This window comes from Tauraco erythrolophus, chromosome 16 (genome assembly GCF_009769465.1).
Source record: "Tauraco erythrolophus isolate bTauEry1 chromosome 16, bTauEry1.pri, whole genome shotgun sequence".
Lineage (NCBI taxonomy): Eukaryota > Metazoa > Chordata > Aves > Musophagiformes > Musophagidae > Tauraco > Tauraco erythrolophus.
The window spans coordinates 3401405-3471149 of record NC_141480.1 but is presented as its reverse complement, the minus strand read 5'-3'; the positions used below and the strand labels follow the sequence as shown (position 1 = coordinate 3471149).

The following is a 69745-nucleotide window of genomic DNA, read 5'->3' as shown; positions in this document are numbered from 1 at the left end:
CCTTGGTAACACCTCAATCAAGCAATAAATAGGAAACATTTTCAGTTATAGCCAAAACAGGCAACTGATGGAACATACTTTATTGCCAGCTCGCCCAGTTCGGCCTGCTCGGTGCACATAATCTTCGTAATGGTTGGGACAGCTATAATTGACCACCAGCATCAGTTGTTTTACATCCAAGCCCCTTGCTGCTACAGATGTGGCCACCAGAAGTTTGCAAATTCCATTCTTGAAATCATTAATTATGCTGTCCCTGTCATACTGATCAATACCTGCAAGGCACCAGACAAAACAGTTAATTATCAAGCTCTGCTTTGAGCCAAAAGAATTCGTACACAGGTCAAAACACCCTCCAGCTTCAAACAACCACAAGCCTAAGCAAATAAAAGTTTAATACATTCACACTTTTACAGGAAACACACATCAGCCAGAACAATAAGTCTTTTAGTCTGTTTAGAATAACAAAACTTTCAGTTTTTCCTCTACAAAAAAGATGTTTTCCCATACTAAGATCCTCAAAAGTTTATTTAATATGATTTTCTACTTGACTTCTTACATTCATTTGAGACCTTATCTGGAGGCTTTGCTGTTCTCTACAGGCAGCAGAAATCTCAGAAGAATATTTTCCCCTCTTCCGTTGTTGCACTAAATCAACAGTGGTTTTGTACTTATTGGTTACTGCATTTTCAAGAGCATTATATATAGAAAGTTTTAAAATACGGACAATATTCTAAAGAGATTTCCTCCTCTTGCTACTAAACTACTTCCGTTATATTACTACTTGATGGCAGAAAGTGAAACAGCAGCTGCTGTTATCGTAGAATCTCAAATAAAAATACCATCTAATACTTCCCCAACGGCATTCACTGCTCCACAACAGCAAGTAGCTGGTGATATTCCCTGAGAGGTGCTAACTCCCAGTCACAGTCCTCTTGCACAGAGACAAGATTTGGCACCTGATGACATCTCACAGGGAACAACAAAGAGTAATTATGGAAAACTATCATCTCTTTTTCAAATTAAGAGAAAAGTATCTTTCCCAATTATAAAGAAAAACTTGTTTAGGAAGAAATAATAATTGGTACTATACAGGAACTACGTAACTTCTCTTTATAACTACTGAATAGCAATATTCTAGTTTGAAGTTGTTAATAGAAATCCTTAAGATTGCAGATCACCTCCATGAAGAGACAAGCAAGGGTAAGAGGCTCTCATTAAATCTTTCAACAACCCATCAGCGTGTTCTTGTTTATCTACAAATATGATAACTGATCCTTTCTCCTGATAGTGTCCCAGTAGCTCCAGTAACTTCAGGAACTTGTTCTCCTCTTCTATAACAATCTGGAAAAAGACATACAAAAGCAGAGTAGAAAGAGTATAAATTGTATCTTAAATCATTAAACACATTCAAGGTGCATAAAAATAAAAATCAGGAACAGGAGGTGACTTTTTCAGGCTGTTTCCACAGCTAGTGGCAAAACTGCTCTTCAGCTTAGTGGTATAAAATCAAGTTTAAAAAAAAAAGTGATAAATCTCTAAAAATAAAAGTTCTGTGGGTATATTGGCTTATATTCAATATTGCTGGAAATAACCTTCTGCAAGTAAATGAAAAGATAAGCAGGGCGGATCCATGATACTCACAACATGTTGCTCCACATCCGAACAGACAACACTTCTGCCTCCGACCTGCACTTCTATAGGTTTACTTAGGATTCTCCGAGCTAATGCCTCCATAGCTCTGGGAAAAGTGGCAGAGAACATGACAGTCTGACGATCAGGCCTGACGTTGTCTACAATTCGCATAACCTGGTTGGAGAGAACACTCCCTGTTAACACCCAAGAGCTGTAACTGAACTCCCTGCACACACGGAGCTGGCGTCTCTGAAGTGAGGTGGTATCTGCTCTACACAGGCTACAGAACATTCCTTCGCAGGTTTGCTCGTGGGACTTGGGTGCTGGCACTGGAAGACAGGCAAAACTTGCTGGACTCCACAGGAAGCTGAGTGGCATGATGCCACTCAGCAACAGCCCAGCAGAAATCTTAAGACATGCAGCAAAAATACTACAGCTCAAGAGATGAAATTAAGGAATTCTCCTAACTTTGGAGGACAATACAGCCTGGTGACAACTGAAGAGAGTCCTGGATGTCCAAAGCTGCCAGCAAGTAATTTGTCACCAGTATTTCCAACATTTTGTTCCAGTCTCCTGCAGGACATTGCCAGGAGACATCAAAGACTTTAGAAGCAAACCACAACTCCTAATACAACACTAGGTAATCAAGAGATTACACAGGGCTACAACATGGCCACAAGTATCCAAAACAAGTGTGTAAAAAAAAAAAGTATATTAGAGAAAAATCATGTTCTAAGCAGTATAAGAATTTATTGAAAACAAAGCATGTGAGGATAACAGAAAAATTAAAGAGTCAATTTAAACTGTTGTTCATATGTAGCACATCTTTCTATCACTCGTTGGGAGCGTAATGGTAACAGAGCACTGTGAAATCCTTTAACTGGAAAAGAACATCTTGTGGCAATATAACTCGTGTCAGTGGTTACCTGAGGCTCAAAACCCATGTCAAACATTCTGTCTGCTTCATCGAGCACAACGTACGTGACTCTGCGGAGATTTGTCACCCGGCCTGCGAAAGGAGAGGAAAAAACACATGGGAAACAAAATCAAATGGAAATCTAGTTTCCCCTCAGGAATAGTGTTTTAAAAATGTTATATAGTCTCACTATCTTCTAACAAAGACATTAATTATTTTTTTTTTTTAAAAAATTCACTAAATGTGAATTTCAATGTTCTCATTTTAATCACATATACATTCTGGGAAATGTGTAAGTATGCATAAGGCCCTTTATTTTGTCAAACTCTTCTCTTGCATACCATCATAGGGCCAGAAGAACCTGTAAAATTCAGAAAACTGCCCTCGCCAAAACACATCATAAAACTAAGACTGAGATGAAGCAAGGAGCCACATCAGCCATTATCTGACAACGCCACCTAGAAAAAAACATATTAGAGATTACAGCGCATGTGTGGAAGGCAAAGTCCAGTGCTAACTGTTGCAGCCTCAGAAAAATTCCTTTTCTACATATTATCTGCAATGCTTCCTTGGAGCTAGAAATAACTATTTGAGGACAATCATACTAATTCTAGTTAACTGCTAATAACGCCCACATAACAGAGTAAGCAGTCTTTTTGAAACAAATATATAAAGATTAAAACCTACCCAGTAACACTATTAATTTAAAATTAAGAACCACCCCAAACTCTGGGACAGCTGGAAACAAAATAAGCGAGTTGTGCATCTGCGAACATTTTGAAATTCTGATGGACAGGATAATTAGCACCCTTCCCAAACAAACGGCTAAGAGATTCCCTTTCAGGAGCAGGATTTTACTCAAGGATTTAAGAATCATGTTCTCCAACGATACAAACGTGAACACGTTCAGTTCCCAACAACTGTGGAGTGACTCCCAGAACGGAACAGGTTTTTCACATTTTCTACAACTACCACGCAGATTTGTGCCTATGAAACTACAGTGGAATTTGGTCCTTTCGGCTTCAGCAAATTGTAGCTGAATCCTCAAATTACTTTTTAGAGATTTGGCGCTGCATATTGTTTTTTTAAGATACGGAATTCATACTTAAGGAACAAAATAAATATTTCTTAAAATCTACATTATCTATTTACCATCTTAACACTTTCATCCCCAAATAATAACTTTGTAAAATTACTTGGGAACAGCATTAATGTACCTACCTTTGACGATTAAAGTCTTGGAAGCCCAGTTCTATATGTCTTGAAGGTACTTTTTCCACAGAAGTTAAATAATGTCAACAGTTTAGTAGAGGTTTTGATGTGGAATAATTTAAAAATAAAACTTTATCTAATAAGCATGCAATGGTTACACTAGGACAAAACCTCTTAAAGCTGCAATGGCTCAGTTTAATCAATCTGAGTATCTGATGCAAGGTCAGTTCTTTTACTTTTGAACAGTTATTTAGGGAGGGCTTCTTTGTCTGTCTGGTTTTCAAAACCAACAGATAAAGGCAGAGTCAGATGCTTCTAAGTAAAAGTGAGTAACTGCTGAGCTACGCTAGCAATAACAGAGGATCAATGGGCAGACAAAACAAGCAACTGTGCTATAACTGTGCTAAATGACTCCAAGTTAAAAAATTTGGATCAGCACTTTTTAACAATGATAAACATTCCCAGAAACTCTTCAAGAATGTAGCATTTCCTGTCCTCCCAAAAAAAGTCAAACCAATATACAATTAAACCTATTATTAGTGCTATTTATTCTCAATAGCTAGAGAGTGCAGCCTGAAGAGATAGTAAGAAAATTCCGTAAGACCATTTATCAAAATACATGATCTTTTGAATTTGTTAGAATTACACAACAAATATAAAAAATTCTGCATAGGAAAAGGTTTTCTACTCACCATTGTTAGCTGCTAACATGTCAATCATACGTCCAGGTGTACAAACAATAATTTCAGCACCTCTTTTGAGTTCAGCTATCTGATTTAAAAACAAAGTAAACAAACTATTAGAATGTTTGGGGTTTTTTTTCTTTGTGTGAGGTTCTTGTTTGTTTTTTAAAAATGTATCACCTTGTAAAAAAGAAAACAATATGCACTGTAATACAGCTGTTCTACTAATGTGAATTGTTTATGTAAAGATTTTACTTAGCAATTCTTTAAGTCTTTGGAAAACTTTACTTTCCAAAAAAGTAACCTCTGACAACCTAAGTTACTACCACTTGAAGTAGCTACATGACTTCTATGCAGTTTTATGAAGTATTATATGACTTCTATACAGTTATGGGCCTATAAGGAACGTCACACGTTGTATCAGGGACAACTGACACTAAACAAACCATGTTCCATCACAGAGGGTCACAGAAATTCAAAATCCTGCTGTTTCCATAAACGGTGGGGGGAAGGAAACACATCACCAATTCATCTCCTAATTACTCTATTTGAGAATACATTAAACCAAAGTTAACATTTTCTGGCTTTTGCTATCTTGAGGGGAACTCTCATAAAAACAGAGATTCTCAAGAACTTTAAAACTATCACATCCCACTAATAGTTTAATAACTGCCACGCTCAGCACATATATAAAAAGCAGTCTGAAACTTTTCACGACCACACGTGAGAATTTTCAAGAAGATCAGTATGTTTAAGGCCAAGTCATACGCAAACACTTCAGCTTTTGCATTACTACCATCCACACCGACAAAATCCATAATGAAGGCTGCAAACGTGCTGGATTTATGGGAAAGAGAAAGGAATGAAATTTGCTGCAGAAGTAACATTAACTACCGAAGTTCACGAGTTATTTGACTCTCGTGTACCTGTTCACTGATTCCTGTTCCTCCATAAACACAGACAACCCGAAGCCCAAGTGTCTTTGAGAATTTCTTACACTCCTTGGTAATCTGCAGCGCCAGCTCGCGAGTAGGTGTCATAATGACAGCTGAAAAACAAAGCACTTTCTTCACATGTTGTCACAGAAGAGATGATGTTATTTATACAATGAAAATTAATCTTTTGCAATTATGTTTAAAGCAATTCACTTCTATGTATTTTCAAAAATGTAATTTCAAGAAAAAGAGAGCGAAGACAGTATGAGGACGGGGTGGAAATCTGGTCCAAGTTTCAAAATGAAAGGAGAAAGGTCTCCCTTCCAGATATGAAGGGCACTTGCACGCCCCTAAACAACATTAGACAGCACAGCGATCACAAACATCACTAAACAGCACGGTGATCATTAAATAAATTTTAAAAAAGCCACTCTGTAACGGACATCGGCAAGCAAGCATTCCTCCCTATAACCAAGAGAAGAACTGAAGTATACACTTCAGGTTTTATTTATTTAAATTGCCATTCTGAAAATAAAACTTTGTACCTATGGGACCTTCTCCTTCTTCTAAAGCTCTCTGGTCCATAATGTGTCTAAACATGGGCAACAGAAAGGCAATAGTTTTTCCGCTTCCCGTTTTAGCGATGCCGATCAAGTCACGTCCATTCATAATTGCTGGGATAGCCTGGGTTTGAATGGGAGTGGGCTTTTCATAGCCGTGTCTTAGAGAGAGGAAAACAAGATATTTTAAGAACAAAATATGGTTTGATAGATATGAATCACAAAGTCATGCTGGAAAAAATCTGCATATTCATATTTACATGTACATATCAGTGCCATTCAAAAACGACAGCGTAAAAAGGAGCAGCAAAACCACGATACAAATGGCAGAAGGAGCAGTTCATATCAGCAGTTCAATACTGAGTGATAAACACTGCTTAGATATATTTGTAACACCTACAAACATGGGCATGTTGCATCATGCAACAAAGAAAGAGGTTTTTCTCATAAACATAAGCAAAACCACAGTGAACGACATCAAGCATGACAGTTCATAAAGTGCTTGCTTACTTTTTGAGGGCAGTGAGAATCTTCATGGAAATACCACACTGTACCCAGGTTTTTATTGGTTTGGGGCAGCCTTTTCCCTTGACTGTAATTCCCTCCAACTCCAGCCTGTACACATTCACCTCTGAAATAAGAGTTTGCATTACAACAGAGTCAAACTTGACATTTCTCTGCTGCCTTGACCAAAACATTCTTGATCTGTCCCTAAACATGAAATACTAATTTTATCACCCCCAGAAAAACCAGCTTTTATCTTGTTACACATAAATGCAAGAGGTAGGTGGAAAGGACTCAGTTGAATTTTTCAATCAAAGCCTCATAAACAATTACACAAAGTTATCAATAGTAGTGATCTAACAGATTCACTGTTTTTCTACACCAAGTTGCTCCAAATGTTCTTTATATTCCAAAAGAACTTGCTGATCTTTGCACATCAAAATCCATCACTCTCTTCTTTAATAGAACTCACGGTGTCTGGTGGTATTTGTCCTCACCTTCTTGAGTCATTTTAGCTAGTTCTGGTACTTCAACATAGAAGTTTTTCCTGAAAGGTTCATATTCTATTTTTCCATGATCCACTGGTTCTAGCAGCTTTCTCTGCTTGGTCTGATAGCCAGTCAGGGCAGTCTGAAGATCAACTTCCTCCTCTTCTGAGGAATACTGTAGAGATTATAATTTGTGCGTTAAGTTAGTGTGAATGGTGTTCCAAGAGGTTCTGAATTTTCATTTATAGAGGAACTTTACTCAGTAGCAACACTTACTCCTTACCCTGTTAGACCAGAGACTGAAAACTCACTCTCAGTTTGAGTCCCAGTTGTTCTTTCATCTATTTCTTTCACGTTTCTCCCAAACCTTACCTCTCACCATGTCCCATCTCTTTCATGACTTTATGAGCACTAACTACCAGCCTTGTGACTCAGAAATAATCACTGCCATACAATATAAACAGTAAGAGGAAAACACTAAGACAAAAAATCCAGCCAGCATACCACTGATGTGCATCCCACTGCAGTCACAGTTCTGACAGGTGTCTCCAACTCATCTTTAAACTCGTTGAGCACACTGGAATTGCAGCAAAACAGGGCTCAGCATGACCTAGCTGAGCTACGGTGCTAGCAGAACATCCAGTCTATGGCTTGGGCAAGTCTGTCTCTCTGAGACCTCCTAGGCAGCAACACACCCACACCCTGAACAACTATTCGGGTCTACAACACCCCATACAATCACAGTAAGTACTCAATATTCCTGTTCTCCTGAAAGCATTTTATTAAGGCAGTTTGGACACAGAAGAGTGATTTTCAGAAGTTCAGGCCCAATCCCTGAGCAAGATGGTTCTGTGAGAAGCCCAGAGCACTGTTCTGTCAAAATTCAATATTCATGATGATCTGCCACTGCTCAACACGCAAAGATCTGCACACTGTAAAGACCAGAGGCAGATCTACCAGTTCATCGAACCCACATCCAGAGAGGGCAGCTTACATTTATCTGCTTGTACCATCTCTTCTCAGTAAAACATGTTTGTTATTTACAGCTCATGTAACAGAAAACGCTTATAAATTCAGTTTAGGGCGCTACCTACTGTAACACATGACTTGGCAGAGCATTTTGTAGCCCTAGGCAGAATCAAACTACTTTCTACTGTTTCCCAAACTGTGAAATGAGAACATCTGCCTCTCATTTGTGCTAAGAGAGATGTCTCATTACGATTTATGAACTGTTTTGAGATCCATCAACTTACAGGTGTTTTGGAAATTCATATAGTTATACTTCCGAAGAAATTCAGCAGAAATGTAACACACAAACCTCATTTTTTTTCAGATTAGATACACGAGACTGAACGTGCAGACTGAGCAGCTGCATACATAAACTTTCTATGCCAGCTCGTGGGTCACTGACACTCAGCATCACCAGCACCACCTGCCCAGCTTCAGCAAGGTGAACTGAGCACACACTACGTGACGTACACCAGCCCACTCACATTAAATACAATCACAAAGCCAGACAACCCGATGCACTCATTCAGTTCTCCTCTGCGGAACACTGCCTCTCAACAATAAAGCTGTGTCAGCCATTTCTGAAAAAAACAGTACAGGTAACAATAAACTGCCTAAGATCAAAAATCTTGTGACCACGGTTCTCCAAATTAAGTGACTAAATGTTTCTCTCCTAGGAGATGGAAAAATCCCAGGACTATCCTCACTCTCGTGCCTCCCAGAAGAGGCACATTGCCTTTTCACAGCAGAAATACAAGATACTTCCATTACCTCCATTGCATCTTGGTCATTCTCCATGAGCTCCCCTTTCTTCTTTTCTGACTCTACAGCTGCCTTTTTGGTTGTCACCACGGTTACTACTTTGGTAACAGTTGGTCCGGATTTCTATAAAAACAGTAAAAAACATTACCGCACTTTCATTTAAAATAGAAAACTCACTGTATAAAATACACAGAATATTTGTACTTCTGAATGCATTATGCTTTTTTTTTTCCACTTCCTTCAGTGAAATTTTATCAGAATAATGCTTGATAAAACTGCTTGATGAAACAACTAGGAAATTAAAGTTAAGGCAAACAGGCATTAAGTGCATCTAATTTCCTGCTTTTTTTCACTTTCCCCCTTCTATTTCAAAGCCATTTTGATATTAAAACACAAAGCTATTTTTAAAAGACAAAGATAAGAAATCTTAATAAGTGATTTTACCTTTTCACTCCCACCTCCACCTTTCACACTTCTCATATTGAACTTCTTGACCTCTTCTTTTACTTCTTCCATATAAGCATCCAAAGGATCTAACTCTTCATCTTCAACCTCACTGCCTTCTTTTTCTCCTTCTGCAGTTTCCTCTTCATCATCTGACACGAGCAAGAAACAGATAAAGAGAGAAGTACTCACCTGTGTTAAATTATTAGCCTACCCAAATAGTTTTATGATACTGGATCATTTTTCCTCATATGAATCTCTCCAGTTTGTTAATCTCAATTGTATCTTAAACCATTTGAAGCCATGATCAGGTTTAGGCATGGTTATTTTATAGTTCACACTCTGAAAAGTAACTAGATGCTTTAAAGATAATGTTATTAAAACGTTACTAGGAATAAAAGTATTTTAACTGTTATAGACAAAAAGTTTAATACCATCATCATCTTCTAAACTCCATTTTTTCCCCTGTTTCATCTCTTCAATTTCTTTCTTCAGTTCTCCTATGTTTTCCATAGCCTTCTTGCGCTGTTCTTCCCTCCATTTCTCCACTCTTTCTTTTCGTTTTCTCATTTCTTCTTCTAGTTTGTTCTGATCAAAATTCTATGATAAAAACCAATCAAACAGTGAAAATTCATGGCCACTGGCTTTGGCCTATGCTTCTTCAAACAAATATAACTGTTGCGTGAGTATGCCGTAGAAGACTGACGTCCTCAAACTTATCACAACAGAAGTAAACGTACAATACTAATGTCAACTATAATATTTTCAAGTAAAAAATGCAGTTCACTATTTTATTTCTCATGATAGTAGATGATATATAATTTTTAAGATACCAGAGAATTAAACTTTCCTTTATTTACTAGGAAAAAATATTTTAACTTACACCAGTGAGTTTCAACTCAACTTTAGCCACTGATCCATAAAAGACTCAAGAATTATCATGTTACCCTCTGCTTCCCAAGTTCTTCTAGTACAAAAAGCTGTGATGGGTTCATGCCTGGGGAGCCCTCACTAACAGTGCTGGTTCAGAAGAGTTAGCTAAAACTGCTAGTTCAGGGATTCTTCATCTAGGCACATCTTTTCATGTCACGGATCAAGGCAATGTGAGCTCCTCTCTCCCTTTGTTCTTTGATTCCTGCCTGGGTCCAGAGACCAAAATAATTTTCAGCTCTTCTGTTGACACCTAACATGTGAAAAACTAGAGGTCCTTCACGCTTGTCTGTGCTTTGTGGTCTAAGCAGTTTGAAACCTTAAACTGAGAAGATCATTTCTTATGCCAAAAGCTGGAAGCTTGACAGGAGTCTGTTACAGCAGAGAGGATTACGTCCAGCTCTAAGAACAGGTTTTCTTTTGCTAATGCAGTAACCTATGGCTAACTTAATTCCTGGCTTAAATTCTGTCTTTTACATTTGTAAGTGTTAAACGCTTCTACCTCAGTGGCCACAGTATTTGTGGTAGCATCTTTATCCTTCTCTTCTTCTTTATCGTCTTTGTCTTTTTTCTTTTCTTTGGAAACTTCCACACCTTCTGTCTTTTCTTTAGATCTTGATCTGAAAGGCAAGAATCAAAGATTTCTCAGAACATTACAGCTTTTCTGAGGAGGAGGATACACACAGAACTATGAACACCCTGTACAGGTTTCAGTTTCCAAATACCTTACAAAGCACACTGCCTCCCAGAGAATCTTTCCATTTCATGGAAATATTTCCTTTAACTACCAGAAAAGCAGAATCTATTGCAATCCACCAATCCACATGCTTTGGTTCTGTTCTTCTCATTTCTTTACGAGGGAAGCTGCAGACTTCATTTCCAGAGCACTTACAACGGATACTCTAGTGGTTCTGCAGTTTATTTTACACCTCCTTGAAGACAGCAGTTAGAAAAGAGATACTAAAAGTTTCCTCCTTGTTGAATTTCTAGAGAAATGTAAAGTGATCTAGCATCCTACCATGGAAGTTTGAATGTTCCCCCTGAGCATACAGCACTGGCTGAAAGACATAAAACCTCTCTGGGAAAAGCTACTTATTTAACTCAAACGTAACATGTGGACTTGCATTAATACAAACCCCATTTATCACAGATTTTATTATCTTTGCTTACAATTAAAAAAAAGAAGAAAAAAAAAAGATGCATCCAAAACAAACATATGCTAATATGAATATGTAAAATTCACTTTAGCCAATTAAATCTCATTCAGCCTTTTTAATTGGGTGACTGTAACACAAACCACAGGCTTATTCCAAAAGACTTGGTGATTCCAGCTTCTCACAATTCCTAGATTATCATCAATCTGCTTGTTCTTCACACAGACTGCCGTTATGACTTCCCACTCATTTTACAGTATAGCATGATTATATGCTGTTTGCAATGGTATCTAAGAATTCCATTACAATTTATTTGAAATAACATGACCTGTAATAAGTTTTTACACATTTCTGAAGTCAACATCTAAAAGAGTTCAAGCTTCACCTCTTCACCAAGCCTATTTACTAGACAGTTTATTCAATTGCAAACCCCTAAGACCAGTGAAACTTGTCAAATCCATGTTGATGGCAGCACTAAGTGCACCCACAGAATTCAACAAACAGCAGACAAACAGACTGCTTGAGCTTCTCTGGAGTGCTACACTAGGTACTTTACTTTTCTGCACAAACACAATTTAAAAAAGCAGATTCCAAACTTTATTGCCTCACATTCTTTAGAACACCTTTGTGTAAAGAATGGATGAAACACTGAGCTCAGGTACAATCAGTGGCACCACAAGAGTTTAGAAATCCCTGTTATAGATGTCACCATGATGCTGCTTATAGATCCCCTACTGCTACCCTACCTGTATTTTCCAAAATCTCTGTTATGTTTCCAGAGAAATAAAGTGCTTCATCTGAGAAAGAAAATGATACAGTGCATCACTGAGAAAACGGCACTGGAGCAAATCCGGTAACTAAAGCTTACTATTCCCCAGTAATTTACAAGTTTAAGGAAAGTTATACTACAACGGAATGCCCGTGCGAGACAGCACCTGCACCTCATTAATTCGGGCATACACGCTGTGACACAAACCATTACTTACTGATGCTGGAACCTGAAATAACAATGAAGCACTAACAAAACTTTCAGAACAAAATTCAGTCTTAACTTTAAAGTTAACTGCTTTTATTAGGTGCCACAATTTGCAGCTTTTTCTTTTTTCAGACATTCTCACAACAAACAGCATGAAGCAACGGGAGAAGATCCTAACAGCACACTCAGAGAACGCTCTCCTTGTTCTCCAAAGCAAATCTTTGCGCAGTTGTGCCTGACGGTTCCCTCCGTGCTACCAAGTTTCACGGTATTTCATCACTATGCACTGTAATTGGCGAACACAAATACCTGTTTTCTGTTTTCCTGTTCTTGCTGGGACTGGAGGATCGAGACCGTCTCCCTCTACTTCTGCTTCTAGAGCGCCTCCTCTCTCGGCTCCGGGATCTTCTCCTCTCTCGGCTCCGCTCCCTTTCTCTACTCCGTGAACGTCTGCCACAGAACAAAAATGTATTTATTTAGCAAGTGGTCACAGCGTAATTTTAGCCTGCTGTTGGGGAACAGGTTGTAAAAGGAACCCAACAGTCATCGAGACCACTTAGAGCTTACGAACTCCAGCACCAGCAATCAGAGATCATTTAATAAGCAAAAAAGTTAAGCACGGTAAAACCTTACCATGAGTGACAGCAAAGTAACTAGTTACAGAAGAACACCATCGACATTCAGGTGAAAAGGCACTTTTATCTACTGGGATTGGAACGGAGAGCTCGTACCTTTGACGCTTTCTGTCACGCGACCGAGACCGTCTCTTGTCCCTGCTGCGCGACCTCTCGCGCCTGCGTTCTCGATCTCTGCTCCTGGAGCGTCTGTCTTCTCCACGTTTCCCTCTTTTGTCAGATGGAGAACGACTTCTAGAACGGCTACCGGAGCGCCCACGGGACGCAGAGCGCTTTCGGTAATGCCTGCGTCATAAATTCACAAAAAAAGGTGAGCATGAGCAGGAGAACAACCTGCAGTTAAAGGACATTCCTCGTATTTGGGCTGACAGGCCACAAAGAATTATTTATCTCCATTTCTTGGGACTTTTAAAATTTCTAAACATTTGTAATAATCTTGCCAAACTGGTTAATATACACATACTCCTAACAATGCTGAAATTAGAGGAATTAGAGGTCATATTTTTGTTTTGGTTTTAGAGTACTGCTATAAGCACACCATGAGGACACTGGAACATGAAGAACAATTTCATTTTCAGAAATCCACTGATTTCCATTATACATAGGAAAAAATGGAGACTCTTTCAAGCTATTTCAAAATTTCAAACATATAAAACTATTCTTTGTTGCTTTTTACACAATATGTAATTTTTATCTAGGGAAGCTAGGTAAATTACACCTCTGCTCAATGGGAAAGCTGTCAAACTGCAATTAAAGAAACATAAAACCCTGCGCATTTGTGACACCGAAATGGTAAACACCTTGATGATGCTGACATCAAAAGAAATTCTGTAACATTGTCAAACAATACAACAGAAGTTTTAAGAAGTTAGCAAGTCTTGAGGGGTGTGTGATGGACATACAAGTCTCTTCTTCTCCCCTCATTAACGCTCTCTTATCCCAACCACACTGTGGGAGAGAGCAGGGCTAGGAATTCTCTAGGAAACTCTTCAGCTCAGTGTACAAGTCAGAGAAGGACCTTGACTGTGACCATTTCCTCTGCCTCCAATTCCTGATTTTCAGTCACCATGCCAGAATAACTCCCTTGTTCACGCTCCTGTAGCCCAGGACTCACACACCCTTTCTCCCCACAAGCCTAGCAGCCAGGCTTGCGAAGCAGGCAGAAGCAGAGAAGGTAAGACCTCCAGCTCTCCTCCTCCTCCTCCTTTTTCCTTCCGTCGTTGCCACACAGGGTTGTATTACAACAGTATGGGCACTAAAAATAATACAGTTTATTTCAGCACTTTGGTATATTTAGGTACCATGTACCTTTGGAATCAGTACAGCAGCTGCATGATACCCATACGCTGCCTACCAGCAGTATAAATTAATGCAAAGAACATCTGCTAGCGTTAGGTACCTCTGATTTCTTTCCCATCTCTGTCACAAAATGCCACGGGATCTGCTCCGTACTTCCTCCCTTTCTAGTCTTTTAGTTTAAGAAAACTTTTTTTTTTTCCAGTTTTCCTCTACAGTGTGCCATAAAGCTGAGTATATGATTTCAAGTTTCAAAAGCCCCAGCCTGATGAACACTTCTTTGCATCAACTCAAGCACGTGCAGCCCAACCCACACACCTCGCCCACTGTTCACTCACCCTCTTACCATTTCTTCACTCTTAAAACTTTTGGTAGGTATTAAAACAGAAAATTAATCCATGTTTAAACCCACTTTTTATATTCTTTCTAACCCAAACAGAAAAACCTTGCCATTATCAGAAGCTGGACTGTGATAAGCCAGGGAGTCCTGCTAGCTTGAGCAGCAGCAGTTTGGCGTCCAGTTCCCAGGAGATTTTGCAGCCGGAGTCCTGACGGCAACAACTGCTGCGCTAACTAGTCTGGAACTAATTTAGATGTATCTGGGAATATCCAGCTCCTCCGTGAATCACAGAATCATAGAAGGGCACAGGCTGGAAGGGACCTCAGAGATCATTTAATCCAACCTCCCTGTCATGGGCAGGGACGCCTCTCAACTAGACCAGGCTACTCAAGGCTCTGTCCAACTTGGCCTTGAACACCTCCAGAGATGGGGCATCCACAACTTCTCTGGGGAATCTATTCCAAAGTCTTACCACCCTCCTACTGAAGAATTTCTTCCTAAAATCTAATCTAAATCTGTTCTCCTTCAACTTAAACCCATTTCCCCTTGTCCTATCAGTGGACACTCTTGTAAAAAGTCCCTCCCCAGCCTTCCTGTAGGTTCCCTTCAGGTATTGGAAGGCAGCTATTAGGTCCCCCCGAAGTCTTCTCAAGGCTGAACAATCCCAGCTTCCGCAACCTGTCCTCGTAGCAGAGGTGCTCCAGCCCCTGGATTATCTTTGTGGCCCTCCTCTGAACACGCTTCAACACATCTATGACTCTCTTATGGTGGGGACACCAGACCTGGACGCAGTATTCAAGGTGGGGTCTCACAAGAGCAGAGTAAAGGGGCAGAATCACCTCTCTTGACCTGCTGACCACCTGCTGCATCGCTGATTTGAGCGCAGGGTGGAGGTTAAAATTTCCACTCGCCTGCCTCTCTCGATACAAATCCCAGCTCTGGATCCAGGAAGCTGTTGCAGCGCAAGGACAATGGCAGGCGGGGGCTTTGTGCCACAGTTCAGTGCCAGAACCCCGGTCAGGTTAAAGCAGGAGAGAGCCGCACGCCACAACAGCACGGGCACACCACGGAGCCGGTTCACAGCCCGGCGTGTGAGCAGCCCCGCACCGCCCGGCCGCGCAGCCGCGACCCGAGACACACGGAACACGCGGCCGCGTTCCTGCCGAGCGGTTACACCACCTCGCCGGGCGTTTACACACGCTACGGGAGCAGGAAAGGGACGCGATCCCGCACAGGCCTGGAGAGAACAATAAAACCCGTCTAATTCGGGTACAAAAGCCCACGCGGCGGGTTCTGCCGCCGCCATCGCTTTCAGACACGCCGCAAAGGCCGGGCGGGCCGAGAGGGGCTCGGGGCTCCGCGCCTCAACCCCGGCGCCTCGGACCAGCGCCGCGCCCCGCAACGCGGCTGAGCCCCGCGCCGAGCCCCGCCGCGCCCCCGGGCCCCGACACGCGGCCGCGACCCGCCCCGGGGGGCGCCGACCCCCCCGGGCCTCCTGACGCCCGGCCGCGGGCCCCGAGCGCCCAGCCCTGCCCTCGGGGCGAGCTCCGGCCCGCCGGGGCCCGCAGCGCGCCCGCCGCCACCCTTTGTTCCCCCCGCGTCGCGCCGCGCCGCCACCCGAGCGACCCGCCAGCCCCGGGCCGGCCGTGGCGGCGGTGCCCCCGCTGCCCTCACCTGGACTCCCGGCCCATGGCGGCAGCGGCGGCGCGGTCCCGGCGTCAGACGGCGGCGGCCATTCCGCGCCCCCCCGGGACGGCGAGAGGCGCGGCGGGAAGCTGCGACACCCCCTCCCGCTTCCGGCCCGCCGCCCGGCGGGGCGCCCCCTGGCGGCCGGAGGGCGCGGCACAACGCGCGGCGCCCCGCAGCGGGCAGCGCCGGGCAACGCGACCACCTTCCCGAGCCGGGCCGGACGCCGAGGAAGCGGGTAACAAACAGACTTTTAATAGAAAACAATCGGTTTGGCAAGAAACATTAAACAGGATTACGTACATGAGCTGAGATGGGTTAAAACCGGAATAAAAGGGATCCATTCTGCACCGAAGGGTGGAGAAGCAGCATTCAGCACCAGCCCCTCCTGGCACCAAGGGCAGGGAGGCTTCTCCCAGCCCACCTCGAAGTCACCGGACAAAACCGAGTGTTTTCGGGCTGAAAAGGTCCAGGTTAGGTCTGGCAGCAAGATTTCTTTCACAGCTTGAGAAGAAAACACGCTTCACCTTTCTGGGCGGTGCAAGGGGTGGGGTGAACACGCAGCAGGTGGGTCAGCTCTTTCCTTGGTGCTTAGCTGATCAGGATTAAAACTTTTATAATGAGGATTATAATTATAAAACTTTTATAATGAGGATTAAAAACTCCTCGTTTTTTGCAGATGTTAGAGCACAGTATTTTTGCAATTCATCTGTATTGTGTTTGAGCACATAAATAGTCAGAACAAGTGTAACTTTTAATCAAGCTCATTATTTACATCTTAACTTAAATGCCAGCTATTTCAATTTGCTGAAATTCCTGTCTAATATAAACAAATTTAAAGCTTCTGAATAAATATTTGTGCTAATGGACCTAAATCAGAACCTTTTGCAGCCCAGCCCTGGACACCTGTAGCGTGATACTCACTGAAAATAATCAGTAAAAAAAAAAAAAAGGTCAAATCAAAACATAAGCTTCTTGTTTTCATGCTACAAACATATATCTCACTTAGGTCAGAACTGCAGTGCTAAAATTACAGCAGGAAGCTTTAACAGAAAAGATTAAGCAGAAAGCAGGGCCATTTACTTTAAAGAGGTATAATCAATCACTTCTGCTCCCTAAATGAATTTCTGCAGACAAATACCAAAATAATCAGTGTTTTTCTATGCTAAAAAAAAAAAAAAAAAAAAAAGGCATTGACCTGAAAGTCCAGATTCTAAACAGAAAATGCAAGTTGAAAATAATACCAGATTTAGCTTCAACAGAAATTTTCACAGGTTATGTGCGTTTAAGCTGTTTGGAATGACACTTCCTTCCTCTTACTGTGCAAAATCCATAATATGAGATGGAAAACCAGAGCATTCGCTAGCTTGCTACTTTATCCAGTGACAGGATTAATCTGTGCTTGTCCTCTTTCCACTGATGTGGCTGGACATCCACAGAAAGAAATACAAAATGCCATTCTCCCTTCACACATAGATCTTCACGTGGGAGCCAACTTCAAGCACTATTTTTTATTTCACTGTCACTTGTGGTACACAGGATTTCCACAGGAATGGCTGCTGTGATTTTGCTGGGGCAATTTCAAAAACACACCAGAAAAGTTAATGTAAACAGCTCTGCTGAATCAAAGACTGTACACTGTTGGAGCAGAACTGCTCCGCAGGGAAGATCCTGTTTGCATGCAAATGTCTGGTAATAAACAGAGATAAACTGCAGAAATTAATGTCCTATTAAAATGTCTTATGCAATCCTGCAAGGAGCTAGAAAAAAAAAATAGTTCCCTTTTAAGTTTTACATATACTAGAGCAAACATTTGATATTGCAGGTTGGCTGCCAATAGGCACAGCTTTCCCCTCATGAGGTCAACTGATGAAATAAAAAAAAAAAAGGCATTAGAATAAAAGCACATGTATGAGCTACACCGGGATTAGGTTGCTGGAAACTCACCAACAGGTGAGATCAACAATTTTGTTTCTTCCTACTTTTTGATTAATGACATTTGTAAGCAACAGGACTTCTTTGTTGGTGGTTATGCTTAGCTGTTTTGCACTATAATCATCAAACGAAATTAAGCACAATCACAACAAACAACGGATAGCAAGGCAAGGATTAGGACAACAAAGTGCCATGTTTCATCAACATTCTCCAGAAGCAGCTACTTCGTTCAACATTCTGAATATGAACAACAGAATACAGGGATTTATTTCATTTAGAGCTTTCTTAAAAAAAAATGGGAACACCACATATCGTTAGCTATAGTCATACACTATATATATATGGTTCTGCTGAAAGGGATCCTCTTCTTGTTCTCACTGAAAAGGACAAAGGCAGCTTTGTAAATGTTTATGAAGGAGGCTGAGATGGGCATCATCTAACTAAACCACTGACACTTGTTGCATCCTATTCTTCACATTTGGAACAGGCAGACACAGCATTTAAATAAACTGAACTGATACCACTGGCAGTCTGGAACTCTGCTCTTCCTTTTCCAACATGACTGAATTTAAGGCTCCTTGAAAGAATCTGAACAGGTAAGAATTTTAATGAAGGTTTAAACCTGTCTACATAGTCAGACGTTAAAGGAATACAGTCCAGAAAGCTTTAGTGTAACTACTGCGTCCAATCCTACAGCCATCACGGTTCTTCGGAACCAAAAACCAGAATAAGTTCGTGGCAAAAGATAAAAGTGAAGAAATAGACACAAAGGTCTGTGAAAACATCTCCCATTTTGCTGTAGGTGTCCATGGAGCGACTAATCACTTCTGCAGGGATTCCAGACAGCAAAAGAGCAGCAGTTAATACTGTCGTTTTCACCTTCTTCTCACACTAGAAGAAAAAAAAAACACAACAGTATCATGTTAGTTCTTCTGTTATAATCCAGTTCTGCTTTCCGTGCCACATTGTTGTGCCAATTTCACAAGCAGCCAGGCACATTCTAAATTCATCAGTCGGAGTACCAGGTTTGGATTGATTCTCTCCAGACACACTCCGGGATTCACAGCATTTATCCTAGCTACAGATTCATGCTGTGATGGATCCAATGCAGCTGAGCGAGAGGCTGCTTAACAGCAGATAAAATCCATCACAGATATTATGCCTACTTCATGCTGGTGCTCCAAGCAGGCTGTGAAGTGGAGAAGAGTCCCAGACAAGGGCAACCTGGGTGCAAGAAGCCAAGCCAGGCATCTCCACTGGCAGAACAGGATTCATCTCATCACGCTACCTGGCAAAACATACTGTTACTTTTCTAACACAGAAAAATGATTTAGAATTGACAATCATTTCTTTCTAATTTAGTAGGACTCCATTTGGTGGTTCTATCCTCTGAACTCGGAAATGCCCAAAAACCTTTTGAAAGCTGTTCTTCTGTCCTTAGGATGAAGAATCCCAAGGATGCAAAGTCTGACAGGCAGGAAAAGGTGATAGTGCCTGAATATTCTGGTAGTTTGATGATACTTGCTAGATATCTTAATTTAATCCAATCTAAATTAAGCTTTCAAGAATCTTTCAAGGTTTCATGAGAGAGAAATGAAGGGTAACAAGCTGATCGAGCTCATCTGGGTACAGGTGCAGTAAAAGCAAGTTGTGGAAAGGAAGCAACTCTTTCAATTCTGAAACTGAAGACCTGATTTTAAAAACAGCAGAAACAAGATTAAAAATATCTAGCAGCTGAGCTAGTGCAAATCTAAGGCTAATTCTACTGTTTGGTGTTGTGACACATCAGCTTAGAATGACTACTGTGAAGTTCAGTTTTCAATGATGTACTTAGCTACAAAAGAACTGCTGATTTATTCTGATATTCTACAGCTAATCTATTATTCCTTTTAAAACGCAAATTTTCCCTTTCAACTATGGATCGAGCATCATTCAATCCTGCTTTGCACTATATACCTGACAAAATCATCCACCAAACAAACACTTCAGCACAATTAACTGGTGTAAATATATAAAGCAAGTGATATAATAAGCAGCAAGTTTCACACACAAGTAAATGTCTCCCTTCAAGTTGCCAAACTGATAATAGCAGCAGAATGCACAGCTCTTAAAACCCAAGGAGTCCCTCTCATTTTTTAATCTAACACCTCCCAGATTTCAGCCAGGTATCACATGCAAAATAGCTGCTGACAGAGCAAACAGTAACCACAGAAGAGCACGGTCTAGGAGAAAAGCAAACTGAAGTTTCCTGAAGACATGAAAGAACTACCTGGCTTTCCTGGTCAGATGCTTTTAATTAGGCTAAAGCTAAATAAATTGCTAGTCCACATTTTCACAGCAACTTTAAAGAAGATTTGGACTAAATCTGGGAAGATTAAAAACTAATATAGACTATCAGCATTTGGTAACTCTCAGTTCTATAGTTTAAAACAAGGGAAGAATACTTCATATGCATTGGTCCTAAAACAATGCAATCTAAGCACAAGTTTAAAATGAAAACATTTCAAGTTAATCTAATTCTGAAAAAAAAAAATATTTTACCTTTGGAAAGTACTTGGACAGTCCCATGTAAGCAAGTTGCAGAGTAAGAAACGGTGCAAATATTGACTGAAGGAATAGAAAAGAATACATGAAAATTAACTTGGTCAGAAGTAACAGCGAAGAAAGCACAGAACTGTAATGCTTCTCGAGTCATAAAACAGATACGTAAAAAAATAATTTACAAACAAGAGCAAAGTATTCTTGAACACCACAAACCTAAATAGACAAGTTACATGTCAAAAATAAGGTTCTGCCTTATTTTCTTGGAGCCTAAAAGCTCGAAATGGCAGCAGCACACCCCAGTGCGTGAGACCGAGCCGTGATCCAGGAGGTGGCCGGCACCAGCCGCGCTCCTCTGCATGGCATAGTGCAGACACGTGGAATTCTGAGCAACTGCTTTCCTCTGGAGACTGATCAACAGGTAGGATCTGCTTATCTTGGGACAACTATTGTTGTTTTCACTCCATTATTCTTTTGTAGACTCCAAACTAGAAAAGCAGTTGACTCATGCTCACAAAGATGGAAACAAACCGGTAAGCGACTTAAGCTGCAAAAACTGTTGCAGTGCTTCTGCTCCTCAAACACTGCAGGGCAAATGTCTGCTACTCTGGGCTGTTACACAGGGGCTGTGTTAGACAGATAACACAGAGTCTGGCTTGGTTACCATCTCAAAGGATGTTAGAGATTATTTTTGAGGTTTTGTATAGTTGTTGGGAAATGTAACCAGTGCCTGATGTTCCCAGCTCACTTAGCCACCACGGATAGACTTCAGCCCTAGAAGTCCTAAGTTTGCAGTAAGCTAGCAAAATAGAACAGGATTGATTGCTGCCCTGAACTCACCAAGTACTTGCACACAAAAGCCCTGACTGCGATGGCAAGCAGAGCGCATCCCACCAATCTAAAAATGCGGAAAGAGTCAAACTCCTCCACTGCATTCCCATTCTCTTGGCTCGGCTTCTCGTTCATCAGCTGGTTCCTCAGCTTCAGAGCTTCATCAAATCTGGACAAGTACTGCTCCAATCCGTGTCTAGGTGGCCGTGGTGCAGCTTCGGATGGCAGTTCCCCTCTGTTTCGGTGACAGAGCTCACTTGTACCCTCACTGACAAGCTCTGGAGTTTTGCCAAACAAGTCCTTCTCCCCTTTGAAGTCTACCATGCTGCCGGCATGGTCAGCTGTGCCTGCCATATTACAGACAGAATCTCCGAGCACAATTCGCTTGGAAACGGAAGGAATGGCAAGGGAGCTGGATTTATCTTGTTCATGCTGAAGTTTTGATTCTGTGTGACTTTCATCGTCTAAAGAAGAGAAACAAAAATAGAGTTATGTACACCAGGTGCGTGGAACAACACTTCAGCCACATGGGAGTGGGGTCTTGGGTTGATGTCTCCGCTTCCAAAATGAAACCACAGATTTATAAATATGCTAATTATTAATCCCAAAGCCATGTGACATACCTGAATACAAGCAACCCCATTTCATAAAGAAATGGGCTCAGCTGATACACAACCTGCTTGTGTATCACAGGGAAGCTTTACAGCCAGACTTACAGATGATGGTAACAAAAAGGGAAGAGCACAGCACGGACCAGACTAAAAACGCTCATCAGCTTCACCAAAATTATGCTTTCACAAGACCAGACTCAACACACTCCTGTCTCCCCTGCCTACAAAGAACCCTGCCTCCACCACATGCTTTGCATCGCGGGGCACCCTTCGGAAACGGGGCAGACGCGAGGCAGACAGCTGTGCAAAGCCGGCTGGAAGTTGAAGCTGTCAGTCAGCCATGGAGAACTGGAAACACTGGACTTCCTTAAGCAGCAACGCTGCATGCACGAGAAGCAGCATGCTGTTCCGAATACACGGAGCAGCACAAAAAAAAAAGATTGAAAGCAAGTGGATCCCACAGAAGGAGTGTTAGAGACTGACGAGCAGGCAGAAGCAGATAGTTTGGCTTCTTCTCTGTTGCCCGAGGCAGAGCACTGCTTGATTGCTCTGTGCTAAACATGAAGACCTCATCTGACAGTGGAAGAGGTGTTGACAGAGACCGCCAACCAAACGGAGGGGCACGTGGAGCAGCTCTGGTCCTACCAGAGCAGGGTATCACCACTTGAGAGTATTTCTCAGTATTCGAGCAGCCTGATTCATGGTTTACGGGCATTCTTGCAAAATGAAATCTGAGAACTGTTTCCTGGCCAGGCAGCCAGCCTCCTCGCAGCACGCACAGAACCATGAATGACCCGTGAATCTGCAAGGAACTCCTGCACGCCCGCCGCAAGCATCAAATGGCCCATGATCGTCCAAACGCGAGAAAACTTGGACATAAAACCACCGCTGTGAAAGCACGGGGCAGGCTCCTCGTTTCCCGCAGCTCAGAAACCACTCGGAGCGGCACGGCAGCTGTGCCGCCGCAGCGACAGGCCCCCCGCCCGGCTCTCGGCTCACCCCTGCCCGCCGCGGGCCGGTGGAAGCCCATGATGCGGTTGATCCGCTCCTCCGAGTTCATCAACAGCTTCCTCCGCCGCAGCTCGGCCCGGCGCTGGGAGGCCGAGAGGCCGGCGGGGGCCCCCGCGGGCGCGGGCCCCGCTCCCGCCCCGCCGCCGTCCTCCATCCCCGGCGCGAAAAGGCGGCGGCGCTCGCTGGGCGCCGCACAATGGGGCCGGCCCCGCCGCAGTGCGCAGGCGCCGCCCGCCGCTGAAGCGAGCGCCGCCATCTTGGCGAAGGGCGGGGAGCTCTCCGCCCGCCGTGCTCGCTGTGACAGGACGGCGCCCGCACTAAAGATGGCCGCCCCGGATTCGGAAGTGACATGGATTTGGGACGTTAATTTGTCATCTCCGGGCACGCTCCAAACAATAGAGAATATGGCCGTTATTGCGGTGCGGGCAAACGTGTTGGCACATGTACGTGGCGGGATGCGTAACACAGGGACTGTCGGGCAGCTCACGCCAGTTTCCCAAACCGTATTCCCAGTGTTAACAAGCAGCTGGAGGGATTGGCTGTGCGTACGGAGGGAAAAACAAGGGAACAAGGGCCTCTTAGAGGTTCCAGAACTACTGCAATGTAACTATAAAACAGAGAAGTGTCTTCAGTTCTTTCTAGTAAGATACAGCTGGCATAATACTCACGGTTAGGTACAATAAGAGTCTGTCACGCCTCTGCTTGTGTGACTAAAAGTGACAAACCTGTATCCTGATATCCTGTAAATAACCTGTATCCTGATATCCTGTAACTCCTGTACCCACAGCATCCTTGCCCGAGCTGAGCATCCACACGGCAAAAGCACCTGGAAGTCAAACAGAATGACGACAGTGACGTGGATGCTGTCCGTCAGGAATTACCTTCCACATCCCTGACACGGCACAACGCGCGCTCCTTAGCTCGGACTGCGCCACGGGCACTTCAGTGAGAAGCAGGACTTGGCTTCAAGATCCGGGAGTTGGATTTCCACAGAGCAGTGCTGGGATGGGTGCCTGTGCCACGCAGAGCCACGGCCGGAGCGGTGAGATCCAGCAGCAGTGGCACTGAGATTGTTACGTGTATTGAGGAAAAACTTTGTGCTGACAAGTCCAATTAATAATAATTCTACGATACTAAGTGACTTAAGAGAATGACAGAATTTGTGTTAAAAAACTTGAAAACAGAGGTCAAAGTACCAAGCCCATGCATTAACTTCTATATGATGGACCAGAAGCAGCAGTGATGACAGCTTATAAAAAAAAAAATAATAAAAAAAAAAATCAGCAAGCATAAGATGGAATGACTTTTACAAAAGATGTTGAAAGAATAGGATGCTAAATGAAGATATGGGATTACCTACAATAAAATTGATCACCATCTTGGGAACACTGCTGAAGGCAAAATTTCCAGCCATCAGTGTTAGCTGGCTCTTGAGAGCAGCTTCCAGCTCCGGGGCAGGGTACCAGGCACTGGGGTGCGGCACCACTGCGGGCTTACTGGGAGAACCCACCCCAAGGTAGGATGGAATAACAATGCTGACTGACAGAGATGCTCGGGAGGGACAAAAAATGCCAGTGACAAGGCAAGTTTGAGTCAGTTGGAATGAGTTTTGTGAAAGTTCCCTCTCAGTTTGTATCACCTAAATATTATGTTTTAGCAAAAAGTACAACTTATCACTTGTTGGTACATGGTATTTATCTCTATTGACCGAGTGCATTATTCTATGTTTGTTTAAGAAAGGACTGATGGACTTGCATGAGTTCTTTCAATTAATTTTATTGAGTAGCCAAATCTGATAAATTAGCACAGATAAAATAAGCATTTGCATGTGTTACAAATGACTTTTTACAGGAATAAAACAGTGAAAATTACAAACTGTAAAAAGGAGGACAAGTAAATCCTGTCTCAAATTCAGAAGGGGGAAGATTTATAACTTCATACTGAAGATCAAATGTTTGAGTTCAGAAAACAAAGACTTAATATTACAATATCATACACTACTTTACAAAATTAAATTTACTATAAGGATTACATCCATAATAGTAAACAGAACCTTAAAATCACATTTAATGGTCCCTTATTTAACAGCCATTCTGCATCTTTGATTAAATTCTGTTAAGAAATTAATTCTAAATAAAAGTGAATCAATCTAGTTATTGCAACACAGTCTATTTGGACTCAAATATATTAAATTAAAAACGATAATGAAAGCAAAGTAAAATGGATGGTAACAATGTTGGCTGAACACTAATGTGTCAAATACAGAAATAGTTTAAAAAAAAAAGTCTTCAACTAGAAAAATAGAGTACATATGCAGTGGTAGAGTAGTTGTGCTGAGATCTAAGTGCCAGAGCCACTCTTGCCTATCTTTGGAGTTCATCCTCAGTGTCCTCGTTTTTCAATTGTAGGTAAAAATGACACATCATAGACAGTTTGTGTGTTCATCTGACATACACTGCCCTTACAGGAATACAAGGTGAACCAGCAGCCTTTCCCACTGCGAGGGAATAAACTGACAAAGTCCAATATAAAATTTCATCCAAAGTGAAGAGAACTCCCAAGAGGTTTCAGCTCATTCTTGTTTATAATATTTTGCTCTGTAAAACTTGGGGACTCTATTTCAAAGTTGTTAATTGCCACAAAGACTGACATCTTTAGCCATTAGTCTGGTGTACATAAAGCAATGAAGCCATTTCCAACATTTATGTTTTAAAAAAAAAATAAGGGATATAGTAGCAAAATACAGTCATAGTAAGAAACAGACTTTGGGTGGGCTGTTAGATGCAAGGATGATTTTCAACATCTGAGTGATAATATACCCAAAACACACGTTTTAAGTCATAATCTATGCAAGTGCATAGCTTCCACTTATGATTTAAATGAAGAGACCCCTTTCCCCCAGGAAAAAAAAAAATCAGACTGTCAAAACTTAAAAAACCTCTTCACTATGAATAGAAACTGTGCAATTCTCTGAAAAGCTATTCAAGTAAATATACTCCTGTTTGCAACGGAGACAGCAGACAGGGAAGCTTAAATTGGTTCTATAATGGCCTTTTCATGTTATTTTAGACATTGTTCTGAAATTTATCGTCTTGTGCTCAAGCGACAAGAATAATTTCCCCAAAGAAACTCCTCCCCAGAAGTAAGGCAACTCCTGACACTCCATGCAGCTACAGCCTGGAATGGGAGCAAATGATTATCCCATGATGTCCTTCGACATCTATATCACAAAATGTAAGTTAAGTAGCTACTCACAGTACATGTTTGACCACTTGTAAGTTGTTTTACCTGTTCAAGTTACTTGCCCCAGGAAGCAGATTTTGCAAGACCTTTTAAGTTTACCATTATTAAACACAAGAGCAACCCAAAATTTCTTCCATGTGAAACACTTCCATGGGCACAGGGATACAGTAACTTAAAGACTCTTTGCATCGGTAGCTATCAATGATGGCTTTATCTCCAAACCAGAACAATTACCAGTATACTTTCATAAAATGATTTAAATATTTCTGCATCTAAATTTTCACTTCGAGTCCAATGCCAACTTCCATCTGTAGCTCTGGCAGGGATCTGAGAGTATATTTAAAGCTTTTGTTTGGTGCACACTGGCTTTGGACCTAGGCTCATTACACAGCTGCAGTAAAAAAAAAGAAGCTTTTGAAAACTTCAAGCGTGTCTCAAACCATAAACAAATCTTCAAATGCAATATAATATTTTTGTCTTTGGAAAAATAATTTCTTTTCCAAATGTCAGAATATTCAATGTTGTCTTGAAACACGAGGTTTGAAGTGCTGTCATACAGACCGGCTTCAGAAACACACTAGATTTTAGGGGCCTAACATTCAGTTAATGTAAACAAGAGCCAAAAGTCTACTAAACAAACCAAAAAAACTGAGATAACCTTCCTTGCCCTTTCCCTCCCACAGCATTCACAAACTGAAATTAAATTATTCCTTTTACTGAAGAAAAACAAAGCTTGCCTAAAACCTAAGTCTACTTTTGCTGCCGATTCAGCCGCTGACTTTTTAAAATGTCTTTCATATAGAGCTCCCTCCTCCCCACTGTTTTTTTAATTAGAATACTGACTTATTAAAAGCTTTAACAAATTCAGCCATCTTGTCCGGGTTAAGCTTACCTGTAGTCCTAATTAGCCACAATCCAATCTAAGCACTGGATTCTACACTTCATAAAGTATTTGTTCGTTTCACAATGAACAGTTGTTTCATTGCTACTTTAAGTTGAAGTTGAACACTGAGATGCTCTGCCTGTAATCACTGGATGCACTTAGAAAGAATTCCCCTGCAAATCATGATCAGTATTGTGAGGTTTTATATCTAGCAGCAAAAAAAAAAGCAAAGAGTTACAGAAATATACATTTTGAACAACAAAGAACTCTTTATTTTACAAAATGTATTTCACCTTTTCAGTATTGCCTTTGTAAATGTACTTCATGCTGCAACTACTTACAGTAAAAACATGATTTGCAGCAAATTAAAGGTGCTCAACCAGTTCCAATAGTCGGATTTTTTTTTTTTAAGGTACAATATTATGTAGTTGCACATTTGATTCTCAGGCGTGGTCCTTTATTTGCTTTAGTTCGTTGAAATCACAGTGAGAACTTCTCATCAACTGCCTCAGGCCACAGATTTAATGAAGATATTACAATCGTGATCGTTCTTTACTGCAAAATCTTTCCTTCAAGAAGTGAGCTGAATGCTAGTGTTTCATTTATTCACTTGCTGCTGTATATGAAGGAGGAATTCATAGTATGATAAGGCTGATTCTGTTCTGTCTTCAATCATATTTTGCAGAAAACTTGATTTCAATGGACTGTCATCCCTTAAAAAGGAAAATATAAGTGTTTGAGTGAAACAAACATTTGCCAAGATCTACAGTACAATGCATTCAAAAAGTTACAGGTCAAGGGGCAAGATATTTCAAGAGCTTAAGGACATATGAAAAGAGGATCTCAAATAGCCCTTGTGATCAATCCCAACAAGTGCTCTCCTTTACCTGACATTAACTAAAGATTGTTCTGTGATATTTAGTCTTTTTCAGTCTGTGGAAATTCTACGTGGAGAACACTCATTACAAGTCACATCCATTGCCAATTCTGTTAGGCACAGCATGCACCATTGTCAAAACTGCCATTAGGCAAGTTCAATATATGATATCTGAACGTGTACTGTGAAGAGGTCCCTAAAGAAGCACAAGGACTGTTAAAAACCACTTACTTTATTATATATAGTATAGGAAAGAAAGGTCTCTGTTCTCTCAGCCAAGAAATGAAAGCTATTGTTCTGATGGATTCTGCCGTTTCAAGTTCGGGGAGATGCGTCTAAGAGGCAAATGGTATTGTTAATACATGCATGATGTTTTCAGAAAAACAGCAGAAGGAACACTTAAAATAGCCCAAGTCTGTCCTAACCAGGCATAAGGAAACCCAGACAGGTATGTCTTGTGATGAATAGTTTTTGTCTAGTCTCCTTTGAACAGGCTTGAGACAGTCAAGTGCACTACCCTGGCATCAGCAGTTTGCTATCACAAGGGTAATGACTGAGCTGTGACTGACCCCTGTTCCATTGCAGAAACCAAAGATTTCCCACTAACTCACTGGGCTCACTGCTCACAAGTGTTCTCAGTCTGCTCCCACAGTTCTGAGAAACTTCAGCAGCAGCAGCCTCTTCTTACTGTGCTTTCATGGCAAGTTCTATAACGTTTTAGCCTGGAGAAACTCCAAGAGTGATAATAGAAGTAATTTCTTTCGCTCAATCTGAATTTATAGTGAATAACAACGCCAGTGCCAATTACTTGATTAGTGGTATTTTAGTTCTCATGAAAATAATATTCTGGTGGCACTGCACAGCTGGTGTAGAGCAAAGCAAGCACGTACCATATTCTGTGGTATTGAGCCATAATTTGGAACTCCAAGGACTTGGCTGATAAAGCTCTGCCCACAGTTCTTCCCAATCCACAGAAACATTACCTGGAAGACACCCAGCAATAACAGCATTAATCCAACGCAAAACCGCCCCTCAACAGTCCCAACACGTTTTGAGTTCTCAGAAAGAACATGGCAAATAAATTTGGATACTTTTGAAAATCACCACCACCACACAACTTACAGAGCCAGCATCCATCAGGTAAGCACCATCCCTACTCAACTTCTCCACTGACAGCTGGAGAACAGGTGGCTGAGGTATAGTTCTATCATTTATGTTAAGAGCCCCCTAAAGGAAAAGGCAAAAAGAAAAACAGTGGTTCACATCTTGATTCACTGAAACAGGCACAAGAACAGGAGGTTAAATAAAAACAGGACGTATTACACTGAACACTGAAGCTGGACCCTTTTTCTCAGTTCAAGTCACACTTCGAGTGCGTAATTTACTAATAAATCTTGTAATATTTTATTTAGAAAGTATTTCATCTACTTAATTAGTTCTAGAACTGGAATATCAGATTAGTTATGTACAGAAGATGTGATTTCTAAAACCATTCAGGCTCTTACATAAGCATTCTCTTACTCTTCACAGAACGACTTTGACATTTTAAAGAAAAGGAAGCTACAGAGGGACAAAAAGTTAAAGCATATGTTACACTGTCTTTATGTGGATGTGATTTATAGTGCAAGATAATGACACAAGGCAAAAGGTGAAGTAAGGTAGAAAAACCCTTCCCCATCCATCCATAACCAGAGCACAGCTTTCTTCCAGAATTCATTAATCCAGTCCCAAATAACAAATGCACAAATACAAGTGGAAAACCACGAAATGGTAAATTTTAGCTACGCAGCTTTAACGTGGAAACTCGTGAGATTTTTTAACGCAAATTTATTTTCACATCATGCAAAGTTTTGAGATCAAACAGACCGTGTAGTAATGCAAATGCTCACCTCGTCTGTGAGATTATCAACTCTGTACAGACTGGGATGTGTCATGAGCATGAGGTAAACAAGGGGCTGGTTTTTCACTTGACACATGGTAAAGATGCGTTCATCTAAACGCGCGTTCGTCCCAGTTTGAAATGCCTTCTGCAAACAATCAGCCATTTAATTCGACAATTAAAGCGAGACAAGCTGAATTTAGCACACATCTATTGTTTATTTCTAACTTACTTGAAAGTCTTACAGTTGAGCCTAGGTATTACCACTGCTATTTCACTTCTCCATAGTTCTCTTCAGCGTTTCACATGCAAATATATTTCTTCTAACATACACCTCAAAAATGATACTTGATGGAATTTAAAAGAATAAATATTTTAGTAGTTTACAATTGGCTTCAATGTACAGAATCGTAGGTAATTCTGGATTTACAATAAAGATACAGTCCTGGCTTGCTGGGACAAAAAAACTAGCTATAGCTGAAACAGACTTGCTTCTCCCCCTTGACTGGGTCAAACGCTTGTACACTTTTCTACAGGAAGCAGCTCAAGTGTCAGTGTGAACATGCTCGTAGCAACATGCTGGTTAATTCCTTATCAGGAGCTATCAATCAGAAAATTCTCTCTAGAACAGAAAGCCAGCTTGTCCAACACTTAAAATGACTTCTAGTATCAGTTCAGGGAAATCCAGTAAAAAAAACATTAATAAATATTGTGAAATACTTTAAGCCTTTTGCAAGAACAGCCAGCCAGATACCTCTGCCAGCCAGCTAGCCCTCTTTTAATCCACACTGAACTGCTGTGTGGATCTGCATTTCCAGAAATGCACAAAAACTAGATTCCTGAAAAAACACTCTACCAGTACCCTGCCACATTCTCTAGACTAGTCAGTGTCTTTAATATTTTCCTATTCCCTTGCTTAAAATATTCATACTTTTGTTTTTATACACACTTCTAAACTCCTGCTTCTCAACTAGATTATTCTCCAGAGTGATATTCTTTAAACTATCCCCTATTACTCTCCTCTGCAGGTAAGAGCAGAAGGCCCATTCATTACTCTGATACATTTGCTCCACAAAATTGTGCAAATCCCTCCGTTTCTCATAACATAGCAGACTCCAAGATAAAAACAGACATTCATCATGTGTAAAATCGTATGTTATCTACCCAGGCCTGAGAAACAATTAAATAGGCTTTGTTCTGTATTGACTTTTCAAATAATCCAAGTCTGTGGTGCAGGGATCTCTTGAGAGATCTTTATCTGTGGAAGAAGGACCATTCTCACATCTGTAAAATACTCAGTATCTCATGGTCTCAATATCTAAAAATCTCAGTACTCTAATGGCAAATTGGAGGAATGCTGGTTTTATTATACAATCTAAATCAAGTAACTTCAGTTTTGAGTCCTACAAAAATACTGGAAGAGAAGGTAGACGCTATTTTGTACGTCAAAGAGATGTCCTTTTACTTCAGGTTGACATGCCACACAGACAATCGTCCTCTTGCATGGCTTGCTGTTGGCTCTTACCTGTTTTAGGAGCGCCAGCACATAAAGTGGAAAGAGTCGCAGTGAGCACGGGGCCACGAGCCCAGGCTGCTGAACGCTGAGGACCGAGGAACGGTAAGCAGATAAAGAATCTATCACTGCGTTGACCAAGGCATCCCGAGCGTCACTCAAGGTAGCAGAAACTGATCGGTCCACAGCTAGAAAGAGAGGACAAAGGTCAAACAAGAGGCTTTTCCTCCCTTGGCAGGGATGGAATCACATCTGTTAACTTTTCTCATTTTAACACATGCTTCCATGCATCTTAACAAGCTTTTACGACATTATAGCGGAAGGAACTCAAGGCAAGTGATTCAGGAAAAAAGCCAGGGTCCCATGATGATGCACCAGTCTAAGACTAAGTTCAAGTGACTACATACAACTATACTGATAGTTTACCTAAGCCAAACATTAAAAAAAAACCCTCTTAAGTTTGCAATTAAGAAAGCACTGTTAGAAAAAGAGAATCTTTTCCTACAATGTTACTTCCAAGAGGATTACTGCTCAGAGCTTTAGGGATATCATCCATACATATCCAAACTAGCTCTCATCATGCTTACCCATGTTGGCTAACAGCCCAGTGATGGCTTGTACGTCTGCTCCTAGGTAGACATCACTCAGTGTTGATACAACAGGTAAACACATAGTGTGGACACGAATTCGTCTTTCACCTGTAGGAAAAGAAAACTCTAGTCTCCAAACATAACTCTTGTTTTATGAAACAATAAAAGAAATGCCACTGTTTACTCAATAGCAAAAAAAATAAGCTTTAACCTAATTTGTCATACAAGTGGTGAATCATGTCATTTCCAGCAGCTTTTAAAAACAGTCAGTTCTCAGTTTCTGCATTAAGTTTACCTATTATCAGACCAGAACTAAATTTCCCAAGAAACTTCTTGGTCTGGAAGAAGCAGTAACATCAAGGACATGCAGTAACACATCACAGCTCTGATCTTGATACTAGATAAAACAGTTTATGTAAGCTACTGCAACTAAATTGCAGCTTAGAAATGGCCACAGGAAGACTCACCTGAATGCTGTACCCTTGCTGCAGCCACCACCACCACCTGCACAACTCACCTTTGCTGGACGTGTACAGGAGAGCTGACTGAAAGGAAACAACTTGCATGTCAGTAAGACTCTCTTCTACTGACATTTGCACAGCGTATCCTGCATCTGGGTTTACGTTGGGTAACGACAACAAGTCTGTGGATCGCACGAAGAAGTTCCCGTGGAAAGTATGGATGGAGAGACCTACAAGATAAGCATCGTATCGAATCAGTTTTATTTTTGTAGTCATGAAGCACAGACACCATTTACACATCTGCCATCACTGTTGGATGGCTCTGTATGAGAACGTTAAAATCCTTCTCAATGAAATAAACTATCTTCAGGAAAGGTAAATATCCCAAACAGACAACTAACCCATAGAACCCAAAAAGCCTAGCACAAAGCAGGAATTTGGAGGTCAAATCAATGCAGAATAGTAGTAAGTCTCTAGACTATAAAAACAGTCCCTTATTGAAATAGCAGTCAAACAAAATTTCCAGTTTTAACCATTGTAAAATGGAACTTGGATGCTAGTAAATAAATACACTGCAAATACAACCTTTAAAAAATGGTCTGATTCCTTGTACTGCATTTTACTTCTCTAATCTTTGTCTTTTAACCATTTAAGCTTACATAACAGCCAAAATGCCAATTAAAACATTCCCAAATGACAGCAAACGCTGACTTCACCTCCACAGCCCCAAAAACCCCAAAAACCGTGTTCAAACCTTTGGTGCATCTTATCCTCATGACAGCCTCAAATCCAATCTTTCTAGTTAAATATCGTTTCAGTTCCTTTTGCAATTTCTCCACCTGGACAGGATTGTGCTTATGATGGTAAGACTGGTAGTAATAGACACTACCTGCAGAATACCTTGATATACAGCCTGAAACAAAACCAACATACATTGGCAGAGTGCAGGCAGTTGCTGCCATGCTCTTTAAATATATGAGTTCAATGCAATATTCCCTTTAATTATTAAACTGTTCACACTTGCAAACAGCTTTGTTACACAGTTACAGATCTATGTACAGAGACACAGACGTAACACAACTGTCTGTTCAATATGTGTGTAGTTTCAGGTGTGAAATAATTTTTCATTGGCCTGAAATTACAGGTACTTTGTCACTTGAAAGTTTGGCTAAATGGAGAAAAAAATTCAAATGAAGCCTACTCTAAAGATGTCTATGCTGATGGTTAAAAGGCATAAAAGGAGGAAAGTATTTCAGCTGTTTATACTGGGATCACAAGAACCCTGACTCACTAAGGGAGGATATGAAAACAATTAGGTTCAATCAGGAAAGACTGAAAGATTACATTCCATTCACTGTCATTGCTCAAAGATCAACTTGCATCTTGACACACTAGATTCATTCTCATCAGGTTCATAGACTAAATATTCATGTAGATTCTATGTATTTGCCAAAAGTACAAGAGTTACACGCCCCACAACAGCTTAATATGACCTACCTAGAGAAGCCAAGTCAGAATATTGTCCACTAAGAAGAAATAAATCCACTGCAACCTGTTGCCCTGAGCAGTCCAAGGCTAACTTCTTGTAAAAATCAGTCGATGGTGTCAGATGTATGTCCTGTTAATACAATGGAGGATTACAAAACACAAAGGAAATTCACACAGATTAAACACATTTCTTGCCTGTTTTCAAGGACACTAATAATTGATTCTCCATCACTGGTCATAGTGACATCTTAAAAAAAATAATAAATAATTTGTCTGTGTTTATAGTGCTTTTTTTTGTTCTTTCTATTACTTTACCAAAGGAAGGTTGGCTCAACAAGAGAGCCACGAAATTAACCCAGACCAGGTAACTCCAGAAACACATACATGCACAGAACAAGACAGACAGTTCTCTCAACCTTTTTGCTTTTCTAACCTTTGCGGTTGCTCTTTGGTTTGGCTCTTCTCGTGACTTCAGCGCTCCCATTCCCACAGACGGAAGCTGTGTCTGGAAGACAGAGATTCTACCTCCAGTGGGGGACATCAGTTTAAAGGCAGCCTGTAATGCAGGTCCCAGAGCACTCTGAGTTTCCAGGGACTTGGTAAACATCTGTGGCAAGGTCTTCAACAGATCTTGAATTAGCTACAATTGAAAAAATAAAAATATTGAAGACTAGGAGTCTTAGGAGTTTTCTTCTTTATAGAGCTGATTGCTGAACATACATAAACATGTACTAACACTTCAAAAATCAATAAAATTTAATAAAAAGCCCTAGCAAAAAAGTCAAGTATTGTCTTGTTTCAGGTTGGCAAATGCTTAGTCACATTGATAAATTAAAAGATCTTTTTTCTACCTTGAACTTGGCATTTAAATTGCAAGTGTTAAAGAGCATTAAGTAATCCAGAAATTATCAAGTATATCTCAAACCATACGAATGCCACTAGTTATTTAAGGCAGTTCTTACCTCTTTATTTTCATTTAAATTTACAAGTAAGTTTTCTGGCATTGGTATAAATACATCTGGAAGAAAAAAAAGTATTTAAGTTATGGTTTTTATTAAACACATCAAGCTTTCGTCAACTGTATTTGCCAAGCATTATACCTATTGAAAAAATAATACAGCATCAGTGTGTAAATCCATTCAAGCATAATTATGCAGATTTCTTTTCTTCTCATAGGCATGTGAGAGTAGCAATCAACAGAGTTGAAGGACACTCAAGACTAGTAAGTAAAAGCACGCAGCAAAGACTTTCTCGTGTTCATTCTGCCTTACCCCATAACATACAGTGAAAGATGACTTCAAACCAAAGGCAGAAGAACAAGCACTAAGCATCAGTCACCACAGAATCTAGAGCAATTTACCAAGCATGAATATTTGGGATAATAAGAGAAAGCTACATAATTGTACAAATCAAACTACAAGTTAGGAAGGCTGTCTTTGTGTTTTAAGTCAAACATCCACAGTATCGCTCAGACATCCCAGGCTTTATAAATAAGCACAGACATATGCTACTTCCAAAGCCATTACTAGAGACTGATGATCTGATCTAGAAGCTCCCACCAGATTCTTTCAAAAGGCTGTCAAAACCAGCAGTCATGCACAGATACTCATCAGAGAGGCTGTGTCTGCATACCTTCGATATCTGAAACTATAAGCATCTGAGGCTGAGAGAGACCTTCCTGAAGACTGTAGAAATGGATTGTGCTGTCAAATGTTATGAAGCCTATTTTTGTTCTAGTGTTCCCAGGAAGCCTAAAAATGAGACATATGGTGTTCAGGAAGATGAAATTTCATTTCTGCAGGCTTTTTTTTTTTTTTTAAACATTCACTGCACCTGTCCAAGGTTGTTACCAAGTAGTTGGCTTAACAGCTACACTGCAACAGCTTGACTAAGTCATTTTGGAGGGGGAGGAGGGGAAAGAAAAAAAAAAAAAGGAGCTCATAGTAGAGTCACCTAACAGACACCCAAGAAATTTTTGAGTGTAATAAGAAATGGAAGCAAAGGAAGAAACAAGCTGCAAAATACGTAAGTTCAAATTTTATGAAAAGTTTATTAGATGTACGCATTCCTTTCACCAAATACTTATCTAAATTTCAGCTTTTAGAAAATACAGTTCAAAAGACATGATAAACATGATGTTTATTCTTTTTAGGGACTGGTGAAACAGGTAGGAAAGAGCCAGACTGAAAAATGAGCCTCAAAAAAAAGACTACAGCTTTACACTACATTTTAACACAACATTGGCCATTGCTAGCCAACGCTAGGAAACTTCTCTTCTAGACATTAAGTACTGGCACATTGATGTCTATCAAGTTTCATAAGAGGAATGAAAAGAGGAGATTCTAATGAAAAGGTACTTACGAGTCAAGATTGTCTAACAAGGTCTGGCAGACTGTATTCAAGTATCCTGTCTCTACTGCGTTATGAGAGACATCAAACACAAAGAGGTACACGGGGGGTTGAGGTGGACGTAGCTGAGCAAAGAAAAGATTACCTTTAATTTTCAAAATGTCATTTATTAGATTTGGTTTATTCATGCCACTGCAAGTTTAAACTCTACTAAAATGGCTAAAACTTCTGAATGCATTTGTCTCTTACTGGGTAATTCTGAAATTAACATTTTCTTCCCAAAGACCTACAAATACCTACATATTCTAAATACAGAAGAACTTTGACATCATAAATGTTTAGATATGAAGAACTATCTGAAGTTCTTCTCAAGAGTTCTTGGACACACTCCTGAGGCAGCAACTGCTCTACTGAGCTGGAAAACATCCTCTATAACAAGGCTTTTTCTGACTTTGCTCTGGAAATAAAACAAAGGGAGAAAATAACTGAAAGTAAATAAAGCCTTACCATGTATTCAGATGGAGCCATAAACTCAATAGTAGCATTCTGGACTTCAGGCCTTTTATGAGGTTCTCCATAAACTCTTGTCACAGGATTATACATGAATTCTTCAGGAACTATGCAGATAAGTTTATATATTATTACTTCACATTAGTATTAGCTGTGCTGCATTTTAAAACAAATACATCAACTCTTTTGTGCCTCCTGGGCAACACTTCTTGGAGAACTAAACTAGGTAGGGCAGCTACTTTGTCACCTGCTAGGGTACCTGGGGAGACCACGTCAGACTTCCTGTACTTCATTAGTGACAACACTGTCTTTGCCCACGGGAAACATTTCTCATGTCTCACAGCCCCAGCGTGACTGATGACGATCTCTAGTACTGATATGGCCAACAGCATCACAGTCTCAAAGGCCAAGGTGGGAAAGGTTAACCTTAACAGTATAAAACAGTAAGCACATTTAAAAACCTACCATCGTTCACCCTATAGCACAAATTGCATTTCCATCTCCTTTGGTCTAGAAAGCTGACGAAAGGGTTAATGTATGTCCGGCAGGAACGGCATCTCACAATAGTACTTGAGGTGACCACTGGCAATTGCTGGAAAAGAAAAGCTTCCCATTTTAGAGCATGACCACACTACAGCTACTAATCCACGACAACATTATCCACACTGTGCTTGCTGCTTAGCTAGTCACAGCATACATGTTGAGGGAAGAGGAATTTCTGCATCCTCACAGCACCCCTACAATTCCTTAATGTGACGACTGGTTGGAACGGAGCCCTAACCTATTTGACTGCAAACGTTCCCTTTTCAAGCCTCTAAAATCTTGAGTTTTACACTGATGGTTTAAGACCAAGTCCTACACCCAACACAGATCAAAAATCAGAAAAAAAAAAAAATCACATCTTTGTAAAATTACTTAAGTTGTGAAAAATAACAATGTTTAAAAGAGGCACTGCTAAATTCACAAAGTCTCTTGGCTATCGGAGGACATCCCAACCTCTTTAACTTTGTTAATACTTAATTAAGTTTAGAATTATTACTAGATTCGGTATAGGAAATCAGTAGCTACAACTGCTATGTGACAAGATAAAGCTACCTAAGCAATACTGGAATTTAGATGTGTTGCCTTCTGTCACAGCCTGAGTGCTGTGCTGCCTCTAAGCTCCTGGTTTTTTGAGGTCCGGGAGGTTTTTTTGATTAAGAAGTGAGGCTTGAAAGTTTAAAAACAGTAGGGAGAAAAAATTCAGAAAAATTACAGTGATCTGTATGGAACAAGGAAATGTCAGTTACCAAGGTAATTTTTCTGGGCCAAGATTAGCCAACATACTTCCCTTCTTTTACAATTCATTGTCCAGCTCTGGACTTTATAACGGCATAGTTGATATTTCAGCATTTAAAGTTTTGAATTTGTCATACCGATAAGTCTTTGAAAGGATGAAGCAGGAGCCCCAAAGGAAGTTTGGCTTTATTCAATAAGGCCTGAGTTTGAGGAATGTTAGTCAGGGTACAGCGGAACAACCTACATGGAGGACAAAGGGTTATTTTCAGAGGCTTTCAGATAATAAATTGATGATTTCAATAGTACAGAGCATCCTTCATATTTTTCTAGAGTTGGTGAAGGTGAATTTCTGTTTCCAGATAAAGGATCTTCTCCAATGCTGTCGAATCATTCGATTTGTCTGAGCCTGACCCACAGTACGTACTTTTTTTATTTTATTCTTATTTTATTTACTCTTTACACAGAGCTGAGTGTCATTTCAGTCACTCAAGTCAAAGTTGAGCCTAACAGTGTTCAAAGTTGCACCAAATCTTTATATACTGAGTGTTATTTTGGAATACCATTTTGAGGTGGTCTTATGTACAGATCTGAACCAGTCAAGTTTAAAAAGTTGTCTTTTTACACAACTACCCCACAATCATTTCTAGAGACTTCAGAACTCAGTGGTTTCCAAAGCACAGATGGGTGCAGTACTTCTGCAAATCCAGCCCAGCGTGTTTGTACGAACAACTTCACCACAATGCTGTTATCTCCTTTATCCATCTTAAAAAGACTTGCAAAGCAGGAGTCTCTTGCAGTAGCAGAGACTACTTGAATAACCAACTGCCAGTGTCTTGTCTGACATTCCATTTACTCCACTGTTTTAAATCATTGCTTCAATATAGAGGTCGCTTGTGTTTCTTCATTCTCAACCTTTTTGGTGAGTTAACCCCTATCTCATACGTTTTCTCAGTCATGCTCATTACCAGCTATGTTCTAAAGTTTTTGTATTGTATCGATCTATAGCTGCCTTGCAAGCAACATATTTTTCCTCACGCTTTCTACATAGACAGTTTTCCTCACTTTAAAGTTTAAACAACTTACCACCTTTATCTTAACATGGTGAAGCCTGTTTTCAATGTTTTCTACTCACAAAATTGAGGAAATATTTTGTGAAGCGTTATGTTTACAAGTAGGAATTTATACTTCTACTTATTTTGATGAATTATAGCAAATGGACAATCTTACTCAGGGTTACAATTGAGCTTCTGGATGTCCTCATGCAAGTTTGGGACAGGAGCCTTCAAGAGGGTCGTAGGAAGAATATTTCTTTCTTGAAGAAGATTCACAGGTCTTAATCCTTCTTGCTGTAGGCTTAGGCCACCCATAGATGCAGTTAAATGATTAGTGCCCAGGGCAGGCTAAAATTTGAGAAATTAACACCAATTATTTGGATGAAACCCTCAGTTCATTTAAAAAGCAAACATTTTTCCCTTTCAATTTTTTGATTTTTGTTTTGTTTATGTATTAACTGCCTTTGAATTACAATGACATATTTATAAATACTACTTGTTACATAGACTTAGACATGTAACATAAGAGATACAACAGCACAGATTTGCTACACAGCTCTTGAAATACAGAGGCTCAGCTGGCAAAAGTGTTGGTCAGTTTGCTCTGAAAGTTCAGGAAAAAAGCAAATACTTCAGCTAACAATAGCAACCCGAGGGAAGAAAAACATGCCAAAAGCAGCTGAAAGTTTTAAGAGAAACATTCTGAACAGATTGGAGGCTAGAACACTTCAGAAAGAGCTGGCACACAGCTTTTCTAAACTGGTACCAAGGTGACAGCAAAAGCATTAATTTCAGTCTACGTCTATCATCTTGAACAAATGGTGCACCAGATAGTGACCCCCAGAAGCAGCACCCCACAGATGCACACCACGGCTAATACTGAGATACAAACCAAACCATCTTTACCTGGTGGAAATGTTTTGATCCATCTGGATATTGCAAAGCAGAGGCTTGCATTCCTGGTGCTCCAGGTGGAGAAGCATTTTGGTAGCCTGGAGGTAAGGAAGGGTAAGAATACCCAACACTTCTATTCATCTTAAGATTCGAGGGTGCAGGAGAAGGATGTGAAGTTGCTAGAGGCAGAGCAGACAAATAGTTAAAATTAGCTGCTGAAGAACCACACTTGCTCAGTGCATGAGCACAGCAGGAGGGCTTTTTGCTGCTGTTCAATTTTTAAGTGTAAACGGCTGACAACTGCTGCCAATTTTGCAATATGTTCTTAACTGCTTTACCATACTTACCAGCAAAGACATGCTAATTGTCAGTGCTTCCAATTTCACCTTCAGTTTCAAGGCAGACATTGAATCAAGGATATATGTTTGTATGTAAATACCTAAACTTCTCTATTTCCCACTCTCTTTAAAAATGTTACATAATAGTAAATATTTTTAATTGCAAAGCCTTACCCATGAGCCCACCACCTTCTATTGCATCATAGCTGTTTTGGACCACAGATCCATCACTGACAGCAGATGTAGCATCACCTATTAAGAAAGACAGTCCCAGTAAAAATTTTCCAAAGTTACTAACAAGTTGTAGCGAGGTAACTGTGAAGAAATCCTACTTGCTGGATGAATATTAAGATTTGCATAGTTCAGATCTACTTTGTTTCTGTCCCAGGATGAAACTGCATTAGATATACATCTTAGCCTCTCACACACACACTTCTCCTGCTGACATGACCTCAACAAAGGACATTCATAAAATTCCACAATCTTTTTTCAAGGAAAACAAAAGTCCCTATACTTCTGGTTGGATTTTTAAGATTAGATTAGGTATTGGCCCTAACTTCCAAGCTGATACCCAGTCAAGTGTCAGGGGCCACCTCCTCCTCATCAGAGGAAGTGTCTGTGGGCTAGCTGCAGTTTTCAAAGCACATTGGAATTTAGGTACTGAGTTCCCTGAAGCACTTTTTTTTCACTGATAATTCACAGAAACACCCAATTCCCTTTGCTTACATAGTTCAGTACTGTTCACCAAACACCAACAGTTCTGATATGGTCACGTATCAGTCAAGATAAAAATTCCAGTTGAGATAAGAAAAACCTTGGAATTAAGGAAGTGATCCCAAAGGACCTTTGCAAGCTAACTACATCTAAATATATAAAACCAATTATCTACTGCTAAGGAGAAGGAGGTACGTACTCAATTTACTTTGTATTATTATTAAAATCTTCAAAGATGATCCACTGAAAGGAACTCACATTACACACTGAATCTTGCTAGTAAGAGATGTCACCCAGCTTCACAGACTAAACATTTCTGGCTCTCCAGGGCCATGGAAACATTTCACTTCATTATGAAGAAGAGACTTTCAAAGTGAAATCGGTTCCTAATGCATTTCATACGTTCAAAACTAAGCTACATCTGAATACGTCATTCTTGTACTCAAACAGCTACAACACACAAGGAACCAACAGTTTTGACAGAACAAACTACACATGTGAAAATAAAACTGCCAGCTACACATGAGCACTCAGGGCAATACAGCTGCAGGTCTGTGTGACACTGAGCCCTGATGAGTTCTTAAACAATGGCGTGTTTGTGCAGGGCCCAGAGGAGACAGAGAAGGTCAGGTATGTGTCTTCAACAGCTGACACTTAACAGCCTTGACTAACTACCTTCAGAAAATGAACAAATCCAAGATGTGTATTTAGCTTCAGTTTTACACAGAAGGGAAGAATAGGGTACAGCTATGTAAACAGGTAAGGAATTTTAGCACTCCCTGCAGAAAAAAATGATACAGAAAGTTGTTATATACAGATTATGTCCTCCACAGCAGACCAGGGACGCAGAGAAATCAGAATTTCAATATCACTTTAGAGCACTAAAAGTAAAAAAAAAAAGAGATGGCAACTATGGGAGACATGGACAAAATAGCCAAATCTGTTTTGAAGCGTTAATTATTTTTATTTTATTAACAACTGTCAACAAGAAATATTTTACTTCCTTCCAGGTCCTTACCTGCTGCTTTCAGATAAAAGTATGCAGTATTAGTATCAATTTTACTTTTTTAGTCTCTGCAAGTACAGTGTATTTGACTTTCAATGTTGCATATTAGAGCAAGTTGTAATGTTCACATTCAACAGAGAGCACATTATTTCTTACCTTCTCTATTTGCAGCTGAATTTAGCAGAGACTGTGTATTAGGTGGTCCTGCAATCATTGTTGATGGCCTAACTAAAAGTGGACCACCAACTGGTGGAGGTCCTAAAGGTGGCCTTGCAGGAGGGTGGAGTGAAGTTAAAGGCTGAGTTACTGGTGCAGGTGCAGATCCTGTAAAGAGATTCATTTTTAGAAGTTTAACCCGGCTGAAAAGTCACAAAAGTTTTGTTACAAAAACACACAGATTAAACTCGAAATACTCCTCTTATTCAAATTATAAACAGCATGTGTGTAAGGGATTTCACAACTTCAGATTGTTTCTGTCATGTTCTTCTCATACCGGGTTCCTGGAGCTATTACCCATGATTTCTTTCAGCTTTTTGTTGCTATTGTTGGTAAGAATTTTCCATCTCGACTTCAATTATTAAGTTGGGACTTTATAATTAGACAGAGTATAATGAACTAGTAAGAGCCCAACTTACAGGACGCTCATCTTCCACTTCAATAATCTCATGTAAAACAGCAATGTACAGATCCTTCAGCTACTAAAAATCACTTGGGAAAGCACTAGCAACGTGCAGTTTGAATAAACTTGCTGTGCAAGTGAGAGTTGTTTTGCTCTGAAATGTTTAACCCTCCATGTTAAAAGTCACAGGAGAGTTTTTAATCGCTTCCATTTTAAAATTCTAGGACTTTCTCAAGCCAAGACATTTAGAAACCCATTTCCTTTTCTTCCCTTCGAATAACACCGAATCTTAAGAGCACTTCATCTCTTTGTTCCTTATTATTCCAGAGGCCAGTATAACTGCCTTTTAACTCTAGGAGACACCCATGTGTTTTAATATAAAAGTTAGCCTTTCAAAAGTTAAGGTCAAATTGTCCCGTATCACCACATCCCAACATGGTACAGCAGCCTGTAAGTCATACACAAAAGGACACTGGTGAATTCCCCACCACACAAAATATGCAACTTCATGAGCCTGCACAGCATGGTCACACTTAAGGGAGCAGGGAAAGAGAATAAAAAAGGAAGAAAAATTTTAAAAATCACATCCAGTGAAGATATCTGTCTGTTCCCTTAGTGCTTGATACTACAAAGCTAATTAATACTTGCTATATGCAGGCAACACTATCACAGAACTGTATCTGAAAGGCTGTCCAAAGTTGGCCATGCAGGCTGGTAGACCTTTGTTCTAAGAATGAGTGTGATCAGCAAAATGAGCTAAATTCATTTTAAAAGTGATCATTGTTCTACAAAAAACTACCAGGGAAGTGGCTCAGGAGAATTCACTGTTGAATGGATATAAGAATTCTCCTATTCCAGACACTCACTTTTATTTCGTATGCCACTTCCCAAAATTTCTCATCATTTTCCTCATGAATTCCAAAGTCCTAGTTGTTTATTCCAATAAACTGCCAGAAATAGTTTCAGAAATTCTGTGAGCTTAAGACAGTGTGAATATCACAACAAAATCAGTCAGGCACGTAACAAACAACTAGCATCAAGAAAAAATTTCTAATGAGTCTAAAAGCATTTCACAAGAAAAATATAGTTGCTTCAACATTTAAAATGTCTGTATGTAACTATCAGCACGCTCAGAAAGATTGTTAGAAAAACCTCTAACAACAGACAGCACTTTTTTGATGTTTGTGTTAGAATAGCTTTTCGCTGTGCCGGAACAGAAGCGGTAATTCTTCGAATCTCGTGCTTTCAGAGAACTTCCTAAAGATTGACAATTATTATTAGATAGTGAAAATGACAAGTTTGAAGGAAGCTTTCCATCCAACTGGCCGCTATTTCAATGGCACAGAATGCTTTTTGGTTTTCAAGTTATTTGCACCAACCTGACTGAGACTGTTCAGACAACTACCCTGATCAAGGGACTAACGAAAAGGCTAACAAGTTTCAAACTGTCAAAGTCCACGCTCACTAAACAGGACTACAGTTTCCAACCGTGAATTCCCAAAGTCCTTGCTTGCCTGAAGCATGCCAGTGCTCCAACAGCCACCCCAAGGAACAGTGAAGGTCACAGAAATAACATCACCCACAAACAGCTTCCCAAAACAACGAGCCACCGCTCAGGAGATACCTGCTTCGGCCAACTGAAACACCTGACCTGTGCACAGAACTTCTATCTCTGATCCAAAGAAACCACCCCAGTATCTGTGATGTGTGGTTTCTCCACTATCTGTTTTGACAACCTCATTCCACAAGCAAAATGCTGCTGCAGAGTCAATCCTAGATTCTTTTTTTTAAAAAAAGACGCTGAGAAACAGGCATTGGCAAAATATTAGAGTTATCGTTACCTGGCTTCATATAGCTGTTGTGAAGCGGAGGACCTCCCGGAGAAGCAGCATATTGGTAACTTCCTGGAGGATTTGTATTTCCTGATAACGACAACGGTGGCTGAGCTGACCCCATCCCCATGCCATGAGCCAAATGGCTTGTTTGAGACCCAACTGGCTGGCTCACAGGAGTCTGGCTGTACTGCCAGTTTGAAAGCACTGGTGGGCTAGCTCCAGGAGGAAAGCTACCAGCAGATGATATAGCAGCTGAGTTTTGCAATGCAGGCAGCAGCGCTTGTGGAACAGGACCTGTCTGTTGTACCGGTGACCCGGAGAAAGGTGCCACTGGTGGTCTATTGAGAGTCTGCCCAGGTCCTTGGTAACTGTTTAATTGAGGAACATTCTGAGAGCCACTGTAGTTATGCTGTCCAGAAGACTGATGTGGAGGAACCTTTGCCGGCATCTGATGCGAATACAATCCTGGAACCAAAGGGCTGTATCCCTGGCCATCTGATGAATGCATCAGCTGATTTGGAACAGGACCTGGAAGAAAAAAAAAAACAATAAACCCTTTAGAAAGCCAGTGTCGTGTAGCGCTTCTGAAAATAAGAGATGTTCTTGGGAATCTCTCTCCTTAGGATTTCATTAGTCTCCAAGCCATTTGTTGTGTTGTTTTTGTTTGTTTGTTTTTTAAAAATGGGTGCAAATGACAGAGGTACTCCTGCAGGGGACATGGATTTGGTAGTATTTTGCTATCAACACTTTGTTTCGTTTTACGGTAGCCTTGCAAACACTAAGCATTCCAGTGTCTGAGCACAATCCATCCTCCTGGACTGATATTCACACACGATACTATTTCTATCCTCAGAAACACCCAAAAGTCAACCAGAGAGGAGCGCTCTCCTACACAGCTGGCAACAGTACAAGTGAGCAGACTGAAAGTGGAAGCATCCATTATGTAGTAACTCGGTTTCACTTGATGAGTGACACCAACTTCAATTTTAGCTTAGGGCAAAGACACGAACAGCCAGTTTGAGCACACGACACCGTGCTTCTCCTCAAGTGACAGAGTTTATCTATGAAAGTTTCTGCAGTTAATTTAAGAGAACTATTCATACACATACCGCTCATGTGAGCGACCAACTGGTCACGAAGATGGAACGAAGGGTAATTTTATCATAAAATGATTCACCAATCAGGAAAATAAAACTTGATAGGTTAATGGTGGTTTTTATGTATTTGTTGGTTGGTATAGCTGAACTAGGTTTCACTCATTTGAAGGAGAAAAAGTTGAAAAACAGTTAATAACTCTCCAAACAACGCTGGCAAGAGCATCATCAGATTTCTGCTTTACATGGGAACACAAAGAGACGGAATATCATGAGATTTCCAGAGCGATAAGAGCTCCACCAAGAAAGCAGCTACTACAGGTTGTTCATACTGTTGCCACAAAATGGACATTCTGAAGGGAGACTATAAATCTTCAAGTGAAATCCTTCTGAGCAGAATGCACTAGATAATGCACACCACAGCCAGCCACAACTCCTCAAACATCACTAAAACACTTTCCAATGGTGCATTGTTTATTTAAGCCAGTTGTATTGTGGTTCCCCCCTGCCCAAACACAGTTGGAATACTGGAGACATTCCGTATACACAGTTAAACATCTGAAAGCAGAAAAGATACTCTTCATGGTTTGGAGTTAAGATTCTTTACTTTGCAACCCTGTACTATTTTTCAGGTTTCCAGAATTAGCTAAGGTTTGGACAATATTTTTGAACCTAGATAAACAAAAGCACTTAATTTTCCAGACCAGAAGCCCCTGTGGGATTCAACACTTCAATTTGCAAAATCATGCCAGAGAGATGAGCTTGGAGAGTGGATGTAATATTTACCATACAAGTACTGGAAACAGCTGCCATCAGAATGAAATCCCAGAATTGCATTGAACAAAGACGGTGGGTTTCCTATTGAAACATTCTAGTTAAATTTCAGAAGGTGACGAAGTTCATGTTTCCAAGTTAAAATAACTTTGAACTGGGGTCTTTCTGACCATAAATTAAGCTAAACACAGAATACATTGAAATACTGAGTTAGGACAAATGCTGGTCATTCAGCTCCTCATTCCCTAGAAAGCCGTGAGCTATGGTTCCCAGACAGCTGTTGCTTCCCTGAGTGTTGCACAGATCCATACTAACCACATAGCCAAGGCAGTACTACAGTGCCAGGGACCTCGTCCTCACTGCCTCCGTTATTTGTGCATAAAACGTATGTCCTGTATTATTCTCCACTCATTAATCTCAATATGCTCCTTATCCTTCGGTTAGGAAATCCAGTTATTGCCCACTGTCCTTACAACGCTGCTCGTAAATCTGCCATAATTCTCTGAAATCAATGGTGTCTGAACAAAAAGCTTGCAAACACGAAAACGCTACCAATTATGACTCGCCGTTGAAAATTACCCTGCAGAGTATCACATGGGCTTTCAACAATCGATTTACAAAATCCACTGTAAATCAAACTTGGTAACTAAGAACGATGAAGGATTCTTATGTGATGCCAAGCCTCCGGAGTCCATCAGCACTGATATAACATTACTATGAGCCGTACAAAAAATACAGAACAAACACAAAATTCATTTCCTAATTTGATTGTTCACCTTCAAGCAAGACTTTCTAAACCAGGCAAGGATCAGAGTACTTGGACTGTGCTCTCATCCACTGCTTTCCCTGCTTGAGAGATAAGTTTGAGGATAAAGCAATGGAAGTGAGGTGAAAGCCAAAACCGATCAACTTGATATTTGCTATGGAACTTTGCTTTTTTTAAAAAAATGCATTCACCACAGTACAAGGTTCTAAATTTTTATTTTTAACGTCAGAAGCACAAGAACTTTTGATAGCCTACGTGCAGTTCATGTTTTCAAGACGAGCGTGCGTAAAGCTGCCAACAAAACTAACCAACAGCACTGAGGGGCACAAACCCTTTCCAAAGGGCTTCGTGGTCCACAAACACTGCTCAGAACGTGCTGGTCTGCTGCTGCCAGGCGCCCGTCTGGACCTGACCTCTTTACCAAAGCCTGTCAGAGGGCACACAGACTCTCCAGCTTTCCCTACACGCTGCTGCTGGTTTTCTGTGCTGTTCTGTGCAGCCAAGAACCAACGCGGGATTCAAAGTGGACTGAAGAGCTAGAAAATTTGCACAGCAGCAAAACAACCAACACTCCGAGACCACAGAGGCGAGTTAGTAAGACAAGAAAGGCCACCTAACTCAACAGTAGACACCTCTACAGAAACACAAGGTCATTTAACATTTCTACGAGATCAGGAATGTCACCTAAATATATATGAAGGCTGGCTGACAGTTTTATAAAATGAGAGGTCAAAATATTAGCACGGGAAGCTAGGATTCAAGTCGTATTTTCTGTCATACAGAATTTCACTGTCACCTACTCCAAGCCAGTTATTTAGCACATCACTTTTCACCAGCCACAACCTCTCCAACCTCCAGGGGATGCAAGGATGAACACCCTGAAAAGCTGCATCCCAACTGAACTGCTGTAGGATCAGCCACCACCCCACTGCCCACTTCAGCTAACTTTGACCCACTGGTTTCCAAACTCAAGAGCTTCTAAAGCATGCCTTGACCTCAAATTGTCACACTAAGATATCACATGAGGAGAGCAAAACAGTTCTAAAAGAATCATTTCTCCTTCTTGTTTGCACTTCGGATCTATTAACTGGAAACCAAACCAGTAACCTGCAGTTAAATGAATACAGAATATTGGTCCTATTAAAAGAAAAACACAAATGAAGTAGAGGAATTTTGTTGCTAAGCAACTCCATGCTCTGTGCTAAACAATTTCCTGGTCAGCACATGGTGTTGCTGTGACAATTTACTGCCTTTGTGGACATGCGAGCTCGGGGAGTTACCTGCAAACAGCAAAGCAAGCAACAAGTCGAGAGGAAGAGCTGACAGCTATGTAACAATTTCTCCTTCTGTTGACAGCTTGCTTTCCTCACAGACTACTATAAGTACCAGAATAGTATTCTCAGTACCCTCCAGACTGTTTTAAAGAGCTTTGTTTCCACTGTAAAGGTCAAGGATCACAGCACTTTCTCAAAATGTATTTTAAGCAATGCTAAGAACAGCCCATGCTTGAATAATCTAATTTATTCAAAAGGCCAGCAACCCAAACCTTATCTCTAACATACCATAACAACTGTTTCATTTTATTACCTTGTATTTGCATAACTCTACATTTCAGTTCTTTATTTTTTATACACCTGATAGCCGGATGAGCCTGCAATTCCTCCTCCAACTGCCTCCCCAGAACCTCCATTATGTGCTTAATCTGACTACAGGGAAATCAGCAAACAAAGCGATGCCAGTCTGTAAATCATCCCGCTCGATTACTCCATTAGCTAACGTTGTCTTTGCACATTCTCTGCTTAGACCGTAAGCTCTCTCTTCAGACTGTACTCACACACTTCCCACTTCCTTGACCCTATCAGCAACTAGACAGTTGTTCGTAAAATGTCATTTTGCAGATGACTTTGAGACAAAGTGATAGGCTCGCCGTGAAAGAGGAGGGGGAAGAGAAGTTAAACCGTTTAATTACTCATGCATAAAGCAGAAAAATCAAAAGATCTCATTCTAACTGAATTGCTCATGATGCAGTGCCACTACCGAAACACAGAAGCGTGTCATTAGGAAGCGAGCACAGAGGATGCTGTCTGTATATGCGAGATCAGGAAATACTTCCAACAGCACAAATTTCCATGCTTGCAAAGAAAACAGATAAGAAGACAAGGCTCGCCTTGTATTTCTGTCTTCCCAGCTTAAAAGGTTGGCGAGTAAGTCCCTCAGTTTCACAAAAAGATACATTTCGAAGGAAGCGAAGTTGTCAGGACTTTCTCAAATCGCGGCACACAGAACAAGATGATATCAGCGTTCCGTGAATGACAAGATACAATGATCCGGTCGCGCTCGGCCCGCCCCCCGCTCCCGGTGCCACATGTACAGCTCCGTTCAAAGGGCCGGCGGCTCCGGCCGCCGGGGGGGGGGTCACCGCCGGGCACACGGGCTGAACGAGCGCCCGGCGCCGCTCACGCCGCACGTTTCACCCGGTTATCCCAGACACGGGCTTTCTGAAAGGCGCTTTTGTCCATTTATGAGCCAAAACTCGCTCGGAGACACTTTTTTTCGTGGAAAAAAAGAATGGAACGCAGATTTATTTTGCCTGGTAAACAGCTCTGTGTTTTTCTCGGTAACGCTTTCGCAGGACACGCTCCCACCGCCGTTCCCACGCACGGCGAGCCCCGGCACCTTTTACTTCCCAAACGGGGAGCCGGCCGCCCCCCGGCCGCCCCCATGCGGGACCGGGACCGGCCGCAGCCACCGCTCCCGCCTGCCCCCGCGTCCTCGCACAGACCGGGTGACGCTCCCGCGGGGGGTGACAATAGGAATCGGTCACAGGCACCCACTTTACCCCCCCCGCCCCATAACTCCGGCGCCCTTCCCCGCAGGACGCCGAGCGCCCGGGATGCGGTGAGGGCGCCGCTGGAACCGGACGGACACCTGTCCCCGGGGCCGCCGCAGAGCGGACCCCACCCGCTCCTACGGGCCAGAACTCTGCGAGCCGAGCGGCTAAACGCACCGGGAGCGCTCACGGCCGCCCCGCTCCCGCCACCCGGAACACCTCCTCCCCGCCGGGCCCGCCGCTCTGCCCGCGGGCACCAGACCCCTCCACCGCGCTGCGGCCCAAGGCCCGCCCCGCTGCCCCCCGTGCTACCGGGGCGGCCGGAGCCGAAGGAAACACCGCAGGGCGGCAGCCGCCCCCGCTCCCCACCGGGTCCCCTCCCCGCGGCCAGGCCCCGCGGCCCTCTGCCGCCCCCGGGGCGGCGCAGCGCCGCGCTCACCGTTGCTGTAGGGCTGCTGGCCAGCGCCGTTCTGGCCGGGGTAGCCGGCGGGGGGCCTGGCGGGCTGGGCCATGGCGGCGGGCTCGGCTCGGCTCGGCGGTGCCGCCCGTCTGGCGGCGCCCGGCCCAGCTCGGGGGAGGAGAGGAGGGACGGCCTCGCGCCGGAACTACCGGCGGCGCGCGCAGGCGCACTGCGTACACGTGGCACTTCCGGGAGCGACGCTCTGCGGTAGTGGGCGGAGCCTGACGCCCCGCTGAGGGGCGTGGCTACGGGGGGGCGTGGCTACGGGCGTGCCCGGGCGGGGCGGGGCGGTACCGGGAGGCCCCGTGGCCGCGGGCCGGGCGGAGCCATCACCGCCCCGCCCCGGTGCGTGCGGTGCGGTGCGGCGCGGAGCGGCCGGCCGGGCCCGGAAGGAGCCGCGCGGGGGCGGAGCGGGGCGCAGCCGCCGGGGTGTGTGTGTGTCTCGGTGCCGGCGGAGCGGAGCGCAGCGCCCGCGGCTCGGCGGCGACGGCGGTGGGTGAGCGCTGGGGGGGACCGCCGGTGGAGGGGGTGGGGGGGGGGTGGGCGCGGCCCGCGGCCGCGCTGCCGGGCCTGCTCGGGGGGGCCTGCGAGGCCGCGGCCTGTTACGAGGTGGGCCGGGGCGGCGGGCGCTCCCTCCCGTGCCCTCCTCTCGCTCGTCCCGGGGGAGCCCTCGGGGCTCGGCGGGCCGCCGGTGCTGGGGGCAGCGGCCCGTGGGCTGTGCGGCAGTGCCGTTGTGGCTCGTACGGCGCTCGGGGTCTGTGATGCTGCCGGTGCCGTGGGTATCGCCCGGTAACCGCCGGGCGCTCGGCAGCCCTCCCCTGCCCCGGTGTACCGGTCTGTCCAGGCTTAGTCTGGGTGTTTCTTCAGACGTAACTCTGGAGATGAAGGATGATTTTATATTGGTGCCCCGATGTGCTATTTTCTTTGTTTCGTAGGTAGGGAGCTGCAGCAGCAGGCCCCAGTTTGGTAATATGATCTGAGAACTGGTTGCTGTGGGCAAACCTCTGCACCGGGCGCCCTTAGGAACCAGTTTGTGCCTTGCGGTGCCCCTGCACAGATCAGCTGTGGACTGTGTCGGACGTGCCCGAGGTCTGAGGTGGATTCAAATAGGATGTCTCGGAGTAAAAGATGTGATGTAACTAAATTTAAGTCGTCAGCCACACAATCTGTAATCTTGCTGTTTTTCAACCCAGTTAGTAATGAACCAGCGTGATGACTGCTCTTTCAGAAATCTCGAATATGACTTTCTATTAAAAAAATGGTTAAAATACTCAAAGAAAGCCTATACTGTTATCTTATTTTCAAACTCTGTCCCTTTCCTTGACTTTTAAAATACCACATCGAAGTGCAATTTTATACCATAGAATAAACTGGTCTGGAGAAGACAGGTATCCGTTTATTATTCCCTGAGTTTCTTAGGGATTTTGATTTTTGTTGTCCATGGTAATGTTTTATGATGATAGAATGATTATATGTGTAATAATAGTTTTGAGCTACCATATTTAGATCACACTTGGAAAAACTGCAAACACACCTGTGAAAAAAGGCTCTAAGTCCTTGCCTGCACGTTGTTTTCCCCGACTTAACTGTGGCTGAGGTGCAGGGTTGGTGCAGGTAGGTTGGACAGAGGTTTCTTTCCTGGCTCTTGCCCGTGGCACCCACCCAGGTGCAGCACAGTGCGTTTCCGCTTACTGCAAGAGCTGTTCTGTTTGGGTGTCACTGGTTTCTGTTTCCTAATTATTCCAGAAGGGATTTAAAGCTGTCTTTAAAAGCCTGATATCCTCCCTTACCTAAAGTTTCACAGACTTTGGAAGTAAGCACTGTTCTAACTGATTCAGAAGTGAAATGATGAATTTCTAGCTAGAAAAGTGCAGATCGAGCGTAGGGGGAAAAAATCAATTTTTTTCAGAATATAGAAGAAATAAGGATGCGTGCATTTGCTTGCTCATCCTTGCTGTCAGTGATGTTCCCTTTAGGAGGTTGGGTCAAGGTGTTACCGAAGCCATTGGGTGGGAATTCTGCATCCCCATGGTCAGAAGTGGTCTCCAGTAAGCAAACTCATCTCCAGTAGGAAGAACCCATCTCTTTGGTCTGTAGGGTGGCTTATAGGGCTCCACAGGAGTTACTAAATGAGACTTTGCTGATGAAATAATGTTAGCCAGGGTTGTTGGAGACGTTTTGAAGTGACAGCCATCTGATATTGATGTGATGCTAGAAAATTAACTTTCATATTTTTGTTAAGGAGCCATGAGTGAGTTGGTGATGTCTGTAAAAACAGTTGGCATCAAAAAGTTCTCTTGTGCCCAGTACAATTTTTCATTAAAAGCTTGTGTCTGCTTGCAACTGGCTACTTTCAAGGGAACTCTTAAAATAACCTTAAAATTGTATTTTTGTCTTCCTTGTGGCTTGTGAACAGTTTTTGTTGTTCTGCTTTAACAATATTTTTACTGTGGACCTCAGAGGTTCAGTCAGCCTCAGCTCTCCCCTTGCTCTGGTGCAGCTCCATGCCTTGGACGTGGTGGTGTGACAACTCTTGACACCAGTGCAGACCCACGGCAGCTTTTTAATGCTTTGATTTGACTCTCCTGTGAATTACGTAGTTACTTTTCCTGTGCGATAAGAGTAGATTTAATATCTCTATTCAAATATTACCAGTGTGCCTTTACAATTAACTGTTCATTTTTTCCCCATTTTAAAAGTATTTTCCTTTAACTGCTGCCAGCTGATGTGGAGAGTGTTCTGGATGTATTCGGATAGCTGTTTTTAAACCCTTTTTTTTTTTTTTTTTTGTGGTGATGGAAGTTTAACCTATATGAATGCCACTTCAGCTCAGTTTGCAGAGTAATCCTGTTCTCACTTTAGTCATTTCAATCTTGCCCCTTAAAGTAATTTCTGTAATGCATAAAGATTATTTCTTTTTGCTTTATCCTTAAGTTTAGTCGATAGAAAAGGTTAATACAACTAAACACCATGAAGTTATTCTCACCTCAGTAATCTGAGCACTTCTCTTACATCACACTGTTTGCCCTGGTTTGCAGGTTATTTGAGTCGATCGTTTTTCTAAGCCCCACAGAGGCTTTTCTCGCTCGGTATTTTGCTCAAGCAATAAATAAATCTGCTGACGTGTATGTTCTGCTGTGTTTGCTTATTCTTGACCTTTGCTTTTTAGCTGTGCAAGAGACAGTTTCAGTCGTGACGTTGTGTAACTGAGTGTTTACGCGTTGACGAGTGTGTTTGTATTCTTAAAAATTTGTGCCTGTTGCAGCTGATCAGTTGTTCAGAGTAACGTAGGGTGTGGGTAAGAGTTTCAGGGCTAGTTGTGGAGAAACCAAGGATTCCCAGCGCTTCGTTATCTTCAACTGGGGAGACAAACATGGGCTGGAAAGATTTTGTTCAAGTGCAAGCAAACATAATTAGAAAATTCTTTCCTTCTTGCTCCACATCACCTTCTGTGATAGACCTGTTGCACAGTGGGGAAACTGTTCGTTGTCGCACGTGTAACTGCTGGGACAGATGCTGGATTTTGATCTGGTTCTGACCTGGGTTTTGACTACTGTGTGCTGTGCTCCAGGGTCGGAGCTGCCTTGGAGTTGTCTTGTGACCTCCCCACGGTACCACTGCAGCATTGAAGCGAGCGCAGCAGGACAGCCTGCAGCAGCGTGGACGTCTCTGCCAGCTGCACTTCACAGTGCCGTCCAGTTTCTCCAGGATAGTTGGACTCCAACGTCCCCTGATGTTAGCAGGGGTTATGTGCTCCAGTAGGAATTAGCTGGCTAAATGCTTCTAAGGATGTCCTTTAGTTTTCCAAGAAGTTTTCACACTAGATACTCATTCACTGTGTCAAACCGGTGCTTTCAGTGTGATTATCCTCGCTTTAGATAATGAGGAAATTAAAATGAAAGCTAAGAAATTAATCACTCCTGGCTGATCAGTGAATGCAGTGATGGCTTTATTTTTGCTCCCCAAAGCATCACTTCAGCACTAGCAGCAGTTCCTCCTCTGTGCTACCTGCCCTCCCGGGCACTTGAGGTGTGCCAGAGCCCCCCTGACACCTCTGCCGTGGCTGCCTGTTCGGAAGCAACCCTGTCTTCCATGGCAGAGGGTTTTTTCTGGGGCAGGAACAACTGAATTCATCAGTCTGTGCAGTCCATCCTGGCTACTTGCTTCTTTCCCAGGGACAAGCATAGCAGCCTTCTGTTGTTTTTTTAACCATACCACAAAGGAGAGGTGTTTGTGGAGTAGCAGAGCTTCATCCTGGTCGCAAGGGGTGTCCTGCCTGTGATGGTTGGTTGAAGTTGGCTGACGGTTGTATGGCACAACTAGAGTGTTGGTTATAGTCATCCTGGCTGCTCTCAGCTCGGCCTTCTGTTCGTGAATTTAAGCTGAAGGAATTTGGTGGGAAAGATGGTGTTCTAGAGTCCTTTTTTAGGTGCAAGTTGTGCATTTAGGGTTTAAATTGTGGCAACCTGTGCAGGAGGTTGTGATCTTTGAATTGCAGTTCCAGTGCTTTGGACTAAGTAGTGGTTTCCCATTACAAGCCAAACAGACAGGTTCTGTGTAGACAATAGGGGTTTATTCGGTATCAGACTTCTCTGGATTCAGCTGCACAAAACTTCTTCACCTCTTACCACCTCTGCTTCAAACCCAGCAGCTCCCAAGGGCAGCTGGAGCACTGACTCTGCGCTGACATCCCTCTGTTGTCCTCTTAAAAGTGCCATTTTTTCCCAGTTGAAAAGTTGATGTGAGATTCCATTTGAAATCTTCAGTAGAATATCACACAGCTACACCAAATCATACCTGAGATAAAATTATTTTTACTTCTTGTCAAGACTTCTGTCCACGTAGCAGTTTCCAAGGCGAGGAAAAGGTCTTTGCTGTTGAATCACAAGGTCTAGATTCTGGTTTTCATTTCTACACTAATTTTTTCATGTGTTGTGGGGTCACTTAATTGGTCCATGATACAGTTTACCAAAACTAAATTGTTTTTTTATTTTTCACCCAGGACTTTGAATTACTCATCTTACCTATAAATATTTTAGAATGTTTAATGTGCTGTTCTGACAGACGTTAAATGCATTACATTTTCTGTTTATTTCAGACTGTAAGATTCAGATATGTCCTTCATATTTGACTGGATTTACAGTGGTTTCAGTAGCGTATTACAGTTTTTAGGTAAGTTTTTATTGTTTGGGGTTTTTCCTTTCTGCTATTCTTGTGTAAAATGTCTGTTCGACTCTATTGATAGCCGCTGCTGGATAAATAATAATATTTGTTTTGCTGTATATTCAGTAACACTCAAACAAAAGTTTCACTTACCAATACTGAGTATTTCCAGAGTGTGCTCTCCGTTCAGTCTGACTTTAATCCTTTAACCTCTTGAAAAAATTACATTTTCTTTCATTAACGTAGTAGGTTTGATTTTTCTAATCATATTACATTTAAGCTGATGTAATTCTGTCGACTTTCGTGGACTTTCTCCTGAACTCAGTAATTTTACCTCAGTTCTTTTGCACATGAGGATACCACTTGAGAATCCAAATATGAGGGACTGTCTACAACAAATTAATGCTGGATATTGAAGCCCTTGCTCATGTTCAGCAGTGTGTTGTTCTGTGACTGATGTCACTGAAATCAGTGTGAAACTTCACTGGCATCTGCTGAAGAGCCTCAGGAAAATATTCCCTGGCCAAAAGAATCTATGATCCATATCAATCCAAGGTGAAACATTAGCTTGTGCAAAACAGGATGGGGAAAAAAAGAAAAAGGAAACAAAAAAACCCAAACCAACAACCAGGAGGAAAAGGAGTGCTAGGATGCTAAAAAATGGAACAGAAGTTGCAGATCACATAGGTAAAAGGCATAATTTGCAAGTTTGAAGGATTTTATTGAAGTGGATAAAAAGCATTTGAGAATAAGGAATCATGACAAGCTGTGCCACCTGCCTTTTATCAGTTGAAAGTTTAAACTTTTTTGCTGCGTGTTAGACCCTTGGCCTACTATTGAAATATTAGCCAGTGAAATGTTAACTAAATTGACTAATCTTTCTTATCAACACTTACTTAGCTGAGCAGTGATTACTGCACACTAGCCCGCTTTCTCATTCCTGTGCATGGAAAGCCTGGTGAAAGATAGTGGAGCTTGAAGTAGGAAGGAGAATTACTCTCAATATGTCCCTTCTCTTCTGGAAGAAACGTGTTCCCTTTTCATTCTCGTTTACGTATGCAGTTGAAGAAGGCTGATTATAACATTTGGGAAACTCCCTGCAGTTCCCTGTGCTGTCCTGTCAGGAGGCTGCTAAGATTGCTTTGTAAAGTACATCTTTGCACACATACACTTTCAGAATGGACAAAGAATCTGTGCAGATATATGTGTGTGTGTATAAATATATATAAAGTCTGGTCTTGGTGTAGCTAATAGCTGAAGTGTTGCTGCTTGTTTGCCTTGCATTTCTATGAAAGACACTTGGGAAGTGTGAAATGTTTCAGAGACAGAAGCAGCACCTGATTTGGGAGCAAAGGCTCTTGGATGTTCAGGCTGAGAGTGGCAAAAATATTTTTGTTTTACTGTGGTTTAGTAGAATTTTGTTTAACTCATAAGGTAAGTGCGAACTGGAGTTTCTCCTGTGGCATAAGTTAATATATGAAAATGTTTGCCCACTCCTCCTTTTTGTGCAAACATTAATACTTTCTCCTCCACTCTGTGGTTTAATAGTTAATGTATGTATATATTTAGGCATGTGAGAAGGTGAGTTTGGGAAGTAAGAGTTGTTGTGTTTGAAGACACTCTACGGTACCTGTAGTAATAAAGATCACTAATGAAATCAGCTGAGGAATATGAGAGAATATTCATTCCTGCAAGCTACCAAACATGTCATGTGGGAATGCAATCCCAGAGATTAGCTTAAAGGCAGGGGGAGAGGTGAGCAAACACCAGCAGTGTGAAGGTCGGCCAAGCAGAGGCACGTATGCCCCTGTAATGCTGTGGCATCACAGGACTGTCCCAGTAGCCACCAGTGCAACAGCGTTGCTTCAAATCCCACTGAATAGAACATGTATGGGGACAACACATTAGATGAGAAATAAAAATGAGGGCTTCAGAAACTGGTGTTACTGGCTCACTCTGCTGCCCGCTAGCCTCATCATGTACCGAGACCCAGGGCAGCTGTCAGTGCACCCTTTGGGTGGCTACCAACTGCTTGCCCAAGGCACCGCGCACGATGCTGGTGGGTAGTCTGCAGATCAGGAGGGTTGGTTGTGCTTGTGGGAGAAGGGGCAGTTAAGTGTGGGGACTGCAGCAATGGGACAGTTGAGCTTTAACAGTAAAATCTGTGCATTTCACAAAATGTTTCTGTATCATCGCGGTGGTGGTAAAATAAACTGTTCTTCAGCATATTGCAAAGTGCTACAGGACTGTGACATGATGTAGTAAAAGATCCTGGTGACTGAAACTCCCACGTTACGGTATTTGGCTGTATTTTGCAGTTCTTTTGCGGGAAGAAGAGAGAATTCTGTTAGGAACGTAGCCCAGTTTTGCTTTTGAAGAAATGCAATTTCAGCACATACATGTATTTTTTTCCCCACCTCTGTTCTAAGTGTTCTGCCCCCTTCAGCACTCGTGAAGGCTGCGAGGTCAGTAGTGGTTCCTAAGGAGATGTGCAGTGTGTAGTGTCCAGCCACAGCTCTTTGAAGAGGGAGGATTTTCTCCTTAAAAAACGTTAAAGCTAAGAAACTCTTACTTCAGTAGTTCTTAAGTATAGAATGTAATTTTTTTTTTTTTTTTTTTAATGAAATTTGTCTTTAAAATGTTTTACTTTGAATGTCGATCAGATTGAAACAGTAAGAAATAATCCTGGCATAAGGATGTAGTGTTGACATGTTTGAGAATCACTCCTTGATAACATCAAACTTAAGAAAATACTGTGTTCATGTTTTACACATCCTTCCTCTCTTTCACAGCAACTGTTACATTTACTGGGGTTCCAAATAGAGGAAAAAAAGGGGAAAAGGCATTTTTATAAAGATAACTATTGGTGAAAATAAAATTTCTTATTCCTGTTATGAAAGCATTATCACATGGCAGCAAGTGTGTCAGAATTGCCCTGACAGTGCCATTCAGGATATACCAGTACCGTTAGCTGGGGGTATGGGTGAATGTTTCTTTTTGTCAAAATAATATATCATAGAATGGTTTGGGTTGGAAGGGACCTTAAAGATCATCTAGTTCCAACCCCCCTGCCATGGGCAGAGAAATCCTCCACTACACCAGGTTGCCCAAAGCTTCATCTAACCTGGCCTTGAACACCATATGAACCAACATAAGAGAATTCACACATATACTAATTATGACTATTGACATTGAAATTAATTTCATTGAGGTCTGGACTTTCTTTTTGCCTCAGACAAGTTTTTTGTCATAATTGGAGTTAACTGAACAAAACATCCTCTGTTCACATTCAGGGTGGTTCATGTTTGGAGCCCACTGTCAGCACTGTACCCACACAACCCCCTCTCCACTGCCTGTGAGCAAAACTGTCCTTTTACTGGGGCAGAGTGAGCTACACTGGCAAAATTTAGTCTTGTTTTGTGGTGGTTTTCCTAAGATAATGTAAATACATTTACATGAGTGACACGTTTACATCAATTGTGTGCCTCTCCCCCACTTAGCATCCCATAAGCTGCACATGGCGCACATAGTGCAGCAAGTATGAATGTAATTTGTACGAGTAGAACATGGTTAAAGAGCATTGATAAAGTATGCAGCAGAGCTCGGCTGGTCTGTAGAAATTAACTCCTGCCAATTAAACTGATTAATCAGTAGGTCCTTCTTTGTTCTAGGACTGTACAAGAAATCAGGCAAACTAGTGTTTCTTGGACTGGACAATGCTGGAAAAACTACACTGCTGCACATGCTTAAAGACGACAGACTGGGACAACACGTCCCCACGTTACACCCCAGTAAGTTAATATTGCTGGTTCCATAGCTAGAAAGTGTTTAAAGTGTTGCAGGAAAAGCAGATCTGATTATACATCATAAGATGAACAGCGTAACTGGGTAGAAACAAAAGAATTTCTGGGACTACAATCTCTAAATGGTTCAAGTACTATTCAGAAAAATTTGTATAGGATAGTTCAGTGTGGTGTATTTAAAATTAAGAGATGAGTAGCAAGCAGAACGACGGAGCTGAGAATGTAGATTAGAGAAGCTGTGGGAAATTGAGTCTTGCAGTGTTTGGGCGCAGCTTCTCTGTGCAGCTGGAAAATTAGCATTTCTGTATACTCTTTTGCTTTGATTTGTTTCTTGAATAACAAAACGCTGCGAAAAGACCCAAGACAGAAAGTAAAATCTACGTGCAAGAAGGTTAGACTGTTCTAAGGCACTGCATAATCTTCACAGAGAACGTAATTCTGTGTGTTTCTAGCTTCAGAAGAGCTGACAATTGCTGGCATGACGTTCACGACCTTCGATCTGGGTGGACATGCTCAAGGTATGAGAATACGTTGACTCACTTCGCTGAATTGAGTTAGAGTTGTCCCCAATCCGTTTGTTTTGGATAAAAAATATGACCATGCTGCACAGGTGGACTTCCCACACTCTTTGACAGTATGAAAAACATTCGCTGCTCTGTTGTCTGTTTCCACCATTTATCACAAATCCCAAATACAATTTGGCAAGAGCTGCAGTGGAGCATAAATTTTTGGCAGACAGCTGTATTTTGAAGAGGATTCTGTACTTGGAATCACATTTACTGTTAAGCTTTATGCTTCAAACTTACCTTTGTTATGAAATTGTTGGGGCAGCACAAAAAGTTTCAGTACATCAGAGTGTGGGATAGGTAGGTTGGTGATAACGGTGGAGAGAACGATGCTTTTGCTCTATCCCTTCAAGTTTTATAAAACATGAAAATGCATCCTGAAGACTGGCAACATATGCTAAGACTTAAAAAAAACCCTATTTCTTCTTAATTACTCATGTGCATTACTCTGAATTTTGGGGTAACGTCCTCTTGTTTTTAATTCACATCTTCCCTGTAGCTCGCAGAGTGTGGAAAAACTATCTGCCTGCGATTAATGGCATTGTGTTCTTGGTGGACTGCGCAGACCATGAAAGATTGCTTGAATCAAAAGAGGAACTTGATGTAAGTTTGAATAAGTTTTTGAAAGTTTTAACTTTAAATTTGAAGAAATAAACTCAAATTCCCAGTATCCAACAGAGCTCTGCTGCCACCTGGCCATGAGTAGTAGTGATTTGACCTTCTGTATTCTAAATTAACCTCTCCTCCTTTCTCCTTTCCTTTGTAGTCACTAATGACAGATGAAACTATTGCTAATGTGCCTATCCTAATTCTTGGGAACAAGATTGACAGACCTGAAGCCATTAGCGAAGAGCGGTTACGAGAGATGTTTGGTCTCTATGGCCAGACAACAGGAAAGGTAATGCACTTTTTTTTTTTTTTTGATGTCTTTGTTTTTTTTTGTTAGGGAGTTTGTTTGCCTTATTTGTGTGTTGACTGTATTTCACTCCAGCTACACAAAACAAATGGCTTTAATTTATGAAGTACTCAGTACTTAATAACTGTACATGGAACGAATGAACTGTGGAGTTTCTTTTTTGTGTGTTAGGTGCATCTCTACTACAACTTTTTTTGTGTCATCATATTTAATATCACATTTTTTCAGAGAAAACTTAATTGTACTTAGAATAATTTTCAGTACTTCAACTTTCCTATCTAGTACTTTAAAAGGATAAGCAAGTTTTCAGAGGCTATAGTTCTAGTGAGAACTGTCAGAGAAAACTGGATAAAGTCTTTCAGTAAGTGACTTTTCTCATTTAAAGTGCAGCCATAGTACAATTTGTTACTTAACATATTTACCTAAAGCTTTGAAATAGATGTGCACCGTTGTAGAAGTCTGAGTTTGTAGGTTGTGAGGGGGGAAAAAAGAAAGGTTCCTAGTGGCATCAGTAGCAACAAGGCAGATTTATAGTAGGGATCTTTGGATTACTTCAACTCTTCCTAATTTGAAGGAAATACGGTGTACTACTTGTAGGAGACATTTGGATACAGGGCACTAGAAACAAGTTGCTCCGTTGTCCTTTGCCCTTGGAATGACACCTCTCTGCAGCTGACAAAGCCGTTCCAGCGGCTGTCCCAGCTCCCGTTAGATGACGAGCAGCGTGGCTCTGCTGAGGAAGGCACCTGGTCTTGTAATTCCGCTTTTCCTCTTAAAAGAATTTACTCGTAGATGCTTCTCCTTAAGTTCAGTGCCAGTCAGTTTGCCTCGAGTGGGAACAAATCTTTACCACCTTGTTTTCCATGTGAAAGAGTTGCACAGGTTAGTTTTAGAACAGGTGTATTGGGCTGCAGACACTTACTACTGACTTCTGTTACTTTTTTTTGTGTTTTTGCAACACTGCACGTAGTCTGGGAAACATGAATACCATTGTGAATCTCCAGTTGAGCAATAGCTTTATCACACTGTGCTGATCTTGGCAAGCGAGCAACTAGCACGCTTGCTGTGGTCAGTCCTACAAATGCAAGCTTATGTTCTTTTTCATCTGGTTGGAAAGCTGTTGGAAACAGAGCAGGGAACTGTGACTGAAAGCTTGAGTATAAGCTCTCAAATTCTCTGTGCCTGTGCTTGCTGTTGCACTCTGGTTTCATGTACTTCACCCTCTCCAAATGTGGGTGCACGTGAAAACATGCTCAGTGTATTTCTCAAGTGGCCCTGATCTTAGTAACATGTACAAGTTTTAGGTGATTTTCTAAAATTCCAGTATCCAGCACAAGTTAATGGCATTCCCTAGCAGCAATGTCCACGTGAATTAGCCATCTTTTTGTAACAATCCTGTAACTTGGAGCACTTGTGTCTCTCTGCAGGGCAGCATACCATTGAAAGAGCTGAACGCAAGGCCGCTCGAAGTGTTCATGTGCAGCGTGCTAAAGAGACAGGGCTATGGAGAAGGCTTCCGCTGGATGGCACAGTACATTGATTGATGCCAAAATCACATCCATGCATTCTGTCCCATGTCTGGATATTAAGTCTTCTCCTTATTTGATCACTCAGTGTACGTAACTTGAATTCGTTTGACTGTTTAGTTATAAAAATAATACATTTTTAGCCAATTATATCACACATGCTAAATGGTGAGGATTGAAAAATTATTTCAAGCAAGTTTGTAAGTTTAAGCACCACAACCTGCGAGCTTTCTAATCCCATGCAACATTCTTTTGCAGCTTTTAATTTACCAAGTCTCCGGCACCGTTTTTGTTCAGAGCAACTTTCCAGTACAGTATGTTTGAATGCACTTTTTAACAGCTAAAAACTACAAACATGTGAAAAATATTTAATGCTTACGTTAAATTTTTTTATGTACTTTTTTGAAACTGGTTTTATAACTTTAGAGTATATAACCATCTGTCAAGGAATAATAAATAATTAGCTGATGGATAATTGCATGATGCCTTACAGTTTTCAATAATACACTTTCTTATGCAACGTCATGCAATAAATTTCAATCCAGTTTTTGGCAACTTTAATGGAAAATGTTTCATTTTAATGTGTCGTAATTAGTGAGGCTGCCTGATGATCTGAATATGTGGGATGTTTTCCTGAAACACAGAAGGCCGCAAAGTAGTTTCATTGTATGTTGGAGTAAGGTGTTTTCTCAGACTACCAAATTGCATTTATTTTAGGATTTTGCATTAGTAAAAGAAAAATCTAATCCAATGCCCTTATAACCACCACCTTAAAAAAGTACAAATAATGCAAATCAGCTGTGCCAGTGTAAATCTTGAACTAATGTCGAAAGTGGTCTTATTCTACTGGTCTCTTGAATTAAACCCCTGAAGCGACACAAGAAATACAGGATTTTTTTTGCCTGAAGAAATTCAGAATACTATTGCACTAAATATTCCGTTCCTCATTTAATTAGATTTGGGTTTTGCCAGAAAATTTGCCTGTGAAATTGCCGGGGGAAAAAAAAAATGTTGCCATTGCCGCTTGTGAAAATTTGTCAGCCCACACCCAATCAGCCAATTTTATTTTTGGTGTTTTGAGCTGGGACAAGATGGATTGTTTTCTGTGGTTTTGCCCGGAAACCTAGCCAGTGTGGCAGGTGCTGGCTGCCCAGATGGCTTATTTCTGGGGTAAAATTTGGTTATCTGCTGTCCCCGTTTCCAGACTTCTGACGGTTTTTCCCCCATCTCTGACTGCGTTGGTTCCCCGAGGAGACAGCAGGTTATTTTTGAAGAAGGGATGTTGAAGCACATATGTCTGGTGGATGCTGGCTGACACTGCCATGGAGCTGTGGTTGGTGTTTCTGTGTGCTGGATGTGTTTTACTCTAACCTGTCGAACGCCGAGGTAGGGTTTCAGCCCCGGAGTCACCATTTCACCGGGATGGGTTTGAGTTTCACTGTGTAGTGTTTCCCCCTTGTAAGAGCAGGAACTGCTGCAAGGGTTTTTACTGAATCCCTTTTACTCACTGTTGTAGGTCATCTCCAAAATGCTTTAGGTCTTACGTTTCCAGTATCTGTGGCAGTAAATGTATTTTTGATGGGTTCAGTTTCATTAATAACTTTCACTCTTGACCTGCTGGGCTTGAATCTCAGATTTAAAGCCTGTAGGCTCATAGCAGATAAATGAGACTTATTCCTTACCCAGATCTGAACTTGTGTGATTGAATATTGATGATCAGTTCCCTGCAGCCCTAGACTGTGCATCTGAATAAGATTAATAATTCAGAACCTAACTAATGTAAATTGTAACTGCAGTTTATTGCTGCACAATCATATGCAAAGTGTTAAGCCTAGGTTGTGCGTGGTGAAGTTGAGTGACAGTATGGAATAGCTTTTCCAGGTGACCAACATAAGAGAATTCTGCATTTAAACTAGTGCTCAGCTGTAGAGTAGTTGCATAAATCAAAACTGGAGGTAAGAAATGGCCTCTCACCAGCGTGTGGACAGGGTGAATCTTTACTACCTACAGCTGTTATGTAAGGGGCATGCCTTTTTTTTTTTTTCTCTCTGTATTTTTCTGGTGATGGTTATAATGCAGAGAACAACAGCAAAATCAGTAGGTGGTTTAAATATTAAAAATACTACTTGTGGTCACGCTGTGGTGTTGATGGGGGAGACTTAGGGCTGTGTTGCCTGTGCTTATGGAAATGAAGCTGGAGGTGTTCTGCTGCAGACCACTTCCACAGGCTGAGCCATGAGGTGGGCACTGGGAGGTCCTCTTCGCCTGCTCTTCCAACCAACTGTGAATAACATTAGCAGTAAGGAAAAGGTTGATAGTATTGAGATGTAAAGAAGAAGGGAGACGATACTGCTTTAAAAGTGTGTGTTAAGAGTAATTCTTAGTATTGTGGAAATACTCAGACTTCATGTTTCCTACTGTAGGATGCTAGTTTAAATGTGGTTATAATAAGGGCATGAAGAAATCTGGACCTTGTGTTTATCCACCTGGGTATTGTAATGGTTTCCATTGTGGGAATAGCTGATCAACACTCGGTTAAATGCACAAATAATCTTGCTCTGTTTCATTGCATTCAGTAGAGGAAGGATCTTTCTTCTGTAGTTTACGTTCCATTGTGCACATGAATGTGAATGAGCGTTGTGTGTCTTTGTGTGAAGACTTCATTAATAGACAGATACACTGATGAGGGTTTTTCTGGTGGTTATCCCCACGCTCTCCACATCTCCCTGGTCATTTATTTCTGGAGGTTGCTTATTCCATTTTGTGACCAGTCTTAACTTAAAAAAAGCAACATTCACATTTGGGTCTGACCTCTATGATTATATTTTTTTTGCACTCTTGACTATGCAGATTTCAATTAAACATCACTTTAAAGAATGTGAACAAAAAACCTCATTAATAAAGACATTATTTATGAAGCGTCTCTCTTTGTTTTTACATTGCAAGAGTTCTTTAAGAGAAATGAGTGCAGATTTCTAAGATACTAATAACTACTGACAAAGTGGCCTGTATTTCACTGCAGTGACCCCATATGCTAGCATCTATGCATTGAACAAGATTTATTTTGTTTGGATTTAATTAAAAACTTGGGGGTTAGTGTGTATTTTTTAACTGAGAGGCATTGCTGTGTTTCAGTTTTGATTTTAATACATTTTTCAGCAACAATTGTTGGCGCTGGAGATGGGAAAGATCTTTGAGCTTTCTCATTTATCCTCTTGCCAGGTCAAGATTATTGCATTAATATTTCTGTATTCAGTGTTCAGGCGCTGTCTGGTTTGTGCCAAAGACGACCTGTGGCATTCACTGGGATACAATACCTGCATGCGTGTGAGCTTTACTGTATTTTAATAATTGGAATTGAAAGTGAACTAGAACTTCTGGCATCTGCTTATTTACAACTAAAGTCAGCTCAGAAAAACGGTGATGGTGGTCTCCAGTCCCAGTGAATTCACAGGTCTGCTTGAAGTTGAATTGTTTTTTTCTTGTTTGTACTGTCAGAGTATTTGGTTGTTATCAGCCAAAGTCCAATATTTCTGTTGACTACAACGTGCTCTGATTTAGTGTAGATAACATAATTGTTAGTTATGGACTTATAATGAGTTAGTTATATTAAAAACAGCCTAATCCACTGGCTGTCAGTGGGGACATGTAACTTATTTGCACTTGGATAAACCACTTTTTGCACTAGTATCTCAGTGGGGAACTAAACATTTTCTGTTTTGCAATGTGAGTGCTCTAAATGTTGAAAAGCATCATTTATATAATAAACTGCAGAAGAAAAGCTAAAGATGAAAGTGTTCTTAAACATGTTCTTAATGTGGTGTTTGTTATTGTGTTATCCCATCCCATGCTTGAAATTTAAGTTTAGGAAATAGAAAATAAAATTCTGATTTGGAATTTGAAGAAAAGGAGTTTAAACAGGTAGTTCTTGTCAAATTATCAAAACCAGGAAAAAAGTATGCTGACTTTGTACATCGTCTAGTGGTGAGTTTGTTTCTTTTCTGCTGGGTATAATAATAATAATTCAGTCTCTTCTTTGCTAGAGTTTCTGTTCCTGTGTGCACAGAAGCAAATCCTCTCCTCTGAAAACTAGAGCATGAAAAAAATGACATTTCCTTTGTTGCAGTTTTAGAATGGAAGGATCTGGTCTTACAGGCAAATGATATGGTCTTAGAATCCAGCTGCCCTCTAGGATTTGCAGTGTTGGTGGGGCTGTACTGGGTGGGGATTGCCACTGAGTGTAGGTGCTTATCACACCGAGTGCACTCAGCCCTGTTTGACACAGCCCGTGGGGAAAGTGTATTAACCTGCTGTGAGAGAACTATTTTCCAATTCTAACTACATGCTGTTTACATTTTCCAAATTATTTCTTACTTGCTTTTGAACTAGAATTAGAAATTTGTTTGGTGGTGAGCAGTTATGATAAAACAATGATTAAAAAAAAAATCCCATGTTTTTCTTAGGACCTCATTTCTTATGGCACGTGTCCCATCACAGTAAGAAATTCATAATAATATTTTAGAGCCTTTGATGTCTTTTATTCCAGGATCTCAAAGCTCTCCACCTGCTAATGCTGCCTCAACATCCTTGTGAGGCAGAGGGGTTTTGTTATCTGTGTTTAACCTGTGAAGACAGTGGGGTCTGGAGGTATTAGGTGGTACGTGGTCACTGTCTGAGTCCGAAGAGCAACGCAGCAGCCACCAGCCATGTCGAACGAAGCAGTGCCTCAACCTGGGGCTGTTTGTCGGCGTCCTCGAGAGAAGACAGAAGCCTTCATCACATGCAGGCTGCTGAAGATACTGCACAGACCACGTGTAAATCACAGGTGGTTTGGGTCACCTCCTCTGGTATGCCTGTGTTCGTAGCAAAAAAAGCCACTCTAAGCGTGTACCGTTCACCCTCAACTGCCTTGCACCCAACTGTGATGATATTTAGTCGCTAAGTTACAAGAACAGCACAAAAACTTGCAACGTGTGCAGTGGGTGCAAAGCGTGGATCTACTTGTAATTTCTCTTTCCTAAATGTATACTGTAAGTAAATGCTGCCTTTATAAAAGAAGAACATTTAAAGGCATGTTTTCAGCTTTTGGGTCCAAATGCCTGCTTTTTGCACCGGCAAATAAGGATTTATATTGTTTGGTTTAGATTTTTCCCCTCGCAAAGGTGATACTTCACTGTCAGAGTGGTTTGATTAACGGCCAGGAGCAGCGCTACCCGGAGCAAACCCCTGGCAGTAGCTTGGGGCAGAGATGAGCTGTTGGAGACCTGATCTTAGCAATTTAATGATACTTGAGTACCCAAACCCAGGAGCAGATACAGCGGCTTTGTTGATGAGGGGTGTACTGTGACAAGCTGCTGCTCTGGGAAGGGATGGGACTGGCACTTGCAGTAGCATGTGCAGATGGGGAAGCTGAGCTAACGAGGGGAACCTGATCTTACCCTGTCGAGAGGATCTGAAGAGGTGCAGGGTTTTGTAGCACATGGGGTTTCTGAGCAAAGGAATCGTAGAATTATAAAATGGTTTGGGTTGGAAGGGACCTTAGAGATCATCTAGTTCCAACCCCCCTGAAAAGGAAGCTGCTTTTCAGTGAGAATGTGGCTCTTGAGAGGAGAGTGGGAATATATTTTCAGTTAGAGTTTGTTAAAATCTTTGTTAAATGTTTGTTGAAACCTAAAAGCTTTGCTAGGGGCAGGAAATGGGGCAGTGAGCAGGCTGGAGCAGGGGGTGAGCGCTGGGGACCGTGGTGCGGGGGCTGCGAGTGTCTCTAGGAAATACTTGACCAAGTTCCCAGGTGTTCAGTGCAAGAAGGGCAAAATTAATTGGGACATCGAAAAATGTCCTCTTGCCAGCGAGGTAAGAGGTAGAACAATTATAACCAGGGCTCCTAACACTGCTCTGCCACAGCTCGTTTGTGGGCTGACCCAGGGCTGGTATTTGGAAACACTGGTGCTTGTGAAAGCGGAGAGGAGAGAGAGAAAAATTAGCTAGTGATAGGAGCTGTGTTTCAGTCAGTCTGTGCATGCTATGGGAATGCCAGCGTTTGTCAGGTTATTTTGAAATCTGTCCGGTATCCTCCAGTTAAGCTGGGTTTTGCTAAGTCACTGGAAACTGCTGGTCCTTGGTCGACTGTTCCCCAAGGACACAGCTGGGGTCACTTGCTCAGTGCACTTGACTGCTGACCAGAGATAAGCACGAGCTGCAAAACTTAAATTCATATTTTAAGCTTGCTCATGCCTGATGGCCCTCAGAGCTGGGTTTTGAGTTCAGCCTAGACTATTGATTCCAGCCCCGGTGCCCAAATGCCATTTTCTCTCTGCTTTCTTAGAGCAGGATTTTGGTTTAGGTTCGAATAAATTGGAACTGTGAAGGGAAGACCTCCTGTATGTGCCCCTCAACTCGTTTATTCCTTACAGTGTGTACATATGTAATATATCTATAATATGTAAATATGTATGTATACATACATATGCACACACAAGAAGTTTAAAATCTGTTCAAAATACTGTTACTGAGATGCATTAGTGTGAAATTGCAGAGGACGCTCAGTGGAAGTCTGCTCAGAGTAGGTTTGAAAGGCTAAAAAAATCAGGAGGAGTTTGCAGTAGAGAAAATTAAAAGCTTTTGCCTTACTGGCAAATAAATAATTACAGGAGATACTGTGGGAGAAATTCAGATGTGCAGCTACAGTAGGGAAAGCAGCTGGAGTTCTGGGTGCTGCCTGGAGAAGCAGCACTTAGGCAGAACAGAAAAAGGCAGAGTTAATAATATAGTTTGCCTTTTTTTTTTAGAGCTTACGCTTTGTTACTGGCATCTGAGACACTTTTAGCATTGATGTAAAGAATTTTGGGTGTTCCTGCGAAATGAGATGTTTACTCAAGCGTTTTTTAGGAAACTTGTCCCATCCGCTTGCTCCTACTTGCTGCTTTCTGTGACAGCTGGCGCTGAAGAGTTCCGATGAACATCCTCAGAAGAGTTATGTTGATATTTTTTAATTTTTTTTTTCTTTAGTTCTCCTCTAGTCCTCCTGTCTGCTGTTACCCCTTCTGTAATATCCTTTTGTTTCCTAATCTGTAATTTGAATTGCCTCCTAACTTCAAAAAACAATATGGCTTTTTTCCCCAGGCTGTTTTGGGGAGAGCTTTTCTTCAACAGTTCAGTGTTTAAAATCCTGGGGAAGAAATTTGTAAAGAGGGCCCTCTATGAAAGAAGAAACTCTACTTGTGTTTTC

The 69745-nt window shown here is 41.7% G+C and overlaps 4 protein-coding genes across 10 annotated transcripts in view; 1 reads left to right on the top strand and 3 right to left on the bottom strand.

Moving 5' to 3' along the window:
• The window catches only part of DDX46 (DEAD-box helicase 46), a 24927-nt gene extending 8726 nt beyond the window's left edge, over positions 1 to 16201 (bottom strand). For 2 of the 4 annotated variants that reach the window (XM_086621375.1, XM_086621376.1), the window contains exons 1-16: positions 16150 to 16201; positions 12936 to 13124; positions 12514 to 12654; positions 10577 to 10694; positions 9579 to 9744; positions 9145 to 9296; positions 8710 to 8823; positions 6940 to 7105; positions 6449 to 6569; positions 5924 to 6099; positions 5370 to 5491; positions 4453 to 4531; positions 2559 to 2641; positions 1642 to 1806; positions 1179 to 1341; positions 79 to 272 (exon numbers count right to left, since the gene is read on the bottom strand). In XM_086621375.1, the coding sequence (XP_086477501.1) occupies positions 79 to 272; positions 1179 to 1341; positions 1642 to 1806; positions 2559 to 2641; positions 4453 to 4531; positions 5370 to 5491; positions 5924 to 6099; positions 6449 to 6569; positions 6940 to 7105; positions 8710 to 8823; positions 9145 to 9296; positions 9579 to 9744; positions 10577 to 10694; positions 12514 to 12654; positions 12936 to 13124; positions 16150 to 16166 (2166 nt within the window). In that variant the 5' untranslated portion in view covers positions 16167 to 16201. The remainder of the gene's footprint in view (positions 1 to 78; positions 273 to 1178; positions 1342 to 1641; positions 1807 to 2558; positions 2642 to 4452; positions 4532 to 5369; positions 5492 to 5923; positions 6100 to 6448; positions 6570 to 6939; positions 7106 to 8709; positions 8824 to 9144; positions 9297 to 9578; positions 9745 to 10576; positions 10695 to 12513; positions 12655 to 12935; positions 13125 to 16149) is intronic. The other 2 variants (XM_086621377.1, XM_086621378.1) reach the window with 1 other exon arrangement.
• Positions 16202 to 18685: 2484 nt separating this feature from the next.
• On the bottom strand, positions 18686 to 23346 carry CAMLG (calcium modulating ligand). Its single transcript, XM_086621594.1, has 4 exons — positions 23079 to 23346; positions 21478 to 21932; positions 20638 to 20703; positions 18686 to 18987 (listed from the first exon to the last, which is right to left on the bottom strand). The coding sequence occupies exons 1-4, from the start codon at positions 23344 to 23346 to the stop codon at positions 18796 to 18798; spliced, it is 981 nt and encodes a 326-aa protein (XP_086477720.1). The 3' UTR covers positions 18686 to 18795.
• A 2344-nt stretch (positions 23347 to 25690) lies between these two features.
• Positions 25691 to 50595, bottom strand: SEC24A (SEC24 homolog A, COPII component). 3 transcript variants are annotated; one of them, XR_015222610.1, is made up of 24 exons: positions 50523 to 50595; positions 44626 to 45147; positions 42322 to 42489; positions 40620 to 40697; positions 40120 to 40286; positions 39389 to 39561; positions 38299 to 38401; positions 37349 to 37475; positions 36881 to 36990; positions 36386 to 36498; positions 35657 to 35775; positions 34987 to 35042; positions 34458 to 34664; positions 34034 to 34154; positions 33291 to 33449; positions 32593 to 32766; positions 32073 to 32183; positions 31498 to 31673; positions 29983 to 30120; positions 29216 to 29320; positions 28984 to 29076; positions 28325 to 28428; positions 27558 to 27929; positions 25691 to 27424 (listed from the first exon to the last, which is right to left on the bottom strand). XR_015222610.1 is itself a non-coding variant. In XM_086621751.1 (23 exons), the coding sequence occupies exons 1-23, from the start codon at positions 50593 to 50595 to the stop codon at positions 27815 to 27817; spliced, it is 3312 nt and encodes a 1103-aa protein (XP_086477877.1). In that variant the 3' UTR covers positions 25691 to 27814. The 3 variants fall into 3 exon arrangements, 2 of the variants coding, with proteins under 2 accessions (XP_086477877.1, XP_009983885.2); XM_086621751.1 differs by having other exon boundaries at positions 25691 to 27929; XM_009985583.2 differs by lacking the exon at positions 50523 to 50595 and adding an exon at positions 48841 to 48943 and having other exon boundaries at positions 25691 to 27929.
• A 391-nt stretch (positions 50596 to 50986) lies between these two features.
• Positions 50987 to 63921, top strand: SAR1B (secretion associated Ras related GTPase 1B). Of its 2 annotated transcripts, XR_015222586.1 has the most exons (8): positions 50987 to 51039; positions 55642 to 55715; positions 59378 to 59497; positions 59962 to 60027; positions 60575 to 60678; positions 60842 to 60973; positions 62419 to 62606; positions 62776 to 63921. XR_015222586.1 is itself a non-coding variant. In XM_086621334.1 (7 exons), the coding sequence occupies exons 2-7, from the start codon at positions 55658 to 55660 to the stop codon at positions 62533 to 62535; spliced, it is 597 nt and encodes a 198-aa protein (XP_086477460.1). In that variant the 5' UTR covers positions 50987 to 51039; positions 55642 to 55657; the 3' UTR covers positions 62536 to 63921. The 2 variants fall into 2 exon arrangements, 1 of the variants encoding a protein (XP_086477460.1); XM_086621334.1 differs by having other exon boundaries at positions 62419 to 63921.
• The last annotated feature ends 5824 nt before the right edge of the window (positions 63922 to 69745 follow it).

Bases quoted from the DNA above. Each gene is read 5' to 3' on its own strand.
- SEC24A (XM_009985583.2), bottom strand. From the start codon at position 48,943: ATGGAGGTTCTGGGGAGGCAGTTGGAGGAGGAATTGCAGGCTCATCCG. The intron at 40,287-40,619 runs GTAAGGCTTTGC...CTCTGCCTCTAG, and splicing joins AGAAGGTGGTGGGCTCATGG to CAACTTCACATCCTTCTCCT. The intron at 34,155-34,457 runs GTTAGAAAAGCA...TTGTATTAACAG, and splicing joins ACCAAAGAGCAACCGCAAAG to GACATACATCTGACACCATC.
- CAMLG (XM_086621594.1), bottom strand. From the start codon at position 23,346: ATGGCGGCGCTCGCTTCAGCGGCGGGCGGCGCCTGCGCACTGCGGCGG. The intron at 21,933-23,078 runs GTGAGCCGAGAG...TCTCTTCTTTAG, and splicing joins CCGGCCCGCGGCGGGCAGGG to ACGATGAAAGTCACACAGAA. The intron at 20,704-21,477 runs GTGAGTTCAGGG...CTATTCCTTCAG, and splicing joins CTTTTGTGTGCAAGTACTTG to TCAATATTTGCACCGTTTCT.
- SAR1B (XM_086621334.1), top strand. From the start codon at position 55,658: ATGTCCTTCATATTTGACTGGATTTACAGTGGTTTCAGTAGCGTATTA. The intron at 55,716-59,377 runs GTAAGTTTTTAT...TCTTTGTTCTAG, and splicing joins TAGCGTATTACAGTTTTTAG to GACTGTACAAGAAATCAGGC. The intron at 60,974-62,418 runs GTAATGCACTTT...GTCTCTCTGCAG, and splicing joins ATGGCCAGACAACAGGAAAG to GGCAGCATACCATTGAAAGA.